Here is a 72089-nt window from a genome sequence, read left to right on the forward strand (position 1 = left end):
TTGCCCTGTTTCTCCTTGGAAAGCTCAGGAAAGTTGCAGCAGTTTACTGGATGCTTCAGAAACATAACATTTGTATAACCAACTAATAAGTCTTTATCTCTTACGGTTTTTCTCTCGTTAAACCAAAAAAAAACTAATTTGAAAAAGATACTTGACAGCTTTCTTTTGCATTTCTTTTATAAAAATATTAATTATATGTTTTATTTATCAATAATTCAAGAAAGGTTTGTTTGTCACACATACAGACTTAATGTTTTTTTGGAAATACAAAGCAACAAACATAAAATTGGGCTAGAGGCTTTTATTTTATTTTCTCCTTGTTTGGCTATAACATAACTTAAATACCACAAAACCATTGCTCAAAATGTTTATCAAACACTTATGTTTTGTTCCTCTGCTTCTGTGTGGTCTACCGCGGCAGGAATACTTGAACACTCTCACTGGCTACTTTCAATAGACGTCATAAAAAAGTAACAGTATCTGATGCAGACAGATCTTAATGTGGAGTCTGTGCCACAGAAGATCCGGCCTGAGTAGACAGGGCATCAGAGAGAGGAGGCTTAATGGAGTTTTAATAGATAAATGTTGGCAGGATGTATCTCTGGCTCCTCAATAACAGCAGGATGTGGAAATCCAGACAATGGTTTTTAAATGCTGATGGATGGCGTCAATTGGATTAATATGCAGAGATGGGAAGAGTTGGTTTCAGGCGTACTGGAAAAGAAAGAAAGAGGTCAAAGATGTAGAGAATGGAGAAGAGATAGCCGAGGGAGGAAGAAGAACATGTGCAGTATGATGGGTAGAGGTGGATGAGGGTTGGATAAAAAGTAGGAGTCAGAGCTTTATTAGGAAAGCAAAAGGGGTCCTCGACAACTTGGTAACAAACTTCTTGGTTGCCTAGGGTCTTTGACGCAGGCAGGCAGTGGCAGGTGTCTGATTAAAGCGAGGTGTTGAGGTCTGACAGGGCACGTCACTGTCAGTCTCTCACCCTGGTTTTTCGCTTTTCTTTGCTTTAATGATGTTTCCATATTGGCGAGCTTTGGATGTGGCTCTGTCAGCTTGAGAGGGTCACTGCTTTGAGGTCAGAATCATCTGATGGTGTAGCACAATACATTCAGAGGCTTATTGAGCCTCTCCGACTGATAAAGAGGAAGTTAAAGTTTATCAATCAGGTGAACAACACAACTGAAAACAGATTTTTTTCCCCTTCAGCCTTTAATCATAATTATTATCCCCTGTACCTCAAACTCATAGTTGTATGAATCAGAAAGTGTTTGAGATATTTATTTTAATCATTTTCCATTCATTTGACAGTATAAAATCCCTGGTCAAAGATTAACTGTCCAATTATAGATTTGCAACTACCGCTGATAGCCAGTGGGAACCATAGATTGTAAATATGGACGGACAAAGCCTGAGTGACGTCACCCATTTATATTGCCCAGGGGATCCAGAGGCTAATCGACGGCAGCCGCCATCCTGGAAATGCTGTCTGAGCCTAACTTTCAGTTGACTTAACAAAATGCATGGAGAGCTGGAGCTGAGGGTTTTAAGCCTTATGACAAACTGTTACATCGCGCCCACCTGTCAATCATGTCAGTTACACGCCTAACTGATAACACGTATCGTTCATGAAACTGAAACTGAAAAAAATCAGTCCTTGCATTGTGTGCCCACGATGACATTAACTAATCTGACCTATTTCGTTTTTTTGTACCAGGCTGTAAACATGTTCATTTTACAGCTTTTTTTGCTTTGGTGTGTATGCGACTTCTGGGACTCCTGGAGCCAACCTCAAGCAGACTTTCGACAACCTGCAGGAATAGGCACTTCTGCATTGACGTCATTTTTCTAGACTGGAAAAACACCAATTGAGGTGCGACGTCTCACGTTAAATTTAGAAGATTCTTATGGCTTCACTTGACTCTTTTTATGCCGTTCCTTGCTGTCGATGTAATTCTGCTCTCTTCTGCACCCGCTTAACCTGTGCAAATGAATAAAAAGCAAACATCTATTTCACAAAACACTTGAGGCGGTTAAATGGCAGTGTGCGCGGCGGCGGACGGCTTGTTAAATAAACGCAATGGTTCCCACACATAGAGGATACCTGGGCGGGACGCCCAAGTATATTTCTGACCCGTTTTTATTTAATACATTTTTAATTTATTCATAAAATTGTTGCGTGCACAAAAGAATGAGAGAGAAGGTGGGGGAGAGAGAGAGTGCAACGGAGCGCGGGCAACAGAGTGCTGACGCCCGCGAGTATCTCACGGCTCCTGTTTAAAAAAAACTGTTGCATAGTGCTTTGTTCACTGACATGTGCACGTTACCACGTTAAAAAAAGTACTTATTAATGTTTAAACGGTTGCCGATAACGTTTAGTGTTTTTCTAAATGTTCAATGTTTAGAAGTCACACCTCTAGTGTCATCATCAATAAGCCTCCACACACGCTGATCACCTGATGTGATAACGGAATGTCAACCCCCACTCAAATGTTTCCGCATAATGTTACTAATATGCCTTATTAGCGTTACACTGCAATAAATGACCTTGGACTTGTAGCTTTAGCCTCAGGATTTTAGCATAATATTATGTATGTAGTCATTATGTGCATGTACAGGCTTTACCCTGTGTTTCTAATGGAGCTAATGATAATTAGCAAGCTAGCTAGCTACAATAGTATTTTTCTGTAATTCAGCCCTGCAGAAGTCTCAAGGCTACTTTTGTCCCCTTTATAGCCATCAGTTAGCATTTTGAGTGGTAAGCCTGTACCTTTCAATATTTTAATTTTACTGCAAAATAATTGCAAAGGAGACCCTGACTGCAGTACTCAGACACAGGACATACAGTATTATGGATTCCAATGCACACACCTATCTCGCTTACGTATAAGCATTAGACAGGTGCTGACAATAACATGTGTTCCATTGACTCCCAAAAGTAGAGAACAAAGCAGCTGAAGAATAAAAATTGGCAAATAAAAAGACATAGAAAATTCAATGAATATGTTTTCAATTTATTATATTAATTTGAAATAAATTACATTTTTACATTTGTTTTTAAATATAACTAACAGGATTATATATTGAAATATTTAGGACTCCTCTGTTAACCTTTGTCTGTATCAGGCCTCTGTAGGTTTTAAATACTTGATGAAATAAAATGTTTTTCTTCCAAAGAGCATTTGACACACAAAGGGATTTAAACACACTGGAAAAGATAAAACTTTATTTCTCCCTGTCGTGACGATACAAAGTCAACAAGTGCAATAACAATCCAACTGAAAACGGTACTGGACATTCTATCTAGTAGTAAATACATAGACAGAATGTGGTGCACATGATCACCACCACCACCACCACCACACATAAAAAGTGAGGTATCAACCACTACAAAGCTTCTGTGTACAGGTGGGTATTCAACTGTAAGGCAACTGTTACCATGACAACCTGGAGAGACTGAAACAGATGTGTGCTCCCTTCTTCCTGTTTTTTTTTGTTTTTTGTTTGTTTTTTTTATTAAGGAAGAAGGTTGAGCTGATACGATTCACAGTACCACATCACATCAGTCCAGAGTCAGACTGTTTGTTTTCCAACAAAAACAGAAAACAGCACAAAACCATTGATGTTGAAACATGTTTTAAGAAATGAGGGGGGAAAGATCCCTCGTTTGTAACTTGAGGGAATCCATTTTTGATCCTGCTACGGCTTGTCAGAGGCTAAATTAGGTTTTTATTTCCCTGGGTGTCACAATATTGTTACTGGTGATAATACAGACCTTCTCTGACTTATTTCAGGCCAGAATACACAGGGTAGTCTAGCCCTGTAAGCCACATTCTCTATATCAAGTTTTTACCACTTCTTTAGTATTTGGATCCATTAAACTCTCCGCTGCTTAAGGCTGGGCATTGTTGTAAAAAAATAACTGTATCAGAAAATGTACCAGAACCCTTAAAGTAAAAACAACACTAAAAGAGTACTTTGATACCTTTTCCTACTAAATTTGATACCTGTCATGTAAACAAAAAAACATTCAGCTTCGTAAAATCAGACCTTAACGTTTCCAAAAACAAACAATTTAAACACAAAATACATTGCAACTGCCATGTCTGTCAAATACATCATTCCACACACTGTCTGAGTTGATGCTGCTACAGTGGACGAATCAAACGCCTCATTAATTTGAAGATTGGCTGCAAGAAGAACCTTACTAATGCTCTGGTTAGAGTTGGGCAATGCGATGAGTGACTGTCCGACAATTGAAATGTGAATGTCTACTATCGACATTTAGCATCACTGTTACCTTCATGGGAGCTGTACTCGTTTTATTTTGCGACTCAAATAACCGTGCTACGGAACAAGATTCAACATTTTCATACGGCAGCCATTGTTTTTTAACCCTAACCCTTGGGCAGCTGTGGCTTAGTGGTAGATTCAATCGTATTTTAACAGGAAGGTTGGGCGTTCAATCCCCTTCTCCTGCAGCCACGTGTAGAAGTGTTCCAAAATGCTCCTGCTGCTAAGCCATTGGCGTGTGAATCTATATAATTGGGTTTAGTTAATTACAAATGGGATCGGGCACTTTAGGGAGCAGCCGTGACCTGTAGTATAGAAGCAGCTGTGATTGAAGACTGGAAAATCCCTATGCAAGCCCAAGTTCATTCACCATTCACCTTTTAAAACTTCTCCATGCTTGCTGCCTTTTTGTTGACACTTTGGGAGTAAAGAGACAGTTAGAGAGGAAAGCCAGACAGTGTAATTCAGAATTACTGCTGATCTCTGGGCCAATTATTTCACTTGGATACATCCTTTTCCTCTTCCTCTGAAAGCTTGAGCCTGCCGGGGCGCACACGCAATTAAACTTTAGCCACTGAAATGGGTTATAACTTGCTCTAACAACTCTGCAAATACGAACATTATTACTGATAACTGAGGATGACGCCTGCAACACTTTTGACCAGATTTCAGAGGGTTCACTGTAACCTTATGAAACTGGGAGGATAAACATGGGAAGTCTCATGGCTTTGCTTGCTGCTATCTGAAATCAGTCACTTTATATTTAGAGGTATAGCTCCATTCTATTTCAGATCTTATCATAAGACATTTTGCAAAAAAGAGCAGTTCTAGACCGTACTCTATTAAAGGAAAGTGTGTTAACCAGTTGAAGATGCAAAGATTAGGACAGACCAGACGCTCCTCTCTTTATGTACCTGCCGTCTGTCCTTGTGGTCTACAGGCACTCTCGCTTATATCCAGGCGGGCACCTAAAACTGCTTGGTTTTAAGAAATGCTATCTCAGCAGTAATTAGGATTTTCACCTTAATTGCTCTTTCTTTAAATGGTAAAATCATAAAGCTACAACAATAGGTCAATTTATCTTTTAAGTCCCTGAGAGAAAATTACACTGAAAATTGATTTATGCTTAAGGTAATTTTCTCAAACAGGCATGCAGTTCCCAATGAGTTTGCTTCTCAAATATAAAAATGTAATTAAAATCTTTCAGACTTTCAAAATTGTTTTGGCATAAATGCAAAGAAATCTATTATTTTCTATTTTCTGACCTTTCATAAACCAAAACAATTCATTGATTAAGAAAATAACTGACTGATACTTGACTCATCCTTAAAGCAATTTTCAAGGCCTCACAGGGTCTAAGTGTGGCAGAATCTAAGCTTCTGTACACGACAGTAAACTGAAAACTACAAGTTTTAAAAATTTGGTTAAAAAAAAAGCAAACAAGGATTTTGTATCTCTTACCATGGGTTGTTTAGACAGTTTGACCAACTTTCTGACATTTTATGGACCCATTGAATAATTGAGAAATAATGTTACGGCACATGGATTCATGATGAAAATAATGTTTTTTTTTCCTTACAAAGCTGACTCAGAAACACTTCTTACTGTATCAATTCATAATTCAGAAACACCTTTTGTTTGTTCCATTGACTCCACCTTCTTATTACAGTAAATGTAAATGGATCTGACCTCTCTGCGGTACATCTCAATGAATACCCCGTGCTCATTTGGCTGACCCCTCTGACTCTACCACATCATCCTTTCTATTTAAGCTACTGTACATTATTGCTGACAGTGGAGGGGGCTTGAATTTATTTTTTTTATTTTTTACATTTTCTATTATGGCTAATCACTTACAATTATCTCATCGCAGTGTGGGATGTAGAGTGCTCCTTATTAAAGAACCAAATGGATATTCATTTGCATCATATTGCTAATGGAGCTGTTTTTCAGGCATCTCCGGTAATGAGGAAGGGCAAACAACGTCATCGGATGAGGTTACCCCGGCTGTCTCACACTAAACTTTATAAGTGATGGATTTAAATGGAATCGTAGGCTCAGAGCCAATTAGGGTTAAGGTCAACTTAGCATAAAGCTCGCTGCTGTTGAGAAAGCATCCCTGATCCTCATAAATGTTTTGGGTGAATAACTTATTGAGTGTCAGGATCCCGAGTTCCTCACCGTCAAAAACCAAAGAGAAAAATCTCAATTACCTAATGTAAAACGATCTACAGCAGTTGAACTGTATGGCGTTGTGTCCTTGTCAGACACGTTACAATATAGAGAAATCGCTTACTTTGCAGAAAGGAGCTCACAAACATTTCATACAAGATAGTGTTTTTCAGCATGGCTGCAGAGACATTTTGTGTCTAGTTTCAGTAACAAAAACTCTACTCTACGTGAGATGCTCAGCATCAATCTAAGCTGTTACATGTTCCGAATGTTAACCACTCACATATTTCTCTGACTACTTCACATAAATAATTCACCAAATAGATAACCCACAACTGTGTCTAACTGCTACTGAACACAAACTGACACAGCAGCGTAATAAACATTTTCTATCTAGAAAGATGAGATTTGTTTTTCAAAAACAGGCAGGGCTCCTCGCTTGCCAGTACAGTTTATCCAGTTCAGCCTGGATTCGTTTGGGATACTGCAGGCCTTGGCAGCCATTTCAAGGGATCACTGAACACCTGTGAGCTACTGAATGTGTCTGCTGCTCCTCAGCTGTGGTAGCAGAAGCACTAGGTCCTCTGTGTTTCCGCGTCGGCCTGCTTCTTTCAGTCCATAGGTGTTTTTGTGCTCTTAAGAAAGGGTCAGTAGTCTCTTCTAACTACTACAATATGGCTAGCCCACCACTAAGTAAGTGTCTGTGTTCCAGAGAGGGGCTTCTGTCAGGCATCTGCACCGTACCACGTAAGGAAAGGTGTTGCTACTCTTCAGTTTGTCCACCAGCAGCATCTTTCTGCACAGAGAGAAACACAGAAACTTTGCATTAGTGTTTGTTCTTGAAAATCCTTTTTGCTAACAGTGTGTACTTTTATTTTCTAATACTTAAACAACATCCCTTAGTTATTTCTGGAAGGATGGAGATTTCCAGTTGTCACAAAGATGGTTGAGATAAGAGGATTTTAATAGATCCTGACTGTGGACCTCCACCCATGCAAAATCGGGTTAAAAAAAAGTCCCCACTCATGGCCCCTTGGGTCTTTTTATTTATTTTTTTATTTTTTTAAAGATTTATTTTTGGACTTTTTGTGCCTTTTATGGAGAGATGGGACAGTGGATAGAGTCGGAAATCAGGGAGAGAGAGATTGGGTAATGACGTGGGAAAGAAGCCACAGGTGGGATTTGAACCTGGGCTGCCTGCTTGGAGGACTACAGCCTCCATACATGGGGTGCACGCACTAACAACTGCGCCACCCGTGCCCCAGTTACTGGCCTTTTTTAAACCCACTTATTGTATACCAATCGGATCAGTATGATGTTATTTGTACCCATTGATATTCACCAAAAAAGTCAATAAAGCTTTAAAAAGCTGTTTGGAATAATTTCATATTACATCATGCATAAAAGAGGTCTGCCCTAAGCAAATGTAAGTTTTAAACCTACGAAAAGTGCAAAAACTGCAGATTTCCCATATTGTTTCTCTTTCATCAGACTTAAGTATATGTATTTGATGTCCTTTAGACAACAACTTAAATACCTCAATTTATATTTGTCATTTTTTTCATTTGGATCATCTTCACTTTGTAAAACATCAGGTTTAGCCATTGTCATTTGACCCCAGTATATGTCTCACAATAACAGGTGTAAAGCCTCATAAAATATTGTCTTGTGCATTGCATGCTTTCAGCTCTGGTTCTGTTTTCGATTGGGTTCAAAGTTTCATTACATCAGCAAAGTGAACAAGACATGACTTTAAAACAGGACAAATACAACACCAGCTGTCTCTGAATTAGAATTCCTACTGGAATCAAAAAATCTTAGACCTGTGGTCCTTTTTTCCCCCTTGAGCATCAACATTTAAGCCATTTAGGCCAAATACAGACACCATTACTCTCTTCTATCCAATTAATTATTTTTTAATCAATTTTAAAACGTAACTGTAATTAAACAGCTAAAGTATTCTCTCAATCTTTGATAATGACATACAAAGTCTTTAGAGCTCAGTAGGCTCTGCTCTATTTGGTTGTTACACACAAAGACCAGAAACTGTTGGAAGTAAATAGAAGACCCTGACCTGACATGGCCAGACTAGAGTGGTATAGAGCTGGGTTTCTCAAAACAAAGAGGACCCTGTAAAAACTCTTTGACTTTGAAAACATAACCAAACAAAGTTAACAGTCCGTTTACTCGGCATGAAAGGACAACTTTGAACCATAATAAATTCTCCAACTTTAAATGACTTTCTTGTGGTATTAGTTCCCCTTATAACATCAAAATGATCTACACGTCAACCTACAATATCCATCAACTTGTCAGGGCCACAAAATGTAGTTGATGAACACAATTATATGTTTGGATATTTGTAAAACCTCTTACAAACTGAGTGAAAACAAATAAGAAATGGAACAAAAGAGAGGCTGTAATGCTGCACTTTTGTCTGCAGCATTGAATTCCTCTGAGGTGTTTGGGGAAAATTGTTTGGAAAAAACTTCTGGATTGCGTTGAACACAACAGACATGGCATAGCTGCGATTGTCGACGATCACAATGTGTTTGCTTTGTGCTTAACAGTCCTCATTGATCTTTATAGAAGATCATGTTGGCTTAAAAATCCACCCATGGCCTGAAAACACAAAGACTTGTAAAAGAGAGCAGCTTTGCCTTTCAATAAGCGATCAGATTTACAGGAATATTTTACACGTCCGTAATTCTTGTAAAGACTTGAAGCCTGCCTCGTCTCTATGAATCACATCCATTGCGCCCGTTTCTGCTGCCCAGAATGATAAAACTACATTGTTGCTAAGACAATAAAAGTTTCCACATTTTCCCTGATCATATTGATCTCTTATTGAGGCGAACATATGCTACCAGTAAAGTGATATGTCACTGATACATGTGCTAATCAATACAGGGGGGTAAATCCTTAATTCTTATTCCCTCTTAAGGCATAAAATTAAGTTCATAATTGACAAAAGATCTCATGACAAATCAGAAATGCATCTCTAAAATAAGATTTCAGTTTTTCAATATGCTTGTGGCGCTGCCAAGCTCTGTTTTACCTGCAGAGAGCTGAACCTGCTCTCCCGCTCTTTATCTTTAGCCTGCAGCAGAACTCTGAGCCTGGCTGCCTTTGTTGCATGTATGATGTTAATTAACTCGCACCACATGGATGGAGCGTGTTGCTTTAATTGGACAAGGCCTTGGCATACCGCTCTGTGGACAGGCAGGCCAGGAATAATTTTTTCAAAACGTACAATTCTATTATTACCACAAAGAGCCAACCAGTGAGTTCAAAGATGGATGTGAATATGCAGGAGCCAGAGTGAGGCTTTGATCACATTCTGACAGGAGGAAAAAAAGAGTTGTGAAATGTCGTGTCAGCCTCCTCAGTGTCATTTCAGGTGTTGGTGCATGTGTTAGGGTTACCTATGACCAAAGTGATGTTAAAGACAAACTGAGTGAGTTATTGCAACCTATTTAACTAGACTGGTTGATAGCGCTGAGTCACGGATGTCTGACTGTTAGAGGAAGTGTTACGATCACTGGTGAGTCAGGTATACGCTGAATGTGGTGACAGATGCCACCTCACATGGACGGCTCTATCCGGGGTTTAGCTAAGCAGATAAAATAAGCATCTGACCTTGATTGAGAAAGAGGTTACTGGCACAAGATGCTGCTGTAACGTGATGCCAAGTCATAAATGAATCATCAAGGGACTCTTTGACGTGATCTTGTTGATTTGCAGTGGCGCCATTTGATGTCGGCCAACATTTCTGCCACTTTATGTACGCCACTTCTGGCTGATGCACAGCACACATTAACCAAAGATGAGTCATTGACCCGATCATGCATTAAATGTATGCATCCTTGAGGATCGCATAGAGGCTTCAGCCTGTCCCAGCTGACACAGGGCAGGTCATATTTTTAAATCAGACAGAGCGCATGAGCAAAGCAGTAGCTTGTGTTTTTCTAATCTTGATTTCACAGCTGTTTTTGCACTGTACGTCCTGATTAGCCCACACTTACAACAAATTCATAGAAAAGCCGGACAGCAACAGATCAGATATTTCTTATTTTCCATGAGTATGAGAGTGTCAGGTTCAAGATAGTCCTTATGACCATGAGAGGACCACCTATCAGGGATTTAATGCTGCTGAAGACAAAGTGAGAGAACAAGATTTTCCAGGAACAGCAGAGTTTACCGTAGTCTAACAGCAGCATGTGAGTCCATTTTTTGGGTCGTGAAGGTAAAATGTTTGTCCATCTATACAGCTTTTCTTAGCATAAAGACTGGAAACGGGTCAAAAACTGGAAGACCTTGCTCTATAGTAAACTATAATCTGCCAACCAGAATAGCAAAGCTCACAAACATTTTTTTAACCATTTATTCATAAAACCTCGAAGTGTCTTGCAAACTACTTGTAATTATCTCTCAAAAATGTTGTGGTGTTCAAGTTATCTAAGCTGTCTCGGCATGGTTAAGTTGTGCCCTAAGCAGTTGCCCCGTCACCGCATTCTATTAAAAAATCTGCTTAAAAGATGGACCCCTCCCTCCCTCATCTCAGCACTACAGCATTTGCCCTTTTAGAACTGGCAGCGGAACAGTAATTTGTCATCATATATTTTTCCGTTTTCTTTTTTCTCCGCAAAGCAAATATGTAGTTCATGGAGTCCTCCAAATCATTTGACTAATTTTCAAATCAGCAGAGCTACTCCTCAGTTGCTAAACTGCAGAAGAACAAATACCCCTGATTAGAAGTCAATGTTTAAGAGATTTACTGTCTTTATTTTCTAACGTTATGCCTGATTTTTGAACATTAATCAAACCATCAGCACTGGCTAGAGGGATTAGGTGTACTCTGTGCCCATGCCATGTGCTATTACAGGAAAAGACCAGCCTTGCAACTGACTGCGTTGTTGATGGCATGAAGTGCCACTTTACCAACAACAGAAAAGACAATGACTTCCAAAATGAATGATTTGTCCACTCAAGAGTACCAACAACAAATACATTGTTGTTGTTGTGACACTGTGGCAGTTAGGTTAGATTAAGGCAAAAAACTACTTCTTGAGAAAGAGATTTTCAAAATTGTGCAACTGCATCCAAATTTGGGTCTGAACCATCAATCTAACCCAACCTCCTACAATAATTACAAATAAACCTATATTGGTATCATAATAAGCTGCTTGATAGATGACCAATATGGCTGTATTTTGTTGGACGTTCTGTCATTACTCTGAAACTCAACTGCTCATAAAGAAACCATGCATTCTTCTCCCATGCATATTTAACTTAAACCATCTTATTTGGCTGAGCAAACCTGCTCTTTTCCCCGCACCTGGGTAACATGTCAGTTGGTGAAGAATGGCACCAGTTAAGTTCCTTTTATTGGTTCAAACTGCACTGAATATATGAATGTGAGAGTTGAATAAAGGTTATCCACTGAGAGAAAGTAATAACGGTTTCCTTTGACGCCCACACTGAAGCCCCAGCAGATCTGCAGCAGTATAAGCCTGCTAACATTGCAGTATGGTAGACAGTATTCCCACACGCTGAACGTCAAGCTGTACTTTCTCTAAAGAAACATCTCTGTGCATGTGGAGGAATGTTTTGTTACTTTGACGCCAGGATTGCTCTGCTGCGTTGGTAACCATTCGTGCTGGATTCCTGAGTGGCTGTGTGACTGGGTTGTTTTTAGATGCTGCTTCGTCAGTTGTGGGACTTGACCCCATCTTTGTTTGTTTACATTTGGCCAACAGATGTTCAACTAAATGGACCCAGTTTCCTGAGCCAGTTACCCTGCGTCCTCTCTGGGGATAAAGATCTGTACCCCCGCAAATAAACCACGGGCCATCCAATGACGCACTGTGTGGGCAACCTCATCTGTGCTATATGTACCGTTTCCTCCATCGAGGTTATTTAACACATTAAACAAAAAGTGTTATCTGTGTTGTGAGAAATGCTTCTCAGTGTGAAACTGCAAATAAGCTCCAAACTTGCCCCAGAAACTGTATTTAGCTCCCAGCATCTGTCACTATGTTTTAAAACAAAGTGAGTGATTACCAAAGACTATTCTTAGCGTTATGTTAATTTTGTCCTGTTTATTAGCTTGTACTTTTTATAGAAAGAGGTCTTGCACAAGATAATCCTACACCGACATTCATCCTGAAGCAGTTTCCATCATCAACATGAATAACCAGGTACTTAGCACTCTTTCTCGGTTCAATTTGTCTCGAAGCATTTGCAGCTTTTTATAGCTATCTTAAAGCTTAAAGCTGGAGAGCTGCTGCTACAGGTCAACCTCACATGTCTAGGATTGATGAGTCCTTTCATTCTGAGCTGACTTCATGTCTAATGAGAAGGCTCCATGGATGTGTCCGGTGTTAGTTAACCTTGTTTCGAGCAGCAGAGCAGCCTCAGGATCCCTCTGCAGCATCCCCGCTTCTCGCATCTACAGCTCGCACAGTCCACACAGCTCCTGCAAGCCATTTGTCAAACCTCTGCCTACATTAAATTATCATGACCCGAGAGAGATATCTAGCTCTATGAAGAGACTCTGAGCCCCAGTCAGACGGATAGGGCGCACCGTGTCTGAGATGGAGAACTGAATGAAAAATTGACCGTGCAGAATCTAGGTTCGTTCACACTCCGCTCTGTGAGTCTGTTGCTGTATTGTAAAAGTATGAACAAAGTCTGCCAAAAGAAGGAAAGCCCTGCGGATGCTTAGTGTTAAAGTTCACTCATGGCATCGTAAATCATCCTGTATGTTTTAACAACAGTCACACGCAGCCCAGTACACCCTGAGACTCCTGTGACTGCTCTCAAAGGCCGTAAAAAGATAAACAGAAAGGACAGCAGATGGTGTTTTGCCACAGAAACTCCATGAGAGGTTTCTTTTGTGACTCATTCGAATCATTCAGGTTAAATATGAGTTAGGGGCCCCTGGCGGCCAGTGAAGCTTTTCACATTATTCTGTTCTTTTCTATTCATTAATAATGATAACCTCCCAAATGAGCTGGTCTGTCTTAAAAACCAAGAAAATTTCTCTTTTAAAAAGACTTAGATGGTGAGACTGAGTGTAGCTATTTTGAGATGAAAGACCAATACAGATCAGATGCTTTAAAGAAATCCATTAGAGGGCGAGAGGGCAGAATTTTTTAAAATGATCAAGTCTGTATTCCTAAATCAGAGGCGAAGCATGTATTGAAGTGAGTGTGCTCTTTAAAGTAATAACGGCAGCATGGTTTTCAGGAGGCTGTAATCTTGTGTATGTGTTGTGCACACTGCAATCTTAATAAGGATTCCAAGTTACAAGGAGACCGATGTTTGAGCTTCCCTCATGATATTTTGGGAATAATATGCTAGAAATGCTCGAATGTTTGTGCTGTGATTCACACTGTATTCCTGACATGTTGCTCTCTGCCTGACAAAACCAAGAGCACAAAGCAAAAAACAAGACTCAGAGAGAAACTGTTGAGGAAAAAAAGAACTAAAAGCAAATATCTAAAGGTACCAAATGAATTACTTTAAGCATCAGTTACACTCATCGCTTTTTGCTAATAAAAACAAGAGTCTCTTCTGTACTAATGCTCATCAGATCAGAACAAATCATGTTTTGAAACAGTCAGCACAGGGTTAGGAAACACATCCTACAGTATGGCTGTCAATCTAAGAGCTGCAATGATGAGACACTTAGTAAGCTGGCTAAGAAAATGACATATTTTAATAATCATGTGAGTCATTTTCAAATGCAAATGTCAACAATCTTCAAACACATTTTCTGGTCCCAGTTTTAGCTTTATTTTGTAGTCTGTAAGATAATGATAAGTCTTTGGCCCCCAGAATAAGCAATTTGAAAACAGCATAATCGCAATGTATTATGAGACTAGACAATTGACTGGATAATCTTGAAAATAATCAAAAGATTAATTAACTATAGCAGTGCACAAGTCACAAATCCCGGATTGGATTTCTTTTTTTTTTTTTTTGGATAAGCCACAAAAAAAAGAAAGAAAAATATTTATTATATCACTTTTCTACTCCTCAGCTAGCTATTACTCAAAAGGGAATTTTAATAGCATTACAAATCAAAATCATCATCTTAATTATGTATAGCATCCTCAATCTTCTTCTATATACTCATTGCAGTATTTCCAACAATAAAAATACAAACAGGTAGACCTGAACTCTCTTTTGATTTAGACATAGCTTCTTATTGTCTAAGTACAGCTGACTGTTATATCAAAAAGCATTTCATTAACACTGCTTGCTACCCCCCAACGAAGTTAATCAAAACAAAAAAAATAGTTCTGTAAATAAAAAATCTGCTGTTATCCACTAAAACATGTCAGACCAAACAAACTATATCTTCAGTTTAAGGACCCAACAAAGCCCTCTGTAATGTATTTTTTGGATTAAGTCTACTGGAGGCTGTGATGTTGCTCTTGTTAAGTTTCTGTTGTTGTCTCACCCAACCACTATCTAATAACTAATGATTAATGTAAACATCTTGAGATGAAACCGAGAAAAGGTAGAAGGAGCTTCTGAAAAAAGTAACCATGCACAATGAAATCAAAACACTTTATGATCCGTTTGCTGTGTGAAAGTCTGCCAAAAAACGTTGGTAAAAATACATTCTAAAACAAGAAATTGTCATCCTAGATGCATCACTTAAACGCTGCTTCCTTTACTGAGACTCTGCACGGGAGGTTTAGCAGCAGTTCATTCATTTTACATAATGATGATGTATTTTTTCATCGATCCGCAGATCAGATCCGGCACGAACCATGGGGGATGATCTGAACAAATCATGGATAACCTGTGATCCTCTATACACCAATAATAAGAAAGGTAAATAGTTGTATTTACTGCCCTAGTCCATTTGTATGACCTCAGTGTTTTAAACATTTTTATTGTCTGTGACCAGAAACTGATCACCATTGATATTGGCTTGGTAAGTATAGAAGTTTTGTCTGAAACCAAAATAAACCTGCTAAGTTTGAAAGTGGATTACATTCTTGCAGTGGAGGTCTGACAGCAGCTCTGACCTGAACATTGGCTTCTTTGCCTAATTAAGTCCATCAAACAATAGTAGTGCATAATGAAGCCCACACTATAGCTGCGTGTGCTGTTAAAACATTGTCACGGTTAACTGATTTTACCATTTCCAGGCTACGCTCTGATGGCCCTTAAGTAATGAAAGATTTAAAAGAAAATTAATTCAACTTTTATTGCCAGAGGGGAATTTGTCTTTTACCAAGAGCAAAACAACATGAACTTCAAAGACAGCAACAAGCACACAGGACATCACGCAATAAACGGGAGACTAAAATCATTCAAAAATACATAATTATAGCATCACGTTTTTCCATGTAAGAGATGTCGAGTAGCAAGTTCAATAAAGTGCAGACTAGTGCCAACTTCTGAGTTCATACTGTATAGTCAGAGCCTGTTGGGCAGCTGAATGCTCTGTTGTACAAAGGAAGTGATACCTCTTTGTTTTCATCCAGGGCTTTCTGTACCAGCGCCCCCCAAGTGAAGAGTACATACTCAGACCAAAGGGGATGCTGTGGGTCTGCTGTAAACTTAATTCAGTGTGTAACGGTCTGTTAGGAAATAAATACTGCACATTGGTTTTCCTGTTATTCTCCTACCTCGTGAAACAACCCTGTCTAGTTTGTTCTTACTATGCACGGACTATGCCCCCCCCCCACTCCCAACACTGACTATAAAAGGTCAGTACACTTTCAATGAAGCGTTTGAAAAAAAAATGTCAGCATGGTGCTGTCAACATTTAAACATCTGAGTTTCCTTAAAAAAAATAAAGAGACGCTGCTGAGCCTTTGCAAATCTTGCACTAGTGTTAGTGTTCCACGTCAATTTGTCGTCAGTAACTGTGCCCAGATACTTACTTATATCAGTTGTAAATTTCAATGATTTGTTGTTCATAATAATAAGGGAGAGAGGAGAAGCTCTTCTAAAATCAATTATCATTTCTTTCATTTCCTTTGGGTTTCAAATGAATGAATTCTCTTTTCACCAGCTGTGAAAGTGGTCCGTCTCAGCTCTGTAATTGGTCTCATCGTCTTTTAAGAGACCTATCAAGGCAAGAGGCAAACCTTCAACGCTTCACTTAATAGTTTTGCTTTTATTCTAAAGCTTTATTACAAATATCATTAAAGATTAATTCCATATAATACCTAATGCATTTAATTGATGTATTTTTGACTTTTAGTTATACCCCAGTTTGATATTCATACTTAAATCCCTTTGAGACTAATCTGTAGTTTGGGAGTTTCTTGATGACAACAGCCCAACTGTCCTCTCCAGCTACCTGTCTGTCTTGTATAAATTCTTTGCACATTGCCAGCTGTCCCATGTAGACACCAGCTGTGGTTACCCAGGACATTTGTGACTCAGAATCTTTGGTTCCTTATTTGCTCATTCTTGCAGCGACATGTGCCAAACTGCAGATTGGCAGTAATCATGTTACCAACAGTGACTCACCATGCTGTGGACGTGTTGTAGGGCAGGAGCGTGGGGCTGTGGCTCTCCCCTCTTAGGCTGTGTCTGGGCTGGTAGTGGCTGGGGACCATGGGCTGGGCTTGAGCCTGGGCCTCGCTCTCCTCCGGCATGGACCTGTGCCACTGACTCCTGGCCTTCTTCAGCCAGCGTCCCCCAAGACCCCATTTCTCCAGGTAGACCCGGCACAGCTCGTAATTTATGGCTGAGTAGTAGAGGAAGTCAAGCGCCAGCAGCACCATGACAAAGAAGCCGTAGATCCACACGCCGACCAGGGCTGTATAATTACTGTGAAACGGAGACAGACTGAGAGTATTAGCACAATGTAATCAACATGGCTGCCATCCAGATACACTTAAACTTGGATCTTAATTCCCAGAAGCCACAATAAAGCTGCCAATGTTTGCTGCTCATGTGGCAAAACATAAACATTCCTCAAATTGACCCTTGAAATACTAGTTAAAGAGTTACAAACACATATTGCTTCTTAAATTGGGCCGAGTATTTAATTAAAACATTTAACCCTTTTCATCCGTCTCTTAATGGCTTATAAAAAGAATCGGTTCCATTTTCACCTCTACTAATGTCCTTGTGTTTTTCATGATCCAGCTGAATATATGTTGGGAACACTTTCTTTTAGTCCATCGTCATCTATTAAAGTACAGCAAATGAACTGCATTTGTCACAACAGTGATGCTAAATATCCTCAGTTCTTTGTTTCTAGGGAGCTGAGGACATTAAGTCTGGGACTCCCAGGCAAAGTGAAAGGGAGTCTATCATATTCAATTCCTCTTGACATAACCAAAGATTTATTATGCTTTCAGTTATGAAAGAATTTAACTTCAGAATAGAGAATTATTTAGTTGGACATTCCTCGTTTATGGATATTTTATGGTTTCTTTCTTTTGACTGCATTGATTGAAGCTCTTCAAACATTTTTATGTCCAAATGCTTCTAATTGAGTCAGTCAGTCAAGGAGGGAATCCGCTTCTGTCTGAAATTGATGTGGCCTTCGGGATATTTATCTGAATAAATGACATCAAATTGAACATGTGAGCTGCTCAAATGAGCACTTAGGCAGGTTAGAACTACCCCTGCACTCACATCTAAATGTATTCTAAACTTCATTTACCTCTTCTCACTTGTGCATCTGAGACATTTAACTATAATTTAGTTTGAATGTCTGGGACTTGGGTTGGGAACCGGAGGGTCACTGGTTCAAGTCCCGGTGCCGACCAAGTATGGCAGTTGGTCTGGTAGTTGGAGAGGTACCAGATCACCTCCTGAGCACTGCCGAGGTGCCCTTGAGCATGGCACCAAACCCCACCACCTGCTCAGGTGGTGGGGCCCACTGTGGGCCGCTCCGTCACTCTGACATCTCTCCCTTAGTGCATGTCCATAGGATTCTGTTTGTGTGCATGTGTGTATATACTTCAGCCTATGTGTGTGTTGCATGACTACAGAGTGTAAAAACTGAAATTTCCCCTTGCAGGGATCAATAAAGTAAATCTCTTATCTTAATCTTACTGAGGTCATTTGTGAAGGTATCAGGATTTCTAACGTAGCATTATGTGAACCTTAGAGTAGGTAAACAGCATTATGTGCTCAGTTCTTAGATAGATCGTTCATGACCACACAGCTGAAACTAATGTTATCCAACACTGCTTAACACCATCTCCTAAAGGAAGAGAAGTAGATGCAATTGATTATCTGTCAAAGGTCAGCAGCTTTTCTTGTTGCTTTACACATTTTTCTCGGAGGTGACTCTTCTTTGGATCTATTTGGATTCTGCAGCATATAAACCACTCTGTAAAATTTAAACGGCTAGGGGGAAACCCTCAGAGGACTAACACCTTTATTTATTTATTTTACCTTGAACTGCAGTCAATTTCAAGCTATACAGTAATATCATTTCAACAGTGCAGTGTGAGCAGAGAGCAGAATTATGACCAGTTTAACTTGCTTGTGGTGGTAAATATCATTCCCTCAGTCCTAACGCCCTGTGAGCCAGGATGAAAGAGTGGCCTGACAGGCCATCTGACACTAAAATGAAATATCACGACCTGCTGCAGGGCAGTGTGGCCGGTCTGAGACAGAGGCATGCTGGGAGGGCATTAGTACAGAGAGCTGTGCTTTGGACACCTAAATCTCCCACTGAGAGCTCACACAGAACAAGAGGCTCATTTTTCTGCATCCATCACTCAGCTTAAATCTGCTTATACTGCAACGAATAAGTGTGTCCTCTGTTGTGTGTGTCCTCTGTGAACAGCTACCATGATATCATAGCCGCTTTTTTTGTTATCATCTTTATTCAGGAGTGTGGTATCTCAGTTTGAGTGTATTACATATTCAAGTTGTTCCAACATTCATATATACCAGCAGTTGTATCAGCCTCGGAAACTTCTGAAATGTTGATGGGTATGAAAGAGTATTCCGGTCAGTGCACCAACTATACAAAAGAGTATAATAACTCGTAAAACATTTTACAGCATTGTTCAGAAAATTTCATTAAAGACAGAAAATATTCAGGTAATGTGACCTGCAAGCGGGTTATTTTGACAAAAGCAGAGCTTAGCAAAGTGCAAGCAGGTCTGAGTATGAGGGCAGGGTTTTAGGGAGAGCGTTTCTAAATCTCTACATAAAACCAATATGTCATTCCTTTTAAACTGAAAGACCATACTCGTAAATTAAAAGAAAACAAATTTGCATTTGTAAACTATTTATAACACTAAAAGTACTTGCATGGACAACTGTACTATGATAGTGTAACATAGTGATACTTGAGATAACAGCTAGCACTTAACACCTGCCTTTGTGAGCTCATGTAGCGGCGCCTCTCTCTTATAACAACAACAACTGCTTTCAGCATCTGCTCCATCTCTGAGCTGCTTTTGAATGCCTCTGTAGGTGTAGATCAATGTCAGCAAACCCTCTGAGCAAGAGGCAAGCGGTGTCAACGAGAGCGACGCCGTCAAGGGAGCGAAACATTTGTGAGCAGGCAGACTGAAGCAGCTGTTTTTATCTCATCTGAGGGAACGCCACGCAACTGAATCTGTTTGTTTCCCCATAGCGCTCCACATAAAACTCTCTACCCAAGGAGGTTATGTGTTAGTCCTTGTTTGTGGTTTTTTTAGGATACCTTTAAAATCTAGAAAACAGATTTCATTTTAGATGTACAGTTTCTTCCTGGCCTATAGAAGAACTTTTAGGCTTCTTATAGTGTGTTAATGAAGCACTAGTGTTCAGTAACAAGTGTTAGGTTCCACAGTCTCTTAGTAAGCATGACTTCCTCTTTTGAGTTTGGCTGAACCATTGTGAATCACCTTATGTGACACGACACAGAAGCAAACGTGTAGACGGACCTTCACCACCTCTCGTTTTTGTTCCTTTAGGTTAGGCCAACCTGTAACAACTACAAGACTTGAGAAAGAGACTGTGCTTGGGCTGGCTGCATGTGTGAGAGCTGATAGTCTGAGCTCGCTGCTGACTGCTGATCGGAGGTAAGCCCTCACCCTAACACCACCAGCCAGCCTTTGTTTTGTATGCATTTTTGTGTTAGAGAACGAGCATCAACTAGACGGCATTCATTCTCGAAACACAAGCCTCACGTCGTCTGAACCAAGAGGTGGAGAAAGAGACCTGGTTAAACTTTGTTTTCATCTTCAGTCTCATTGGCTCCAGTCCAACCGATTTCTGTGGAGGAGGGCGATTAGATATTCTTAAGCCAATCCCAAGAGACAATTATATTATCACAATATTATGCATCTTACTTTGTAGGTCATTGTGCAAAAACATATCCTTCTGCATAGAAGCATCTATTATGCCCCTGAGACCAGTTGCAGAATTTTTCCCTTTAGAATTACATTAAACATTTCTAGAGGCTGCTTTTTGGTGATGCCAGATTTGTGTTTTACACCAGAGGAGATAAAAGCAAAGAGTATTTTTCTCTCGACAAGTGGGACTGAAGCATCTCATCACCTGTTCTTTCCTTAATTTGGAGAGAAGTAAAAATAATCACCACTGTCTGGTGATATTGAGAAGTCAGGCTGTATATGTAAACTAACAGGCCTCTGTATTTACAGGTAGCAGCTGTTCAAGCCTCCTTGGTTCTGTCACACAACTAGGCAGAGCTCCACAAATTCTTGACAGTGGCATTGATGGATGATAATTTGTCCACCAGTGACACTGGAGGGAGGTTCCAACCTCTTGAATGTGAGGATTTGCTGTTTTGTTTCGTTATATTTCATCGTCAAACAAATTTGGATTCTTCTGTCCGATGGTCAAGAAAACAATAATGGTCTTGATATTTTGTTTTCACAGAAGTTGTGATTGGCATTTTTTCTGTAAATTTTTGACATCTTATTTCTAACCGCAGATTCTGCCACAAAAATGATGGAAGTATCCCTTACTCTCACTGTGGGCTCTGTAATTTTTCAACACACGATATAAAACATTCTGTTGGAGGGGCCCATTAGCCTGTGACTGGCAGTTCTGTTTGACCAACCATGGATTTGATTTTCCTCCAAAATCAACATAACTTACTGTCCTGTATCTTTTATATCTTGATTCAGATCCAGATGTACATTTTTTAAATACTTCCTGTTCTTGAAGAGACAGCCTCAGTGGGGGTTTGTACACCCATTAGACTTTTCTAGGTCATAATGAAATGACAGGAGTGCTTTCAAAATGTGATAAATCGTGGTGCCTGTGCTTTGTTTTACTTACTTGTGTGCATAACCGTCTGAGGTGGTGGTGAGGTTGATCTGCATGACCATCTGAAACTCGGTCTCGTTGCAGCAGTATTTGAATGCGGTGTTGTTGCGGTAGCAGCAGAACATGAAGTTCTTGTTGTCTGAGAGGCGCGGGCAGTGAAAGCCGAAGTGCGGCCGCCCCTTTTGGTCGTCGTAGGGTTCACACACTCTGTAATGGGCCGATAAAGCTGCAGATTGGAGAAAGAGAAAGATTTCAGGTGTAAAAATGTGTGGATTATTAATGAAAAACCGCTTTAGAGGAAGATTTGTTCAAACAGCAGCAGCAGCCAGCAGAGTACTGAACACATTTTGTTTTCTTTGAAAGCCTCAGAAGAAAAACACAACTAGATTGAGGGTGCATGTAATTATATGGGTGTACTGTAGGAACAGAAAAAAACGGTGTACTTGCAAAGTAATCAGATAGCACCCATCACATTTAGAATGCAGGCGCTGATGGCATTGTCTCTGTAACCTTTAATTCCAAAAGGAAACAGTGCATCTTACTTTGTAGGTCATTGTGCAAAACGTATCCTTCTGCATAGAAGCATCTATTATGCCCCTGAGACCAGTTGCAGAATTTTTCCCTTCAGAATTACATTAAACATTTCTAGAGGCTGCTCTTTGGTGATGTCGGAGTAATGTTTAACACCAGAGGAGATAAAAGCAAAGAGTATTTTTTTGTCCACAAGCAGGGCTGAAGCATCTCATCACCTGTTCTTTAAAGCTTTTCGCATTAATATACTCAGACTTGTTTTTGGCAGCTGGAATCATACAGGAGGACAATAGAGCTTGCAATACATAATGAAGAATATTAATATTTTTTGTATAAGTAATGCACTTCTTATTTGCATTCCTCTGTTGCTGTGCATTCAAGTCCCTACAGCTTTAGGAAGGCATGATAAATGAATGCATTGTTTCTTTCACGAAGGGTCAAGAAAAGCAATATTGTCTTTGTTATGAAATCTGGCAACAAATAAACCTTAGCTTTAAAGTACTCACAGGAATATACTTTCACCGTAGCCGAGACGTTGTCTGGTAATTACAAATTACACAATCTGTCAGAGAAAGGAATGACCCAGATACAATGGGAGTCAAATTACGTGGCTGATTGAAGTTACACCCACTTGCTCAACACCTTCATTACTAATCAGTCTGACATTTTTAGCACCTTTTCACTTTCTATTATAAGCAGTGACACCAATAATGAATACACAACAGTTTGCCTACGGTCACCCCCTATAAGCTGCATGTTAGACATTTAGAAACAGCACAGTAGAGTGTCAGCCTGCTCAGAATGTGTCTTTATTGCACATCTTAACTCAGTCCTGTGTGTGAATAAAATTTTTTAGATGATCTAAAATGAAATCAGGAAAGCCTTATTGGAGTTGTCAGTGTTTTTTTTTTTTTAAAAGATTTTCCTGGCCAATATAACCAATAAGAACGCACATGTTCAGAGAAACAACATCAAAAAAATGAACAAATCACAACAATGCGTCTCCTTCTATCTCTATCCCAATTTTCAAAGCCGGTGCAGTGTCAGCAGATGGCTGTTCATCATGAGTCAGGTTTTTTCCAAGATTTCTGCCTCTTACAAGGACGTTTTTTCTTGCCACTGTCACTTTCCTTAATGTTGCTCATTGCAAGGCTCATGATGGATAAACATTGGGTCTTATGACGGGTAATATGACAGAGACTAAGGTCTTTTAACTGCTTGTGGAAAAGTGTCTTAAGATAACATTAGTTATGAATTAACGCTATTGAAATGTGAACATAAGACAACAAGACATTCTCATCAAAGTAACCCAATAGTTGTCCAAAATCAGAACACAACTGAGACTCATTCAAATGAAACCTTTAGGATGCAAACACATAGAGGTGATCCTAAAATATTCCTCAATATAAAGACAGAGCTGTCTTCTCTCCCAAATAGACAGTTTTATGTTATAATGTTACTGTAATTTTTAATTACCACACAAACATCTTTGGCATTTATCTTCTGTACTTTCATGTGACTGATTTGCCGACAGGCTGATGTTATTTTCAAGTGCCAGGAGCTAAAATCAGATGATGATATCATCCATGCTCACGTCTAAATTAGGCTCTATTTGTGTCATTTGCTAAATCTGTCATAAAAATATCTTGTTTGTTTCTTTTTGCTTGATCATTCTCTTTTAAGCATAAATCCATTGATGCAACTACGTCTACTGAGCGCACACTATTGTTCCATTTCCATTGATTTGTCTTTGTCTTGTGTGTGTGTGTTCTTTCATCTGTGGAGCCTATAAAATCTGGCAGTGGGGTCGGTAAAAGTGTTGTAGCTGGGATTCAGTTCAAGGTCAACTTATGCTGCGGTGTGATTTGAAGTCTGTCAGTAATCCCAGACGGGAGACAGATCAGCATTTGAAAGGGAAGAGCTCTTTCAGGTTATAATGAGCTCTGTGTTGCCGGCCATCTTCCCTTCCACAACCCTATGTCAGCGCGAGAAGAACCAAAATGAAGCAGCACACGAGGACACGCGGGATAACATGTCAAGGATGGAAATATGGTGGGAGAAAACTCTTCATCTGACCTTCGTATGGACTGTTCAAGTTGTTTATCTCCAATAAATCCTTGCATATAAAGTGAGGGTCAGCAGTTGTAAGCACCTGAACTCGCAATAAGGAAACGGATGCCCTCGACATAGGAAGCGAGCCATAAAGTCCTCTAACGATGCACGATTTAAAGGTCTGGAAAGAGAACGGTTCAGGGGAAGTCTCTGGCTTCTCAAATCAACAACAGCTGGTTCTGGAGACCGTGCTGTTGTAAACACACCCACCTGCTTAATTGCATTAACACCTCTTGAAATTTAGGATACAGTTAACAGCTTGGCTCTTGCACTACAGTATGTTTACAACCTGCGGTCTGAGAACTGCTATGGCCGTCTCCAGCTTCCCTGAAAAACAGGCAACATTTGGGCATCAGTCAGAACTCACACATCCCATTCGTTTATTAAACGCTTCAATCACACGCACAGTTTGTTTTCTTTGTTCTGGAACATCCAGGAAATGTTTGCTGTGTTGTAACTGTATTTTAATCAGCGTTCATCTACAAATAAATAGATATTTACTCACAAATGGTTCATTTGAAGGTAGCCGAAGCAATATAACTGATTTATTATCCCCTTAACTAAAGACAAGCATGGTGCACCTTCTTGCTGTGAATAATAAATGAACAGCTGAGGGAAAAAAAGCCTCATTCTGTTTACGTTTAACTTGTCAAGAAACAAAAATCAATCATTTAGGAAGCAACATGAGCTGGTTCTTGCTTTTCAAGTGTGAGTTTTTGTTCTTTTTTTCCCACAGTTTTATATCATTATTACAATAATATATTTGAGGTTTAAGAAAAACTGTTCTACTCTACCAGATATAAGATCAATAAAAAAAACACGTTGAGATATGTTCAATATTTGTGAGCTACATCCCTCCTGCTGTCAGCATTATATTGTTTCATATACAATAGGGAATAAATCCAAACATTTGTAAGGAAAGAGCAAGTTAACAAAGAGATTACAAAGACAATTAAAGGTACAGCTTTGTTCGTTGCAGCTTGTAAACACAACATTCAAACTGGGCACCACCTTCTGGGCTCATCGCCCCCTACAAGCTCACACTCACTGGAGGTCGCAGTGTTTACCTTCACTTCAAGCTACCACACGCTAACACAAGCTAACCGTCAGTGTTTGGCACACGCCTGTCCAACAGATAGCGGAGCACAGGTGAAAGTTAACCCAAGGTTCACCCTCGTTTAAGAAACAAGCGTTATCTGCTTGGTGTTTCACCTCACTATCATTATATTTTTCTTCTATGCCTCTGTTTGTCATATTCGCTGGTTTGAATCGCATCCAATCACTGAATTTTATCCACTCCTAAACTCACCTGCGTGCTGTCATTGACTGGAGGAAATTGTAATTTGACCATGAGAAATCTTTTGAATAACCTGAGATCTTGGGAATTAAAAAAACAAATAAATCCAGACTGTCTGACAAAGATACAGCAATATAAGTCGCCTTACCAGGCAGCTTGCTATGGATTACATTTACATCATTTACATTTATTGGTAAGCTGTACCCAGTAGCAGCAGTTGAAATGATAGAAGACCTTAAAGGTGTGGGTCAGTTGTAGAATAAAGACAGAGAAGGTTTCTGTTCGGAGGAAGTTGGGTCAGATGGAAAAAAAGCAGGAGATGAGAGACTTAGCCCCATGTGTAGCTTGAGAAAGAAAGATTTACCTCACGTAAATTAAGGAAGTTATGTAAAAATGTTTCATGACCCAAGTTGCAACTGCTCAGGATGTGTTGGTCAGGATCATCATCTATTTTATTTTCATAGAAATCATCTCCTTCATTTTTTAGTCAGAAGAAATCTGAATTGAAAGTTCAAATGTATTCTCTTTAAGGATGGAATCCAGGTGTTGCACCCTCTCCCTGGCAGGCAATGAATTTATATTTTTTCATGCATTCAAATTAAAAGGTTGTTCAACTCCTCTTCAATGAGGTGGATTATTCCAACCTTCTTTATGCTCCTGCTGAACTGATTTCTTCCTCCAACACTCCATCCTTCTCCTGCCCTATTTTGTCATTTTGAAGTCTTGAGTTGGCATCTTTTCCCTTGTGCATAATATATATATATTCCATTGCTCAGAAATTTGTGCTGGCTGAGTTTTTTCTCTTTTTTCTTCTTTCGGGGATAGAATGCTCCCTCTTCACATTTTTACGCTGCATGGCCTAATTTTGAGAGCACCCTAAGATTCAGAGCTTTTCCCGCCAAGAGCACTTCTTTTTGGGGCAAAAAATGCTTTTAAGCTCCTTGATGGTGAGTGTCTCTGACTGAACTTTTGGCCATCAGATAACAACTTCCATCCTTAAAATTGTGTCCTCTGAGGTCGTTTGCTGGCTAAACCAGAAAACGACAGAAAAACAGATTTTGGAGCATCCAAAGATTGTAGAAACTGCTGTTAGCATGCCTGTGCCAACCCTGAAACGCTCATATGAGTGTCTTTAGAAAAACATGACCTTTTGAGGGCTGATAAGCTCTCCGTAAACTTTACAGACCTGCAGTGGACAGCAGCAGGAAGATGACCGTCAGGACATTGAAGGACTGCCGGCTGGTGATAGTCATCTTCTCCTCCTCATGTGGGAAGAAGGAAGGGAGCTAGAGGGAGGGAGGAAGGAAAGGAGGGAGGCTGCTCTTCTCTAGATGGACATGGACATCCTCTACTGTGCGAGAGCTCCACTCACATGGCTGCTGCTCGGAGAGTCAGGACTCCTGATGAGAACAAGAGCAAAGATTAACCATTAGATTTAAGGGGTCAGGAAGTTCCACCCCACTGAGTGGACAGCTTGTCTTGCAGTGAGCGCACAAGATGCCTTCTAAAATCCATCCTGCGGTTTGTTTAATAAGAAGGCTTAGACATTGATTTGAATGGAACTTGGCACTCTGGCAAGACAGGGCTCTAAGTTGTCCCTTTTTTGCATAAATCTCTATTGTGGAGACTGTTTCTACTTTAAGCAGAGGATGTTGTTGCACTTGGATGTTATATTTAGAGCACATTTTATCTTTGCATTACAGTATCATTGAGCCCAAAATGAGGTCCATAAAGCCATTATGCCAGTGGTTACCTAGTTTCCCCTTCTCAAATGTTACAATATGCTGCTTCAATTTGTTTTCCATGATATTAAACAGAAGCCTTTTGAACTGTTGCTATTGCATACAACTTGGAAAAGTCATCCTGAGCTTAAGAAAAAAATGTGATTTGTTCCTCAATGATAGACCATTAAGGACTTAAATAAACAAGAACATCATCAGGAGAAAGTGGAAAGTAACATAAAGAGTCTGGAACAGATTTTTTTCAATATAGTTGGTGTTTAAATGAAGACATGAATAGAAAGGAAATAACTTTGTAAGTCTTTGGCAAAAATAAAGTCAACAAAATAATGGGAGCAAACTGCTAGTTGACTAAATCTTAACTAAATATGAAAACACAAAAAATCCATCTTCTAGCAAACATAAAATAGAATATAATGTTAGCAATAACCAGTAAGTGATCCAATAATATTTAGCTCAGTTTAAACTTTTTTTTCATGAATTTAAACGGTTACCTCTACTGTAAGAAATGGGAAATGTTACATGCAGCCCGAATTATTTTCTTACAATTTCTTCACATATAACAAACGTATGCATTATATCAACTATTTAATTCAGAAATATAATCAATGTCTTACAAATATGTGTAATTTATCCGTTTGTCTCATTCAGACCAACTTTTAAAAGCCAGTTAAAAAAATGGCCAAAAGTGCTCAGAGTGCATTAAAGTCTGATGTTTTAAGAGAAAGTGATGCTTTCACCAAATATTTAATGATTTACACAGAACTTGCTCCTTCAGCATACCGTACACAGTTTTGACTGTAAAACTTGCTGACGAGCCGTTTGCTTGTAAATGATGCATCATGGGAGTTTGTGAACTATTCTTCTTCAAGCTGAGTATCAATGCACAGTTACCTTTAGTGCTGCGTCACATTTATCTGTCCTCTGATTCCAAGTGAGATTAATGGGGACATCAGCACATTGTGCTAAGCCATGCTGCTTCTGTACTTGAGCAGATTTATTCCTTTAATAGCACCAGGGGACACCCACATAAACGGTCTCTGTCCCTGACTCACAGGTAAAAGGTGGAGTTTACAGTAATTTATTACAAGCTCTGTCAATGAACCATTTGCATTTGGCAGAGGCTTCACAAAAGTTAATAATGTATGTAACACTTTGCAGTTGAATGTGACTTTGAGGCTGTTCAATGTCAGCCACATGTGAAAGAGAAACTTGGATGATCATTTAAGGGAGGCTGTAATGTGAGACACCAAAGCTGTGGCTGTCTGAATAAGATTTACACAAAGAAGGATGTTTAAACCATTTGGAAAATATATTCCTCTTCCCCTAAACCATAAAATCTTCACCTCCATGATTTATGACACAACTTCAATTTCAAATTTCCCTTTGAAATGACCCCAACACCACTGAGGGCTTAAGTTGTGAGGCTGTGCAAAGAAAGTTAAAACATCCTCTCCGTAGAAGCTGCATGGGACACATTACAAAGCCAAAGTCCTGAATTATTGAGCAGCCGACAGCAGCTGACAGCTGGATGGAAACCACATATAAGAAGAAAACAAGTCCATAGAAAGCCATCAATGTTTTTCTCTTGCTGTGATGGGACAATGCAACGCTGGATCCCATCCAGTTTATTGTTGCATCATCACCGTTTACTCATTTCTTTTGTTTCTTCAACTATTTACAAGCTGTTTTGGTGAGCTCTTGGTGCCAATTGTGGTGCAGAAAAATCTCCGTTTGGATGGAGATTAAAAACGTCCAGTTGGGCAATATGTTTCTCATAAAGACATGATGAGAAGTTTAATGTTGAAAGATCATGGCAGAGTTAAAGCTAATGGTTCCTGTCATAACAGGATCAAGTTAATAATTGTAGAATTCATAATTTATAACAATAAGTCAGTGTATTGGTAATACGTCTATTTAGTCACACATCTGGCCTGGTAGTTGGCTGCACCTAGGACGATGTGCTCGCTGGCTTTTACCTTTTGTTCTTGACGTTATCGTTAAATGTGACATTTGTTTTGTTTTCTGACAAGCTAAGTAGGATAAAGATAGCTTGTGATCCTTTGGAAGCATCAGATGTAAATAATTTGAAGCACAAGTAGAGAGAAATAAAGCACATCTTCTACTGTGCCACCACACTTTGACTTATGTCTGATTAAAAGTACATTTTCAATGATTTCAGTTTGGCTTTTCCAGGGGCTTGAAATCTCACATGCTGGATAAACAAATCCTTAATAATCACGTCATTTTGATGCTAATTGAATTTTCTTCAGGGGGGATGTTTAAAAAATGGAAGCCACCACCATATCCATTAATTTTGCACACCAATAGGCCAAAGAAAAAACAATAAATAACATAAAATAGAAAGAACTATGTAACAAGGAAAATAATTTTACAAGACTGTTAGTACAGCAATAGTCTAATGCTACCTGATGTCTTTAGACAGTTTTCATGTTCAAATCTACATCCTCTACTCATATAAATCTTTAAATTTAAGGGACAAAAGAAGAGGACGTTTTTCTGTTGTCTGATTATTTCAACACTCCACCTTTCAAACAACGGGATTTAAAAAATGAGAATAACAAATGTTTGATTTTAAGGTTTTGAAGACAGAAAGATTCCAAATGACACCTTACATTAAGATCACATTAAGATGTACTCTCTTCACAATACAGGATCATTTGGGCAGATACAACTGTTCCGGTCAACCTCAAATTAGAAACAACTCTTATGACTATTTGGAGGGTCAAATTGTACCCAGAATCTGCGTGACTCTCCCTCTGGTTCAGCGCCAGCTTCAGGATACACCACCAGCTAACATGCAACCCCTGAAAAAAAAAAAGATAGCAATAGGTGTGATTTGTCTGAGCACAGGGATCCACCTCATGTCAGGACACGTTTTCTCCTGTGATGATTTTGATTGTGTGTGCGCTTGGATACACATGAGTATTAAAACATATTGACACACACAGACCTGCAGCAATACTACAGGATATTACGTGACCTGATTAGAATGAAACTTTCTTTGGCCTGTGATGACCTGTTCTCTCTAAACAATATGAGAGAATACGCTGTTAAAAAACAAAAAACAAAAAAAACCTGGTTGTTTATAAATTTGGTATGTAGCCATATGAATGTGAAGTGGAGCATTAATGAGAATATGTGGGTCTGTTTAATTAAGCCTCCATGGATAAACCTTCGAGAATCCTGTTCCCTTTCAATGACTGCTCCGACTCTTACTTGTTACTTTGTTTCTTATACAATCCCAACAGCCCAGACTAATGATCGCACATGACCAAACTCATATAGAAAGCCGTTGCTATGGATCGAGTGTACAGAATATTTATGTGACGCGCAGCAGGCGGTTTCTGTTGGAGCCTTTTAAAAGGGGTTTTAGATCAGACAAGCTGTTCCCTCTTCAGAAAAGCAGGCAGCTGAGGTCCCAGTAGGCTTGTTAGAGTGGCATTTTTATCCATTTTTTTTTCAATCTCTTTACTCCTGGTGAGAGCTTCAGTGTGCTGCCAGATGACAACATGTCCAGTATACGATGAGGGATTCCCATCATTACGAAATCTCCCCCTACAAACTCCTCTTCCTTTAAACCGTTGTGCTCTTACAAAGCTTCTTCTTTTTTTTTTTTTCTTTTTTTTTTTTTACAAACATTATTTTTCTGCTTGTTTTTTTCACTCTCAGGAGTCACATCATTGTCACATTACTCCCTGTGCTGTACACGCTACAAAAGGGCAAGGTTCACTTCGTCACACTGCTGGGCTTGTTTGCAAAGACAAAGGGAGTGTGAGAGGTTTGTGTAATGAGCCTGATGGTAGTGAAGCAGAACATGTACTGTAAATACACAGACGTGCACACACACAGGCACACACAACATAGTACACAGTGCTCAGCTCCCTGCGACTTTAAATAGAACATACCGCACAGCTGAACAGGCCTGCAACACAGATGGAGAGTCTAGCTGCTTGCATTTTATGTCTAATAAGAAACTAAAATATACATGAAGACCATGAGAGCCTACTCACATTGTAACCACTCTCAGAGTAAATGTAAGGGCTGTTATGAGTGGCAGGGTGTAAAAAATTAACAGACTCACAGAGAGCACGGAGCTCGTTTATTCGATTCCCTCAATGTTGTTGCCCGAGAGAAGGAGGAAATATTAAGTGACCAATTACTGCAGCAACCACTGTGAATGTAAAAGCACACTTTTCATCACAGCGCAGCAGGAGACCCAAATCTGTCAGAGGGTTTGATGAGGAGAAGTGCGGCGGGAAGATTCTTTTTGAGCTATTTGAAGATTACACGCAGCGATATGCTGGGCCTCTCTCATGAACATTCTCGTTTAATGTGTTATTTTTTGTTCAAACATTAGCTTGAAAGACTACAACACGTTACCATGCTCTCTAAAACAAAAATCCTTATTTATTTCAGCCTGCTGTGTCTCGAATTTGATATGAGAGACGTTCAAGTTGAAGGCTTGTACTCGAACATTACACTTCCCTCACTCTACTGATTCAGTGATTTTTTTTGGGTGAAACATTCAAGTCTGTCATTTTCAGTATTTACATAACCATTTTTTCCCAGTGGATTATAATCCTGAAGGTGGATATTTATTGGATATTTATGCAGCCTCTGTGCCTCGTTATTAGGTTTGTCTTTTCCTCAGAGCTCACAAATACACTCTGTTGCTGGGCCGGCCCCTAATCTATGTTAATGTGCATAATCAATCACACCAAAACACACGAGTTCATGAGCATTTGGAGTCAAGTACAGTTTAGAGATGAGACTCCCACTTCACACGCCGACTGAGCGCACACTCGCTAAGTGATTGCATCTCATATCTGGTTCTGCTGATGGGCTCGCATCCAACTACTGATCAGTATTCCACTGGAATGAGCTCTGTGTTTAATTGATGCTCCCTTTGACTGTTATCTTAATAAAGTGGGTTTTATTCACTTTCGGTGGCATCAAAGCTTCACTCAGAAGCCCCACAGTGCTCCGTTATGATTAAACTGAGCTCATACTGCTTTTTGGAATATCAGTCTGAAATATAGTCAAATAGAGTCAATGGGTTGGTTACCTGTGAGAATAGTGCCCATCCCAGACTGGATCCCAGATTCTATGTTTACCTCTACTTGCATTCAATTTGTCATGTGTCACAAGAGTGCCAGGCAACCATTTGGTCTAAATGAAGAAGGATGGAGGCAGATCAGTGTTTCCCCCCACCATTCATTTAAAGGGGCGGCCCACCTGCTCAAGAGAGTGAAGCAGTACATTTCTCTGTTGCTCTTATTTGATTCAATAATGTGTAACATTGAACAACTTCATGCAGTCAGTGAAAATCATGTATTCATTTAATAGATTTTTTTTTTCTCTCACTTCACATAAGTCAAGAAACTTCCCACATCGATTATGATCATGACCAAAAAAATACATGAGATTACAGGAAATAAAGGGTTTGGCAAGAGAGATGACCGAGAGATGATCGTATAACTTTGTGAGGATTTAAATAAATACATTACATGTAATTCAATATTTATATAACATTGCAGATTGAAAGTCAGCTGTTTGGCTGTACGTCATGCTTTCTATGCTTCTCAGGCTTCGTGCAATGTCTGTAAAGGTGTTGCATTTGTTTCACAAAGTAAAAAAACAAAACGTTGAAGTCGAGCCTAAAAGTTGCCTTCATATCAAAGTATGATCCAAGTTTTTTTTTTTCACACACTGACGCAAACAAACAGCTTAATAATTCAACACTGGTATCGGATTGGTATTGTGTGTTTGATGACACCAATAGAACAGATCAGTATCAGGACTGTTAAAGCTAGATTCCTTTTAGATAAGCTTCATACTGAAGAGAATGGTTCCTATAAGTTATCTTTACACACACGCACACACAAACACACACACACACACACACACACAAAAGTAGAAATAATTATCTATAATAGGCAATTCAAGAGATTTTTTTGTAAACCAAACAGAGAATTTTAAAAACACCACTGACAAAGAAAGTTTATTGAATTTGGATTGGTCTCACCATCCGAAGGCCTGACCCACTCAGCCAAGGTTTTATTGGCCATGATGCGGACCCAGTGGACTCACTGGATCACTGAAAACTTTTAATTAAAACACAAACCGAGGATTCAAATTAAAAGAGAAGAAGAAAACTCAGCACGACAAGTGGCCACTTATACATAGCATTATGTTTTCCACAGCTGGAAATGATAAGAACTCACCAAACAACTTGACTTGAGGTCAAAAGCAATTCATCTAACTGTAAATATCACTGGGAAATTATTTGCTGTTTAGAGTTCCCGTAAGTTTTCTGATTTATTTCTTTTGGTTTTATACTGCACTTGTAAAAAAACAGAATACTGTTGACTATTATGGGCCTTTAGTGCCAACCTTAACCCCAGGCTCCAACCATATTTAACACTAGGCTCCGTGATGCTGATCCAATTTTGATTTGTTGTGTTTAATACAGACAGGCTGTAAGCAGGAAATGCAATCCCATGAACATTAAGTTTAGTTTTATTACCCTGCAAGCTTTTGCAAAAAAGCTCCCCTATGACTCATGATTTTATAACAAAAACCTGGTGGGTCGAGAGAGGACTTGATGATTTATAGGTTTATTATTTTTAGTTATTGTGAATTATTATAAATGAACAAAAAAAATACAGATACACAAAACGCTAATAATTTAAGGAAGAAACAAGAAGACGTTTCTGTTAATAATTCTGCAAACATACAGAAAGCATGGAATAATGTTTTGAGTACTTTTTAATGTTTTTAAAACCAAACAGAGAAGGCGTCTTTCCATCATCAAGTGATGAAGCACTGTGAGGGTAATAAAACTGAATATCCATTTGTGTTGTATCACTGAGAGGCCAGATGTGCAGAACTGAACATCAATTTCACTGATGAGCTCACGGTACGTCTTTGGTTTATATGATCAACCACCGGAATAAATCTTCAGGATCTTATATTCTAAATAAAGCTCAGAGGCAGAAACATGTTTTGGTCTGGTGGCTTGATGTCGCTAGGGAGACTGAGGGTACAGGGAGAACATAACATGTCGTAATTAGCATCCACAATGTAGAGCACAGGATATGAATAAAGTGGATCTAAAGGCAGAATGACACAGCAGGGTTGCCATAGAGCCTGTTGTGGAGAGTTCGGTCAATATGGCAACATAATGGGCTCAGCTATTGTGAGTGCAGTGTGTGGATCCACCTTGCTGCATGGGTGGTCTGTTTCTCTCTCTGACTAGGTAATGGTTTGTTAGCTTAACACAAGCAGAAGATGAGAGAAGGGATGTAATCGTTCATGTGCTTGCTGGCTTGTTATGTTTCTACCTGCTGGGAGCTGTCATCTTGATGGAAACATTTGTGCCTCCTTAGCCACTCAGTCTCACACCCTTAATACGTCATCAGTTTGAATCATGAAGGCAGATTAGGAAATAATAAAGGTATCGGACTGAATATCTGCTAACACCTAACCAGAACATTAACTAGGAACAACTATCTATCTTTAAATAGAGAGCTGTGGGAATGGAAGAAATTGAAGCCCAGACTCACTGAACCATCTGCTGTTTCTGTTGAGGGCAAAATTATCATAGCCTTCGAACATGACAAATCTGCAATTATGTGTTTTTTTTTGTTTTTGTTTTTTTTGGGGGGGGGAGGGGGGCAAAAAAACAAATCTATCTTGTTCTCCTAAAAGTTGAAATCATGTTTCTCAATCCTTTTTCAGCTTCAGGCCAATTAAAATTGCTAATCAGTCAAATATGGAACCGGTTTAAGCTCTGTTAAGGCCTTTTTTGAGTAAACATTCAGGATGCCTTTTTTTTTGTGTGTCCAATTAGCAACTTCAGAAGCAAGAATTGAATTGGAGTTGAGATAGGACGTCTAAAAAAGTTAGAGTGCATTGTGAGCTTCACTTGCTTCCTGTTTTCTGAGAATTATAGAAGCCAAGTCATTGTCAGATAACCGCCTATAGGTTTAGGTTCCCAAGGACTGTTTTCCTGCATACAGCCAATGCCTGCTGTAGAACTGTGCTAACTAGAGTACAAACTAAAACCAGAACGCTTCCAAAACCAGAAAGGGCGTCACCAACCCACACATTTTGTGTATGTCACCGAATCAGTAAAAGAAAAAGGAGAACATTAAGTAATCTGCAATCCTTTCAGTATAAAAGAAATGGACGACAGTTTAAGTTTCATTAAAACAGTAAGTGACAAACTGAATGCTCCTATATTTTGTAAAACTGGAGGCCAAATGTATTGGATGATTGAACTAGCTATCTAGCCTAGCAGCCTGCCACTAAAGCTATTTTTTGGGGGGCATTTTTTATTGGCTGAAGAAGAGAGACAGGAAATGTTGGGAGGAGAAAGTGGGGGATGACATGCAGCAAAGGGCCGAGGTCGGATTCGAACCTACAGCCGGTGTAACGAGGATTAAAACCTTTGTAAACTTGTTCCCATTGATAATAGAATCCATTAGCATCTTATTCTAAGCCCAAATGAAAACAACACTGGGAAATTATAATTGTCCTGCCAGGCTTTAGACTAATACACATTTACACATTTTTCTGATGTTACACTATTAACTTATTTCAAGTTAAATAGAAATCTAATATCAATTTTTTTTTTTTTTTTAAGTTTTAACCATATAGAGGGAAGAGGTAGGTAATTGTAACACATCAACATTTCCAGCTGAACAGTGTGATCCAGTATCTACTGTAAGAAAGTTTATTATTGACCAGATAAGTTTAAACAGGGCAATTCTTTTCTCATTCAGTAAATATATGCATGCAGGGAGGGAGAGGCAGCTAATGAGACAGCTGCTGGAGTCTTGTAAGTTGAATTCATTATGCAATCAAGGTCTCAAAATCAGCTGGGAGAGGGAAATCTTTCAGAGGCCCATCTGATGTAAAGCAGACCCCAAAGATCTGTTTCCATGTGATTCAGAATAAATTAACCTAGCTTTTTTTTTTTTTTTTACGCTTTATTGGCCTTTTCATTAAACATTTTTAGAAAGCAGAAAAAGCAGCTGCACTGCCTAGATTCTATACTGTACTGTAGCACTAATGCTGTATGTTTATCAAATTATGATTTGACAGAAAATCAATCAACTATCATTAAACAATGAAAATATTAGCTTCTTTTCCTCTCTGATAATCCTTGGAAGCTGAATATCTTTAGTCGAGGAAAAAAAACATTCTTACTATCTGGTTTGTGACGCTGCTCTGGAGATTTAATTGAATGAAATGATTTTCTCTGCACAAGTTTTCCCTGTTGGCAAAGCATTATGAGATTAGTAGTTTCAGTCGTGATGGTTTGACCCACAAAGGTGACCACAAGATAACTATGAAATAACATGATATTCTGCAACCACAATTATTTAAATTACTTATACTTAATTCTATTTTTTGGACTTTATATCTTGAGTTGGATCCAGATCTGTTATGTAATGAATTCTTCTTTGGGTCATAATGGATCCTCCCACCAAGTTTCATATAATTAGGGCAGGTAGTTTACTATTATCCTGTTGACTAATACAAGCAGAAGGACGAAGAGAAAATAAAATCTCAGACCTGCATGTGCAGACTGCTTCACATTAAAGGTCCAAATGTTAAGACAAATGGGAACCACAGTACCAGATGTTAAATTTCCACATTCTAATCAAGTCTTTCCCATATTTGACCCCTAGGTTGAGATCAAAAGTTCACTCATCATTTTTCAAATTCCATTTACTTGCTATCATGGATGCGCCTACATTTTTTAAAAGGTTTTTGTGTGCTGATCAGACAAAACAAGGCACTTGAAGACGTAGTTTTGAGTTGTTGAAAATCGGCCCTGGGCATTTGGCAGCTTCCAGACATTTTAAAGACTTAAAAAAAATAAAAGCATTGAGTTATCTAAAAAAAGTATTGACAGATGAATAGTTTACTAAAGATTTTGCTTGCAGTTCTGCTTTTGATTTGAGTTTGCAGTCCCCCTGCATCTCTACTGTTCAGAGTTTTGCTTTGATCAAACAAACTCCAAGAATTGGGTGTTGTTGAGTTTCACTGCTAAATGTCACAGAGATACAGTAGCTGTGGCAGTGATGTCACTTTCAAGACCACAGAAAACCTTCCAGGAATGGTTCCTCACTAGCTCTCAACACTCGCAGTTCCAACAAGGTTTTACTTTCCTGCAGGCTACACCGAGACCTCATCTGTCAGTGCGTCAATGCTTCGGCCCTCAGATTCAGTTTTCTTTGGTAGCGTGCCTGTGACTCACACACAACAACCAAACTTGTTTTGGCTCCAGGGTTTGGGAGACATATCTCATGGTCTGTTTGGTGTCTGATGCAGACAGACAAGACTGTATCTCCCAGACACAAGGCTGCTTTGTTTGTTTGGATTTGCTTTAACACCCCATTCTGGGCTCAGTTGGTTTCTCTTGGAAATGTTTCCCTTCATCATCCGCCTGACCCTGGATTTAAAATAACTCTCCACTCACAGACAAGTAGCCTGGTGGGAATTTGAAAAATGAAGAAAAAGAATAATATGACATGGGACAGCAATGCATGACAAAACTGCAGCTTAAACAGAGCGGCTTGATAATCTTTGTTGTCTTCCCTATTGCGGGTTTCAACATTCTCGTGGTTTTACAAAGACCACCATGGTTGTAAGGCAACTCAACGAAGCAACACAAAAAAGGTAATTCTAAATAAAACGTTCAGTTATCGCGTGGTATTTATCAATAAACCAAGCAGTAAATTTGCAGGGCCGTGTAAAAGTGCCCCAAAATGGAAATTGAACCTTGAATAGCACCTTATTACAACTCAAAAAGCACCTCCCAACAGATTCCTCATTTAACAACGGAAATCAACTTTATGGTGCCACAAAATATTTGGGTCTTATTAGCTAATTTCCCCTATCCATGAAAATGTTATATGGGGGTTGGGGGTGTTATGTTCGTCACTCTTTTAAATAATTAAGGCTCAACACTATGCATAATTAAAGGTGTCTCCCCTGTGAGTGACAGGTGTGCTGCTAGCTGTCTGCTGGCATCACCTCAGCTAATTCCAGTCACCGAACGTGATCTCCTAGGTATCAACACTCTCATCAAGGTTATATTGGTCTGCACTCCAAAAGAAAAAGAAACGCAAGAGAGTGACAGCCTTAATGCCAAACTCAGGGCTTTGAAGCTGTGGTCCATGCGCCAATGGCTAATGTCCAGTTTGCTTCTTTTATAAAGTCTATGGAGGATTACAAACAAAAAAAACAGTTTGAAGTATCCTCTATTTTTGCTCCTTTCTCATTCTTTTGTATTGTCAAGTGATTGATAAATCTATAGAACTTTTTTTTTATATATTTGGTCCTATAGGCAATTTCTCTTTGCATTTAACCCTTCACATTTGATATTTCATTTTTATTTAACGTTGACACTTTGTTGTGTTACTCTTGGTTCTATAATTACAGCAATCTAAGACTACAATTTCCTTTGATAATTAAAATGTCCTTATCTTATTTGATTGCACGTTTCCCCCCAGTGCTTTATCCTGAACTAACTAGCACAGGTTTGATAATAATTCTGGCTTTAAGGGATTACTTCACTAAAAGGGTCGGCTGCAGGCAAACCCTTTAAGAAAATAAACAGTCCTATAACTGTCAATGACATGAAACTTGTAGAGAAGTAGAAATTTACCTTAAGACATATGATCATATGCAAACAGGTGAAAAATAGAATCATATAGGAACCTTTCCTTTGTAAGTTACGTAAAGAAATGACTATAAATCAATAAATGGAAAAAAAGTTTTTAAAAAAAGAAAGAAGCTCTACTCCTTGGTGGTGTTTGAAAGCATCATTTCTAAAACTGGCACACTGAAGACATAGAAGGGTGTGAGTTTCCCCTCAGATAACCTCCTTGGACCACAGTGTGTCTTAAGAGGTTTAACACTCCAAACCAAACCCCAAGTAACTCAGCCCAGAAATAGCCATGACAGATAAAACCACAGGGACCTGGAAGGCATTTTATACACCTCCAGGTCCAAAGAGGTCACAGAGGGCAGCGGTCAAAGACAACGTCATCCTGCACCGCCAAGAATACCTCAGAAGAGAGCTGATAATGCTACACACTGCTCCAACTCCAAACGCTAATGGTGTTTTGGCAGCCAAGTTTATACAGCCTGTTAGAAAAACCCCTTAAATGCAAGGAACCGTTGATGTAGCGTTCCAGCAGTCATTATTGGACGTGTTGGTTGACTGGCCACCGTGGCGGGATTGCACCTCATTAATGAGGCTGTCCCGGTGTTGACCCATGCTGAATGATCTCGGCTCGCTTAGCATAAGTTTGGCAGTTCTTCTATGAATAATAACTTCCTCGTATGTCCTGAAATGCTCCCTGGATGCTATTGCGCTCAACTGTAAGTGCTAACATTTTAACTTAAAGTTCAATTTAGCTGATTCCTGTGACTGGAATTTATCTTTCATGATCAGAATGAACAATAGCAGTCACCTGCTGTTTTTCACTGATAATATGTGATTATCGTCTCTTTTTAACTTAAGTCATTACTGGACAGAGGGATAAAAATTATTATATTACATGGTGAATAAAGAATTAGTCATTTGAGCCCATAATGACTCATGGATTATAGTGAGTTTTTATATAACACGTTTTCTCTGTCAGCATAATGAGCACGTTTATGTTTGGTCCTATAATATCTAAGCAAATCTTCACACATGCAAACAAGAAGCCTGTGATTTAGAAGCTTAGTCTCTCTCTCTCTCTCTCTCTCTCTCTCTCTCTCTCTCTCTCTCTCTCTCACTCTCTCTCTGTCTCTCTATCACACACAAACACAAACACCTTCTTTCACATTCATACACACAGATCAACTTCACTAACTATTGCAGGATAATTACACAAAAAAAAAAGACAATTACAAGGAAAATTAAGGGCAGGTAAGAAGTAGGAAAAACATCCACACAGATTTTAGCCAATCAGACAATGTCCAATGAAAGATAGACGTTAGGCCAAAGGACTGTTTAGATCTGAGAAAATGTAAAAAAAAAAAAAGAAAGAAAAAAGGTAATGCTGGTGCGTTGAACATCCTGTTGTGCATTAATGCCTTCAAGAAGCTCACAGAAAATGTAGACGTGATGAGAAATAAAAAACTTCTGGCACCCCCAACAAGAAAAAGACAACATCCTCAGAAGCCTGCTACAAACTTTTTAACATTTTTTTGTAAGAACATAATCAGAAGAAATGCAACAAGGGGTTGGTTTGTATTGCTACTTCTCAAAATGTGCCGACTGGATGTCAGGCGCTTCAGAGATAACTTCACCTCAAAGAGTAGCAAGGTCATAAAAGTAATTAAGGGGAAGAAGAAAAAAACACATAAATTAGAACTTAATGACCAAAGTAACAGATTTGTCTGCAAACTCTGCACAAAGTCTTTACACATCGCCGGTGTCTGTTGGCCTCCGTCGAGTTTTCCCTCGTCACAGATTCGGTTTGTGATCTTTACAGACAGGATCTCAAGGAGCAGCCAGGGATGGAGGGTTTACAGTTTGGATGGATGAACATCAATTAGAGACATTAAATTATATTTTGTGTAAACTTTAACAACTAATGAATTGTTAATTGAGGACCTCTTTAAGATTTGCAAAAGCGTACCATAGGCTCAGAGGCTATTACAGATAGAAAAGGTCTATTGGAGATCTTTCAGAGGAAGGTCTTTTGTTACAAGAAATTAGAAATGGACTAGAGTTTTTTATGCTTTTTAAAGCCTGAAAAAGTTATTCACCCTGGACTACATAAAAGAGAGACCTGCACTTTTAATTAAAAAAAAAATAGAAAAGGTCAATGTGACAAAATAAGCCCAACACAAAGATGAACTAACTGCTCCCTTTCAGCCTTCAACAACAAATGGAGTACAGCTTCATAACAAAGTGGGCTAGTTTTTCAGCTGCCTGGCCCTCTGCTTCACTGTTTTGGTTCACTCTCTCAGCTATAATGTTGTTTTCTTTCTGCAGTAGGCAGCTTCTTCTTTTTTTTTTTTTTTTTAGCGACAAAGCGCTGAGATCCCACTGTACTGGACGTGCTCAGCATTAATAAGCAGACAGATGAAGTAAGCTGCTATCTGGTGAACATAGTGGATCATTTAGTAACCAAAGAGCCTCTTATGTCTCTCTGAAGTAGACTAAAAAGAGACGGGGGGTGGGGTGCATATTGGGCTTATAATGGGTTACTTATTTCATATACTGCTGCTAAAGATCAATACAGGTCTTCCATGCTCAGGAAGCACTTCACATTTATGATTTAACTAGGAACAACTGCCCTGCACTGTCAGAGTTGTATACAGAGTAGAACTATTTCATAACTTAAAATCTAACAGTTAATCCAGTGGTTTTTCATGTCCAGCTGATTCTCCAGCCCCCTCACTCGTCACTTCTTGTTGACTCTTAAGATGCATTTAAGCGGTTACCCTGACATGCTCCTTTTATCTGGTGATAAAAAGCTTTTTCTCTCTGTTGCATGGCTTAGCCAAAGTGACAGAGGCTCTGCTGCACCTCTGGCACTGTAATCAACAGCATGAGTTTGACATCGCCGTTTAACCCTTTGTCCCCTCCTCCAGCATCTCTGCTGTCGCTCAAGTCTGCTTTCTAACTACAACACCTCAGTAGTGGAGGACGGTTATTTGCACATATGGCTACATATGGAAGTTGTTTAGAGCAGGTGAATCTATCTTTGTTGCCTGCTTTGAATTTGGATGCCTAAAGATTATCTCAAGATTCTCCTGATGTTGTTGTCTTGTTTGTTTGTTTTTGGTTCTGCTTCTGTGTTGTGGTTGTATATTTATATATTAGGTATTGTCTTCTATGTCGCTTCTAGGCTATATATGCAGACCTTACAATAAAATTTAAAATGTATTAGTATTTTTTTGTACGTCTTAAAAATGTTACTTATGCTTAAATTCTGCTTTGCAGTAAAAAAAAAAATAAAAAATGTTAGTAATTATCTTGTGCACACAATATAATTAACTTGTGCGCAAAATATATATTTTTTTAACTTTTTGGGACTTCAGTGGCTCTGTACACGACTGTTTTAATATAAAGTAAATCAAATATAAAATAAACACAAGAAAGAAGAACATATTTGAACCATGAGTATTCGGCTGTATCTCTTCTTACAAACATGTGATTTTGCATGTCAATCCATTGTAAGAACATGAATGGTTTTGATGATTACAACTTTTCACTCACAGGCCTTATGTTGCACTGATCTATGAGGTGCTGCAGTGGAACAAGTCAACTGGAGGTCGATGAGTCGATGAGGAGGCCATGTGGAAACCCGCCCCCCCCGTCTGTCCGTCACAGGTCAGACCCCGGTACACCAAATAATGAGAATTGAGTGGGGTCAATGAGGAAGGAGTTGGGCCATGCATAAAGATTTCAATGCCAATGTGTCAATATTATTGTTATGCTCCGAGAGTTTTCTCTTTTTTTCAAATTCCCCCTCGAGAGAGAAGACCCCTGACCCTCTCCCCTTAATTATGGTTGTTCAGAACTGTTAAGGGAATGATTGCATTTTAAAAGAGTACAATTCAAATGGAGCTTATTATTTATGCATTGGGATGAACAATAGCCATAGTTACTAATTTGCATAGTGGATGCACTCCGGTAAATATTGCCCTGACCTTTGATTTCCCTAAGTAGTTTGTTTCTGATTTAACTGTTTCAGCAGGGTCAATAATACAAACGCCTCAAATGAGTCACAATCTGTGTTATATTTCTCCGCTTTATAGTGGACCAGACACTCAAATTCAATCATAGTGCAAACACAGTGCGTTAATATTCATAACAGCCACTGGGTGAACCTGTGTCTGAATTTCAACAACTTGTTCGTTATTTGATCATTCCTTCAGCCTCTTGTTTCAGTTGCTGCACACAGATATTCACCACCTCCTTCCCCCACAGCTACACAACACAGCTCAAAGCTATTTACATATTTACATCGAGGAGTTATGATAAAGAAGAATGCTCTCATATATTGACATTTACATATATTGAAATGATGTACAGGGCTGTTTTATCTGCTGCAAACATGCCATGAGTAAAAAGTGTTTTTTTTTACTTGTGTGGCTAACTTGTGTGGCTGTGGCTGTGAAAACTGAAGTGTTCCGGTATTTTTCTTAAAGTGGGGTCAGGATGCACAGAGTCAGTCAACACATGGAGCGAGGAACTGATATTAGCATTGACAGTATAATGGGACAAAACGCGAGCTGGCTTTTTGCCTCTAGCGTCTAATGGTTACCGTGTTGAAGCACACACGGGTCATACATGGAGGGAGAGCAACAGCTGATGAGCAGAGACTGTGTGTGTCAGTATGTGTGTAACTGTGCGCTATTCGCTATCTGTAGGCCTCCCCTTGATTATCATCTGTTCCGTGGAATCTGATATGAAGGGAAACTGGCATCAAATGCAACATCAACGCTGCATCAAGGAACTTGCTTCTGTCAGCCTCGCTCTCTCTTTTTTCTCTCTTCCTTGCTCCCCCCCACGCGTAAACATATAACAATAGACACGCACGCACACACACACGCGCACACACACACACGCACACACACACACACACATACACACACACACTTTATCATGTAAGCACATTAACATTCACACTGTACAAACTTCCTCTCTTTCAAACTCTGCCTCTCTCTAACAATCAGACACGCATATGTTGAGATCAACACAATTTAAAATGCATACACACACACACACACACACACACACACACACACACACACACACACACAGAGCCAAGCCCAGGGCAGAGGAAGCCAGTGTGAACCCGGGGGAGAGAGATGTCACGATGACAGACAGGCCAAATGAAAATAAATGCAGAGTTTTTCTGCACCGCAGATCAGAAAACAAGACACTTCTGTGCGCGCTGCGCGGCCGCATGCTGCTGTTTATTTTGGAATGTAGAATGTAATTATTCAGCTGCCAGTGCTGCTGTTGGTGTTATTAATCAGTTAAACTCTCAGCTGGAAACTATTCAATATGATGTTTCTGAAGGGGGTAAGTGGGGGGGATGTGGTCAGGCAGTGCACTCAGAAAGTCAGATCTAAGCCTTTGCTCCATTCAGATGCAGAAGTTTTTCGCTGAGTTTTGAAATAAACAACTAAACTCAACATTTGAAGATTAATTTCATTCTGTCTTGAACTGAAATGGAAGTGAGGACACACTTTGACCTAACCACGACTGAGAAAGGACTCTGAAATCACAGAGTAAGTTTGAGCTCACTGTTTATACACATACAAAGTCTAAACTCTGACACTTCCAGATAAATGTCTGGTTCAGGTGTGCAGTAATGATATCTGAGATACAGCTGCGAGTATTTCGCCTCATCCGGAGCGTGACAAGAACCACCACCGGTGAGATGACGATACCACAGTTGTATTAATTTCAGCTCCGCGTCTCTGACTTTTATGTTTGAGAATCAGGCACTGAAAAGTCTTCTTCTGCCAAAAGATTGTCTGCATCTGGTGCCGGCAGCCACTCTGCAGCTTTCGACTCCAGTTTGATCATCTGTTCTGAATTCGAAATGCTCCTCAATCCAAATTTTCACCTTGAGGGCCTCTGCCAAGTCACCGGTCACGACGCCTCTCCCTGCTCCACCCTCTTCCCCCTGGTGTGAGTGTGTGCAAATGTGGACCCAGTGCATGTGTTATTCTGCCTTTGTGCATATGCCTGGCGGGGAATGTGAGCGTGTACAGCCTGGCGTGTGTACCGTGTGCAGGCATTAACACCGTCTCAATGTCACTGACTCCTCCAAGTAGGAAAAGTCAGCGAGCCACTGATGGCCTCAGTGCAGTCGTCCCTGTGAGGCAGTACTGAGGCTGTGTTAGTGTGCCTGAGACAAGGTGACACAAGAAACAGTCCTCTACTGATGACTGACGGCCAGATCCAACTGTTCTGACCTCACTTATGTGGAGGTGACTGTGAGACAAACACAGTCCAGAGAATAAACACAGAGTGAGGACGGTCAAAGCGCTAATCTGCAGCTGAAAGCAAATTCTTTCTGTATAAACACATCCTGCCGAAAATAGACTAACACTTCACTATCTCTGAAATAAATGGACTGTAAGGTTTAGGCTTGTGCAGTATCTCTCCTTTTGTGTCAAAACATTTATGAATAATTTCCCCGTGTATCTCCACCTGTGTTTACGCCGAGATCAGGACGCTCTTTCCCTCCCTTACAACATTTAATTTAACAAGGAATCTTTAAAAAAAAACTTACGTCAGGAGCCAGAGGGCAACCTCAGCGTCCCTGGGCACTCTTATCTCACCCACGCTGAAATAAGGCTGTAAGGATGCTTTGTGACAAACTGTGAGCAGAGAATTGCTGGATTGTTTTTGATCACCTGCTTTAAATAAATACCCTGAACAAAAGCAGAGTCCTCAGGGAGCTCATTTATTGTATAAATTACTCAACCGCTCATCCATTCATTACAGAGACCTGCATACTTGTTCATCCAGGTATCACAGAATTTCAAGGCGGGTTGTAATGTTTTCATTAATTTTTTTCCCATCCTCCTGTTGTTCAGCTGATTCAAGGTGTGGATAGATTCTACCACTTGTGGTAATTAAATGTGAGGGCTCACCTAAGAGACTCGCTACCTGCAATAAACACATGAGAGACGTATAATCCATGTGCACGCAGCCACGCATACAGTACACAAACACAAAAACACAATCTCTGTGCACATGCACTTACAGTGAACACACACACACACACACACACACACACACACACACACACACACACACACACACACACACACACACACACACACACACACACACACACACACACACACACACACACATAAACAATGCTCACTGTCATGCAAAATCATAAAAGCTCCTAACAGCTGCCCCCAGGGCCAGTTTTCACACAGACACGCAGGCGGCAGCAGGATTTTTCACAGAGGAGCAAGCTTTTGTGTGAATGAACAAAGGGAATCTCCTTCCTCCTCTGCCTCCTCATCCCCTCTAAATCCTATCATGTGCCACCATTCGTCTCCCACACGCCTGTTTCCAAGTTACCGGCGGAGTCGTCTGCCAATCTCTCTTAATTGCCTCCTGTGCAAAGTGACGACTGAGGAGATCCGAGCGATGAGAGCAACGCTTTCCGTAGCCTCTTCCTGCAGCTCACCCACTGCTGAGCCTCTACCTGAGAACAACATCGTGCACCTTTGGGAAATTACACAGTTGTGTTGACCGTTTGTGAAACTTCAGCAACCAACCATGGAGACCTGCTATGTGAAAAAAAATACCTTGAAAACGTAACTAGGGGACTTTTAAATTGAAAAAGAAACTCAATTAATTGAACTGCTCTGTGAGGATATTTAACGTATGCCTTAATGGACACTACGGTATTGAAAGCACTTGAATATGAAACGGCTTGAATAGAAAATGACTCCTTAGAGACAAGAAAGTAAAGAACAGGGGGTAAAACAATAATGACAAGCAGCTTTTCCTCACTAACCTCACTCAGAGAACAAGAGATCTTCACGCTCGCAGAATTTGCCACCCTGTTGCTCCTTGTTTCCTCTTCCTTTGTTGTGTCTTCCTCACACATAGATCCTCCTCATCCTCGGGACCCGTGTCGGAGTTAACAGCTCATGAGGAGGGGGGGGGGGGGGGGGGGAGAAGCCGGGCAGAAGAGAAAGGAAACACACCCAGAGAAGAAAAGAAACACACTCTTCTCGCCCCTAAGTCCTCCTTGGCAGTGTATCCCCATCCGTCAGAGCGCAGCGACTGCGAGTGTGTGAGCAAAGAGAGAGAGAGAGAGCGAGAGAGAGAGGGAGGGAGGGAGGGAGAGATGAAACGATACTGAGTAAGTGGGCGAGGGAGAGAGAAAGTGAGAGAGGAAGGAAGGGGAGAGAGAGGAGGGTGATCCTCTACACTGCATGAGCTCCTGTTTATCTCTGTGTCTCCTCTGCATGCATTCCTTCCCGACACAAGCCACAAGGTCAGAAGCTTTTACAGTAACGAGACTTTGTTTCCTCTGGAGGGAAAAGACTTCCTGTTAGTCCTTCACTCAACTTCCCTCATGAGTGAAATCACTTTATATTTACTGGTTTAAAAAGAAAAAACAAACCTCCTTCCTATTTCTCTCTCACTCTTGCAAACACGACCTCACTCTCTTCCTCTGTATTTTGAATTATTATCAACCTAGTGAGAGTAGATCTCCTTATCTCCTATCTCCCATCACTGCCTGTCTAGAGGTTATTCACCTAACAAGGTCTGCGCTGCAATTTAAATTTTGGATACGCCCTGAACATACAAAAAATAATGAACCAGAGACAGTGTTAATGTATAAGGAATAAATAAATACAGCTTTTTAAAAATATACATAATTTGATGATAAATGTTTTGAGAGTATTAAGTCAAAATAAAAAAATAAAAAAATAAAAACACCATACAATTAGAATCAATCTATTTCAGCTCTGCTCAGCTGTTTACTGCGAGGGGTCGACCATGCACCCCTTCACTTAAACTTGATTTTTGTCTGCCTTTCAATATCAAAACAGACTTCACACAAACATAGAACTCAATTATCCTGCTTTTGTTTTGACTGGTGACAGTTCAAATAGGAACATTTAATATAATTATAATTTATTACACTTTGTTTTCATTTTGGGTGAAAATTTCTATTTTACAATAATTTGAATGCATGATGTTTTTTTTTTTTAATTTTAAGAATATTATGCATGAGTGATATTTTTTAAATTAACAAATTCCAGTATCTCCTGCAGATCTTACCTCTACCTCTAGGTGTATATCTACCCCCATTGGAAAAACACTGGACTACAGGAACATGTGATTGTAGTTTTTCACCTAACTCTTCCAGCTTCAAAGTTTAAGATTTTATTGATAAAACACTCCACAGGTAATCGTAGTTATTTTAGCCAAATCCCAACTCTCATAAACACATGTCGTCTTTTAGTTGGGAAGATTTCAATCAAAACGATCAAAATAACAGAAAAAAATGTTTTTTAAAGTGAGACTTTCTGCCATGGTTACAGTAAAAGTGTAATTGTAAAAGTGTTAAAACAAAAAATTGTCGGTTGTGACTTGGTCTTGCAAGCGTCAGCACAGCCGGTGTGTGTGAAAACTGGGTGTTTGTGCGATCCTCTGCCTCTTTGCTCTACTGACTCCTGATGTGACATGGCAGACAGAGAGCTTAAGGGTGTCCCCCGAGTACACTGCATGGCTGTGTCAATTTGCACGTGAAACGGTGGATCAATTAGGGCACACACATCAGTAAAAGGTGACTCAGGGGTCGACTTGACAGCTTCCTCTGTAATGTTGATAAAGTGTCAGAACGTCATGAGTCACACAGACAGACACGCACACCATGAGGGAAGTGACAGAAATCCTCGGTCACACCCCAGATGAAGCGATGAAGAAACTCAACAGAGCGGGGAAACGGTGGGGACCAACATATGGCCGTGTTGTTTTGAGGCTGCACGTTAGCCCGCTGACCGGGCGAGCAAAAGGTTCTCCTGCAGAGCACTGTGGGTACTGAGCTGTCTCTGTTGGCAGGTGATACTGCAGGATACAGGCTCTTCTAACAGAATGAGGGTTTCTGTTTCTATGGGAAGTAGGGAGGCCTGAGGTATGTTACAGTATGTGAAGACTGGGTTGTATGTTGTTCAGCCAGGAGGAAGTATGGACAGTCAGGAGTGGTATAATGCATCCTCACAGTGTGTGTTGGTGTTGGTGTGACACCATGTGGACTTTAATTGTTGTTTTGAGGCAATAACTGTAACGACTCAGACAAGTAGCATAGTCATTAACAAACCAGCTCAATCATCCAAATGCCGTATTTTGTGCTGCTCTCCAGCAATCAGTGCAAATACAAACACATGAAAGGATTAATAGCCAAACCATGTCCGTTTTTCAAGAGCTTCTGAATGAGAAGATAAATAGGAAAACCAAAATGATTTCAGTTTTCACAAGAAAGAGCTGTGATAGCCTTTATATGGAAAGTGACTCTCACCCACAGCGCTATATAGTAACTATTATATATTTCCCTTAAAAACCTCATGAAATATAAAGTGGCTTGAAATGTTCTTGGAAAATGAGGTCGTAAGAAATGACTGCAAAGCAGGGGAGCAGATTGTTTGCTGGCGGCACATGGTCACAAGATAAAACCTCTCTGAAAGCACTCATGTCTTCACACTGTACACACTGTACATCCGCCATGCTTTGTTTTGGGAGTTTTACCTCTTTTACCTACCAGTGGGTTTGAATCCTCTTTGGACTGGAGAGGCTGAATCGCCTTGGCTCATTATTCATGTAAAAAAGGACTGTTTGCAGCTTCACCTTAATCATACCTCTACTTTCTAAAAGCTGAAATTAAATAAATCGATTCCAGTTCCATTTTCTCCTGCTCTCCTTAATCGTGCTCATCTTCCTCAACAGAATCAGCTGATAGAAGCCATTCTGTCTCTGTGGCCTTTTCTTTCTTTTTGCCAAGCTCTGGGAGATTTCTTTGAATCCTTTTAGGAGGCTCCATAAATGTTGAGGATCAGCTTACACGGTCCAGCAATAAACCTGCAGGGTATTTGATACAGATGTGACTCTCAGTCTTCTAAGAACAAAATTCAGCTCAGCTTTGCATTATAATGTCAATTTGAAAGGAAATGACTTTTTTTTAAAAAGGTTTGACTGTATTTTCATTTCTTTTTGTTTGCCTCAGCTAGGTTATCTTCGATTAAAACTGCGGTTTAAGGATGAACTTAGGTTCTTAAGCAAAATCATGGCCTTGGTTATGAATTAGTATCCTGCAGCTGATGCCATGTGGTCCCATGGCAATAAAGTGAGTAAATGTTGTTGTCAAGCTTTTCTCAGGGGCCCTGCTTAAGCCCACTAGATGGAGGTCAGAAGAGGAATGGGGAATTGTGAAAATCCCTGCAAGTCATAGCGTGTCCTTTGGTCTTTAGATGGATGCTGCTAACAGAAACATCCTGCATCCTGCTGCTTCCTAAGGAAAAATGGTTTCCATCAAATAATCTCAAAAAGAACATGTTCTCTTCATTATCTGACAAATCGAGACAAGCACTGATCTGATACCTGATACCAAAAAAAACATGTTTATTTTTTCCAACATCTTCTTACTAATAACAGTACAGATGTGCTATAATTGCTTTATTGTTGTATTGTATTTTAAGGTATAAGCCCTTTGTAATTTACACCATCAACACACAACCATCACTGCAAACTAACAGTAAGTCAATCTTGGAAAAAATGAACAGTTATGTATGGAGACGTTTGTTTCTGCACACTTTTCTCTGTCAGTTCGGTTGACTTAAAGTGTTCTCCAAAAGGCAACTGGACTTGGTTGAAGTACTTGAAGAAGATTCCCCTCTCATCCAAAAGGATTCTTTGTGTCTAGTAGTTGTTGTAGTCAAATGGGAGTCCTTCAAATGAGTTGTTGACCTAATATCACCGAGTGGTTAACATCCTCAGTCATCTCAGGGTCGTTGTTGTGACATGATCCATCGAGTGAATGAGGCACTGTTTAGGCCGAGAATTCAAAACTGCATGATGAGTCGGTGACAAGTGATGTCACAGTTCATCCTCAGCTAAGAGATGTTTGTTAGATGTGCTTGAAGCATGTTTAAGGAATATTTTTTCATTGAAGCATTTCATTTTCCTTGAACACACAACAGTGAGTTCCCCCCCCCCATCCATTCACAAACATGAGTTTGCCCAAATCCTGAGGTTTGCATAGAGGGCCTGTACTCGGGATCAGGATGGTCTTGTCCCACATCCACCCTTTCATGTGATCGTCACATGCTGGTGCTTCTGCAAGTCTTTACAAAAATACATTTCAGACACATCATCAACTCATTTTTAGCTTATCTGCTGACAAGTGTTTCTCTGATTTCCCTCACTCTGAAAAAATCCTCACAATTACCTAGAAAGTAGCGCTGCTTGTTGCAAATCTGTAAACTCCATTTTGAAAGCAACGGGTGTGACTTAACATCAGCAATTACACGATTCAATCATAAACTGCTGAGCCATCTAAAGTGAACATTTAGGTAATCATTTTTCTCCTACACCTTAAACATCAAGACCAGTGAACAAACTAATAACCTCCTGAACAGGTGATCGCTTTAATGATTTTTTTTTTTACTGTCTTTGAAAATGTGTTGTTCCGAGTTGAGCAGCTGTATTAAGCACTGAATCAATGTCTCGAAGGTGGGTTACAAACTTAGATTATATGCATATTTAAACGACGAAATTAGCTTTCATTGTTGCAGAATGTAACTTGTAATGACATTTTTAGATCAAATACTTCCTTGGAGGGGGGTTTTATGAGAATCTGTCAAAGTCAACTTTTCTTTCTACAAGGTTTTTGGACTTAAAAAAAAGAAGTGCAAAGGTTCCACGACAAGATTTGACTCATACCTCCCCTGTGTAGCAGCTGTGTGTCTCTTCCTTGTGATCTCCTCTTGAAGTGAAGGGACACGTCGGTCCAGGCATCACACTTCCACAGGCATCACACTTCCCCTCTGGAGTCCAAACTTTTATAAATGTCATCATGCTGCCAAGACTCAGGTCAGCTCAAGAGTGACTTTTTTTTTCTTCTGTTCTCCTTTCCTTTCACCATCATCACGTAATTACTGACATTTGTAGTGTCACAAAAACAAAAACATTGACTGTTGTTTCTCCATCTGAGCACTCTGTCAGAGATGTTGCTTCGAATTAAGTGTCAATTAGTCAAATCAGAGTTTGTTCATTAGAGAAAAAGAGTCCTGAAACAATAAGTTGATTGATTATAAGTACATTTAAATGGTATTGATCAGCTGTTAATTGTTGTTTTTTAAAGATTTATTTTTGGGCTTTTTGTGCCTTTAATTGAGAGACAGGACAGTGGATAGAGTTGGAAATCAGGGAGAGAGAGTGGGGAATGACATGTGGGAAAGGAGCCACAGGCTGGAATCGAACCTGGGCCGCCCGCTTGGAAGACAATAGCCTCTGTACATGGGGTGCACGCACCAACCACTGCCCCACCAGCGCCCCATTAATTGTTATTTTTAGCAAGAGCCACAAATTTCCAGGTTTCATCCTCTGAAATGTGAAGATTTGTTTCCTTTTTTGTATCATTTTTAACTATAACTGGTCCCTTTAACACTGGGAGGAGACATGAAAATAAATGTTTTTTGGGTTATTTTTCCCATACTGGTCAGGTATAAATTAAGATGTCCCGTCAAGACTAAACATTGTAGAGGGCCATGATAAAGTTCTGTTCCCCAGCAACAGTGTAAAACAGCGCTATAATACACAGGTGGTCAATCACTGTTAGCCTAATTTAATTAATACATTAAATAAATGAGTATAAATCCCACATAAAAAAGTTACCAGGCTATACCAAACCTGAACTTCATTTTCTATACCTGTTGTTTGTTTGAAGCAAACTTTAGTTTTTCAGTCTAGGACTCATTTCATCCTTGTCAGCATAAAAATATATTTTTGAAATAGTCTTTGAAAACATAAATGCAACAAAACTTATACAACCTAATACACTGTTTCCTCAAGGAGGAAAGGATGGTCTCTAAATCATCAACGTGTCTCCCAGCAGTCTGCGGTCTGTTGTCCATTTTGAAAAATGTTAGATAAATCAATGTGGAACAAAGCTTTTAAAAGCTTTTTGCAGAATCTGTTCAGAAGATGAAGAGGCCAACAGAGATGTCAAGATAACCAGAACAGTACCATTAAATATTAACCAGCTGTCAATATCAGATCTGCACTTTTCATCCCTGCACGGGTGTCAACAAGAAAAGCCTCAGAGTGCTGCCACCTATCATGATTTCACTCTGAGGCCTCGGAGGGGAGAGCGACTGTCACTCACACTGATACAGACTGATGAAACTGGAGGTCTGTGTACATTTTTTATGAGGTTTTTTTTTTTTTTGGGGGGGGGAAGCTTTCAAAATGAATTTATGTGAATATCTGCAACCCTCCTAATGTTTTAAGCAGAAAAATACAATGCTTCGCCTGTCATGGTCACAGTCACCGTCACGGCTGGCGGCGCAGCTTTATTGCTGCAGTCATAAAGCACTGGAATTACTTTTGTGTTTGTGAATAAACATGATGCATTATTACAACAATCCTCCCCTGAGATGATGTTTTTTTGTGCAAAGTTCAAAAGCTTTTTACCCTAAGAGCAGCCATGTAGTGCGCTGTGATTGATGCTTTCACTGTCGATTCGATCCTGGATAATTAGTAAGACAACAACCCAGGGATTCTCAGAAGTGAGATCAATTCCTCTCTTTGCCAAACTCACTGGCTGCAAAGAGGTGGTTTGTCTTCACAGTATTGATAGTCAAATAAAAGTGCTTCAGAAAGGCAGGCTTGTAAAAATGCAGTGACTGAAGAATGATTGATGAACAGCAGGGATGTAAATCAGGGGCTTAGTCACTGACAATTCATGCAATATCAAAGGCTAAAAATACAAAAAGATGAAGATGAATGGAAAGAGTTTGAACATGAAAACATACATTTTAATGTAATTTTGAGAAGTACTTTCTGCACCGCCATTATTAAACCTTTTATATCTCAGGCCAACACTACTGAAAGCTTCAGCACTGTGCTGCTACAAATCAAAGCCAGAGACGTAACGTGCGAGAGACCTTTAAGGACGACAGGTTGAATTACAACTTGTCTTGGCATTGACGCAAAAATGTCAACAGTGACATAAAGCTGCAAATCTCTGTGGAGAAAGGCTTTTGTTTCATCTGCCCGAGTCAAATGTAACACACCTGCAAGTCTGGACGGTCATGTCTCAAGTGGTGATTCACAGCTCTGACTAGTCGACCCAGTGCGCTCCCTGAGAGGAAAAACAGACAAACATTTGATCGAAAGACTGTCTTCATCTGATTTGGCCTACAGAATCAAATGTTTTAGTGTCCAATTAAACGCACAGCATGTCAATTCTGCGGGGAATCATGGGAGTGATTCTTTCAAATGTTGACCATAGTCAAGACAAACAGGCGAAACAGACACGAGATAGAGAATATGTTTACAGACGAGCTAATGAATCCAAGTATAATTTAGATAACTCTTAACTAATCACAGCAGCACATAAAGCAACAGCATAGCAGCTTTTAGCAGCAGCTGCTCCTTCTTTATGTAGCGTTCTTTGACTTAACATCCAGTGTTTCCACGGTAACGACAAACATGTGTTTGTCACGTTGCCACGAAAGACACATCCAGTTACAACTATAATATTAAGGATTTCTCTGGGTTTGATAACGCTTGGAAATATTTAAGGTAATGTCAGTACTCAACAACATTTTCTTTTTTAGTTATTTTAGTGTAAAAATTCTACATATTACACCTTTAAGCAGTGAGTGTTGGCAATGATGCCTCTATAGGGCTTATTTAAAACGGTTAATTTGTCATGTACTCGAGATAAATCTGGTAATATTGGCCCGTTAAGAAGGGGGATGAAGGACCCTAACCTGCATTTACATTAAGGTGGCGACACCTTTTTTCTGTGGTAATAATGCCAGCTCTCATTTTAGCCAGCTTTACCTACAGGCAGATAGATAAATCAGACAGATGTAGACAAGCAATGTGGCAGACTCCATGTCCAATAGTTTGGAGGCTTAAACGAACTGAACTCCTGCCCCGAACACTTGTGTCCATTTTCAAAGAAAATCCAATTAGGCTTCAGTAACCTTGCAGTGTCTCATCTCAAGTTTCTGTTTATCTGAACCTAGTCTCAGTGCTCTTCAGATCTCCCAGTTTGGCTTCACTCTACTACTAAAAAAACTCTTTAAGTCTAGAAAAAAGTTTCCGGAAGTTTATTCTATCAAAAATAATTCCTTGTTCATTGTTGTTCCATTTTCTGGTCTACAGTTTCAACGTGTAATCTGTCTGAATAAGACACTTTGTTATCTGTGGACAGCATTTTCCTCAGTGTTTTATTCCTTATGGAGAACCAATTAAGACCTCTAAGCTCTAGTTCTTTTCTGTCACTAAGTACTGTGTCTCTGTACACGACACATGACAGCGCTTGTGCGGATAAGGGAAGAACAGATACTTCTATCTGTAACCCAGATAGAGAAGATAAGCTGTAACAAGAGCTTTTTCTTTCTGTCTTGTAGGGAGATAGAGTTGAAAAAGGTGAACAATCCCCTTTTGAAGATCACAAAAATGTGGTAGCCGGTAACCTCTTGGTTAGGTTGCGCCCCATGTACGGGGGCTATAGTCCTTCAAGCAGGCAGCCCGGGTTCAAGTCCGGCCTGTGGCTCCTTTCATGCTTCTTATTCCTCACTCTCTACCCCTGATTTCCTTCTCAATCCACTGTCCTCTGAAATAAAGGCATACAAAAACGTCCTAACTTTACAGATAATTCCTCCTGTAGCAATTAAGATATTTGGTTCTGTACCAAACTGAGAACCCTGTGCTTGGTTCCACTCTGCCAACACGGCTATCACTCCTTAAATGCTCACCTTACATTTAAGTTGCAGGTTTTTTTTTTTAAATAAACATTAAAGCTATATCAATAAATAACTTTTTTAATACGTGAAAAACCCAAAATTAATAAAGTTCTAAATGAATAACCTCAATCATCTTCACTCTTGCTCCATGTGATTGACTATTTTAATTAAAAAAAAAAAAATGTTGACAGTCACCTGAGTCTGCAATGGCTAAGAGAGATGTGAAGACGTTACTCGGTTCACTGACACAAACATGAGGTCCACTGCGACTCTAAAGTCCTTCATGAAGCCTTCGACAGGGAGGGCTCCAAAACTCTGTCAGCCCTGCAAAGTGCTATTTATATGATGTTTACATGTGAGGCTTTTAGAGACACACTTATCAGGAGGAACATAAAATGAGCGAGTTTGTAATAGCTCAGGGACACGAACATGGTTGCCGTGGGGACCAAATCGCTCAAACTTCCTCTGTAAATACAACACTCGTCTGCCACCACACTGCACTCTTTCCTGGACAGTTTTATAGATAACAATAACTTGTAAAATACAACAATGTCACCAAGCCTCTTACACCTCTTACAGTCTTGTCTGAACACTCAGTGCAATAGTTAGTGTTGAATTTAGTGAGTTATTTGGAAAGCTCTGAGCGCACATATTTGATATATTTTCATGATTATCCAATCATAGCCAAACATTCATATATCACAGGAGGTTTCCAAGTTCTTCATTACTTTACATGATGTCATGATTGGGGGATTTCTAGATGGTTTTAGATTCTTGTATTTTTTGAAGCATTCATAAAAACAAGCAAAAGTCTAAGTCTTAAGTAAATGTTATCAACCCTTTATACCTACTCTTCTGTATGCATGTAAAAGTTAGCATGTCCTGTTAGCTAGCTTATTGTGCTAAGTGAACAAAAAAATCAGGTGTTACCCCCACCCCACTAACACAATTTTAGTGATGGCTCCAAAAACGGTGGTCCTAAGTCGCACTGTGAGAGGTTTAAAGATGACCGATCCCACGGTCTTGATAGAGATAGCCTGCGTCAAACGATCTCATCATACAATGTGAAATACTTCTACGATCTACGTCAACTACCAACTAATAGAAATACGATTTGAAACGACGCACTAATCAACGCGACAACACAGACGCCTGAGCTGTCGAAAGCGAATATAATCAATAACGTGACTAATCTCAAACTCTCTTTGCAACGCTGGCGCCCCCCTTTGGCCTCTTTTTCCCTAGCCACAACCATGTCCACATTTTTAAGTTCCTGCTCTCTTTTCTTATTTTTCTACGCAGATGAACGCCACTTGGCTGACCGCCATGGCAACCTCAGCCACACACTAATGCTGATTGTCGACTTGCGTCGCATCTTGTGACTCACAGGTAGCACATTGTGTGCATGCATGTCGTATTCATTATAAGATCCATTTAGCACAGCGTGGGTTGCAATAAACTTATGAGATTGCAAAAATCACACAATGTATAGGCGGCATTAATCCACCTAAATAATAATTTGCAGTGTATCATTAACATTTCTGTCCTGGAACAGTTCCTCAGTTAATCACAAGGCTGACATATAGAAGAAGACAACTGCTCACATCTCTAAACACACCTACAATTCATTTAGTCCCCAATTAACGAATGTCTTTAGACTTGGAGGAAGCTAGTGTACCCTGAGAACACCGGCACATCAACAAAGAGAACACTGAAGAAATTAAGCAAAAAAACTACACTATGTTACATTAAGATAAGCCCATAAGCAAAGAGTAAACATCTGTGGCGAAGTTAAAGTTGCAGTTGATTAGATGTGGAATAATGATCAGCACTTTAATTGTCAATCAGCAGAAGAGTACCTGATGTGATTGCACAAGGCCATTACTCAGACAGCCATTCAGTCCCATTCAAGGACCTACTCCTGTGTGTGTGGGTTTGAGTGTGTGTGTGTGTGTGTGTTTTCTGTAAGTGTGTGTCTAGCTGCATTAAATCAAGCAACCTGAGGATGTGAGTGTGGCTCTTGGGAGCGCACTCCACATGACTGATGAGCTGACCCCTGACCTTAGTGTGGGTGATGGCATTGCAACATCCTTATGCCTGTACAGAGGCTGCTTCTGTAATGAAGCCCAAGGTAGGACAAGAAACATACTGCTGCAGTGATGAAAGTTTGGTCAAGAATAGTTTATTATAAACCTTATCCACCAAACCAAACACTTTTATCTTTTTACCTTAATTAGGCCTTAAAAAAGGCCTTAATTAGATATTAGCAATGCTTTACTACTTGACTTTATTATGAATCTTGTTGTAAGTGATACTTTACATATTACAAAGTTTTTATAGTAATTATTATACACTTATTACGTGTAATAAGGACATTATAATTATTTTAAAAAAAGATTTCTAATTAATGAGACCTTACTGTAACAGCGGCCTGGGTAAAATCCAGCCTATCATCCTCTCTTAAGCAGTCACTGCCTCATAAAGAGAAAACAGCTTCCAAAAACTTGGCCAATTTAACGTTAAGTTTCCTTTCAATATGACTCTGAAACACACCGTATGTTCTGTTTTCTTTTTGTTACTTACTCTCTTTAGGATCCCTGTCAGCAGGAGCACTGATCTTTTATAGCGTCTTTTTTTGCCTTAGACCTTTGCTAATTCTTTTGCACCAAAACACCAATTCAGAATTATTGTCTGTGAAAATGTACCGGTAGGCCTACTTGGCAATAAAAACGGATTCTCATTCTGATTTTTGGGAGCAATTAAACCATAAGCACCTCTGGGACCCAACCTTCACTAAAATCGCATCTGCTTTTCCCTTCTAGTGCTTTGTCTTTACAATAGCAGTTCAGAAGACACTGAAGTGTAACTTATCTTATTTGATCTGTTTGTCTTGGAAACAAACGTGTATTAGTGTTTGTTCTACACCATTGAGGCTTGAACTAAAGGATAGGACTCAGCCAAGGTATGGAGGGACTGAACAACCTTTTTCTTATGTACCATACTTTGAGCATAGAATGTGTTTTAATACTGTTAAAGATTTTTGTGCTCTTTCCTCTTTCAGAGTTTAATTGCAAAATGTCAATGATAAAACACCTACAGAAAAAGATGCTATTCATGAGTGCACTGCAAAGAACTTAGTGAAGCATTCTCATGTAAGATCACTGACCTAAAAAAAAGCTTAGTTCATGGTGAATAGGTGCAGAGTTTACTACTAATTAATGCCCAATAAAATATCTATTCGTGTTAAAGTAAACAATCTGTAAAGATAAGTGAGTTTGTAATATATTCAATTAAAAGAGCTCATGAGACATGCAGGCTTTCTTACTGTTTGTAATAAGTGACTGTAATGCTCTTACAATTTAACAATAAACATGTTTTATTATCCTTTCCCTACAAGAAACTCAGTATAAAGTCTCATTTTCTGAGACATGTACGGTCTGGTATCCAAACATCACTGCTCTGCTTTGATTAGATTGATCAGAAAATAGTCTACACACTTTATGAAGCTAAATTAAGAAATCTCAAAGCAGCTTTCAGAGCAGTTGATGATAAGCTGCAGACCAAAGATCTCGGAGTGTTCCTAGTTGCCTTTGAAAAAATGTTGCGTCTCTAGAGTGATGCTTAATCCTCGGGTTTAAAAGCAGGACTTTGAGCTGCAGGGAATGAATGCAGCTCAATAGACTGAAGGCTGTGCAGTGAAACGGCAAAAACTGTGTAGAAACGAAAATAGTTCATAATTAATCACTAAACCTGCCCAGGCTTATTGTCATGTTGCATGTGAATATTGAAAGCTTGTGTTTATGCCTGAACATTTTCAGTCCCTGTTGGTTTGTAGGAAAAGGTGCATGCTTTATTAATTACCTTGTATCCTCAGTGTGTGTGTGTGTGTGTGTGTGTGTGTGTGTGTGTGTGCCTAATCATTTGCCTGATAGTCAATCATGTGCAGCCTGATTGCAGTCACAGTCCATTCTCTGAGTCCTAATTAAAGCCATGTAACGTTGAACTGACACAACCTTGGATAAATAAGATATAAGCTCATGTAATTATTGTCCAATCACCTTTTCTTTTCTTTTTTTGGGATTGTATTTTTGCCTTTATTAGATAGGACAGCTGAGGAGAGAGAGTGGGGAATGACACGCAGCAAAGGGCAGAGGTCGAATTCAAAACCATCAGCTGCTGCGACGAGGACTTTGCCTGCATGAGGCACATGGCACAACTGATAGGCTATCCAATGCCCCCATCACCTTTTCTGATAAATGAAAAATCTAGGGTCAAATATGCTGTAAAGTAGGACCGTGGCGAATAAAATGACTCCTTCTGGCCAAATTATTAAAATATCACAGAGATTGTGAAGTGTGGTGTCTCTAAAAATGTCCTTACAAGAAACCATTTAACCTAGTTTCAGTCACTGGTTTAACAACTGTACCTAAGCACACTAGGTATATTGCGGGCAACTATAGCAACAGTACTTGTAATTCATTCTACATTTCCAGTTAACTCTCACTGGTTAAAGTGGCACACCCAATACAGGACGTGTTGTCTTTTGCCAAAACAGAATGGAATCCGGCGTGTTCACTGTGTGTCGGGTAATGGGTGATACCAGGTGCGCCGTTTAGGGACAAATTATAGAAAAAAATACAACATTGGAGCAGCTGACCTCTGTTTGGTAGTGGAGTGGTCTCTGAAGCGGTTACAGGCAAGGCTTCTTCTTTGACCTTTGGCAAGGAGTAAGTACATTTGTTCCTGCAGGTACAAGTAATAATGTGTAAGATTATAGACTCTGCATTCAAAACAATTATTTAGTTACATGCTGTATCTGAAAAAGGTACTTAAATGAACTGAAATTGTTTTAACTGGCTATAAGATAATCCTGTTCCTTACCAATGACCTGATAAGACAAACCACACTACCAGTTAGAACATCGACTCTACTTACTGGTTTATCCAGGGACTGCCAATTTTTACAGAAAATTACAGTTCCCCATATAGTTGCTTTATTTGTGTCCAAAAAAAGTTGTCCCTCTGAATTGGTGGCTTAAAGTGTACATAATTGTACTGTTATTATAATAGTGGATGGACTATAAGTATGTATGCATTAGGATATAAGTAGCATTGTTGCTGGCTCAGCGGGATGGAGTAATTAAATAACCTTTGTGAAGTTTAATCTAATGTATAAAATTCAAGAGTAATATGGTTTTGAATATTAAATCTGCACATGAATGGTTAGCTTGTCTTAAATTGAATAAAGTAAAAGGAAAAAGATATGCCTCCTAAAGTGGAGGATTATGAGTACTCTGTCCAATCTATGTAATTCAATGTATTGAAGTTAGGTGTTATACTAACAGTTGAAAGATGTACAACTGTTAAGTACTATTGACTTACTGCAAACTCTATATCATGAGGAACGACTCTGGATGCAGTTTAAATCTCTTGGGATTGTATTTTTTTCTGCCAACTTTCTGGTATTTTTAAATATTTGTATAGCTTATGAAATCCTTAGGGGCTGATTGTGTTCTTTGTTTGTCACGCCCAATGAAGTCAACAAAAAAGAACTTATAAGGATCACAAGCCTTAAAAAAAAAAGCCATAACTACAACAGGTTGGACTGCAAAATGAATTCAGACTCTGCATTTGTCCTGCCAGAACACTCCTGGATTTCTTTTGTCCTAAAATCTGGCTTTAAAAAGAATCAGGCTCCTTTCATTTATATAAAAACCTCTGTTATTCCATACGGTGTGTGGGGTTTGGCTGCACAAGACAAAGCTGTCAACCTGTCCAAGAATGAATCACCCACTCCAAGATCACTTGTGAAATGAACAATATAATTATAGTAGCTAAGGGGAACGAACAGGGAACATGGAGTATGGGAAAAAGCAGTTGAAGGGTTTTAACACGCCATGATAATTCAGATTAAAAAAGGAATAACTGCAAGAACAAAATACTTTGAACTGATTTTATTATGTAAAGCCTGCATCAGTTCTGTGCTCGTGTATGCTGGTGACAACCTATTAATCTGAGTGTTTTCTGTGAATCACTTTGAATCAAAGTCAATGATTGAGAATCTCTGAGATCCACAACAAGGTAAGAGACAAGTGGTCCACTGGTTTTATGAGCAGTGTAGATCCCACAATCCCCATGGGAGGCTGCAACACGTCATTTATCAAGACATGATATAAACCATATGTAAAGTCAGAACAAATGTCAATCATCTCTTTCTTCTCTCTGCTCTGTGGATATTTAAATGATCAACATTTGTACAAACAGGGTAGAGAGTAGAAAATAAATCTAAGACCTCCGCCCTGAATCACTGGTGGGGAGTCCCCAAATTACTCCAGCAGGTTGAGAGGGTGACAAGTGAATTGCGTAATAATTTTCTGATTTGCAAATATATTATCCTGCTCATCATTAGCAGCATAAATGCTTGATAATGACATTTCTCTGCCGCGAGGCTGCTGCACACAGTCTTCAAATGGGACGAGATTTATGTTTTTGTTCCGGGAAGGTGTCTGTTTGACTCCTCGCTAACCTCTTTGTTATCACGTTGATCTTGAAATATGGATTACGGATTTCTCGAGAAGCCGTACTTGCTCATCTTGAGATATTTCCGCTTTTATTGTGCTTTTTGGAGGAGCTGTGTGCATTGTGCAGAAAACTGCAAATCTAATCATGGCAATACATTCACACTACAAACCTCCTCTGAGCGAACGGTGACACTGTGTCTTTTTGGATCGCCTTAGGGATAGGTGAGACTAGCTTTGATCATACACACACACACACAAACACACACAAACAAAAACAGACACATCAGGCCTTGTCTTTCATCTGTTTCTCACTGTTTGAATCCATCTGTCAATTCCTCAGACTTAATGCACCTCGGGGTCTGTGTTTTGTCTTTCTCTGTGTGTTTGTCTCTTTTGAGACTGGTGGGAGGAAGAAGAGAGACAGACTGTCTTTACCTCTCTCTGGCCTTGGAAAAGTAGACAAGGTGATTGCAATTGGATTTGTCATGGATCACAAAACATTACCTCAACATGATAAGAGACAGACACCAGACAAAGGCTGTGACCGAGCACTGTGGCCACTGCATGCTGACGATGCTCAGAGCTTTACACACACTCTTCTTTTTTACCAGACTTCCATAGGTCCAAATAATGTACACACATTGTCTGTACTTTCTACAAGATTGACCATTTAATGACACTCGTTGCGCTAGTAACTTGATAGCTGGCCAAAAGAAAACATTGCCTTTTTTAGATATCTGGGCTTTCTGTACTCAAAGACAGATTGTTTATGAGTTAAAAATAAGAACCACTCTGCAACTACGCAGCACAATAAATGTACTGTGGGTTTCTGTAGTTCCAATAAATCCATCAGAGGGCTACACCACGTTATACATGTTGTATTCAAATTAGACAATCAATTGTCAATTAATTAACCATACAGTTTTGAATCAGAGCCTTCAGTTTACTGAGATGATAGCTTGTGTAAAATAAGGTGACTGGAATAAAGACTTTTACAACTGTTTCAAGGTTTCAATCAGATAAAATGATGAGCCGCTAAAGCAATTGACAGAGTAATCATTTGCTAAATTTAATTATGTTAGACATTTGAGTCAGTTTGTTAAATAAAACTGACAAAAAGATAGATCCCAGCTGTTCAAATGAGCATCAATAGCTAGTTTTATATCTGTTCTAGGATAATTAACTTGAAATCTTTGTGGTGAAATACAAGACATCCTAGAAGCTGTAGGAGGGTTAACATTATGCTTCCTCAACTAAACACCAATGCTGTGAAATACTGTCATGCTATATTTAAAACACAGCAGTTTAAGATGTTTTTTTACAATCTGGATGTTCAGATTATCTGTGATTATGTTCCTATTTTAAGGCTTTATTAGTTATGTTTTTATATCATTTTGTAGTTCTGTAGATTGTTAGTGTTGTGACTATTGTGTTTACTATAGCAAGTCAGAGAGTAAACAAACATTGTTGATGTATGAAGTTATTTTAATGTGGCCCCAGGAGGAAAGGTTGTTGTCAAGGCAACAGCTAAAGGAGATCCCCAATAAATAAACAATTTGAAGATCCCATTGGTTATCTGGGATGGATATTTTGAACTATCGCTCAACTTGTTGGTATTATTTTATCCCTGTAAACACACTCGAGCACCACCAGATCTTGTTTTTAAGCTCAACATATGTCAAAGAATAATAACAACACATGCTGATCTGTGTTTGGTTCTGGCAACAACAACTCTCCAATGAATGTGCACGAGGTATATCAAACCGAGGGTGTGTTTACCTTGTAGATAAGCACACACCTAGAATAGCATGCACAGATGCACATGAATGGTGGAAGAAGAGGCGATACAAAGTGCAGTTTGATTGCTCAGTGAAGGGCTGATGGCGGATGAGAGTTGACAGCGTGTAGGTAGAGACAGAGAGACAGCTTCACAGTGTACCAGCAGCCAAGTGGAAAACCACAAAGAGAAGGTTATTTGATTAGAAAGCATTTTGCTCATAGAAAAACACCCTTCTTTTATTGCGGTAAATTACTCCTGTTCATTAGGCTTTTTGCCAAATAGGTGACTTTTTTAAATAACTGTCCCTGATCTTTTCATTTCTTTTTTTTTTTGGGAGAAACTTCGTGCAACCTCACGGACAACTTCCTGCGTCTAGGATTAATGACCAAATTATATCAAGATACACAACCACAGATGTGAATGTCACCTGGAGCTGCAGGTTGGGTCTCCCTGGTTTCTAATCAGGTGGCCAAAAAAGGACAGATTTGAGACCAGAGGTGGCTGGCCAGGCTCAGTGTCTGAGCACACAGAATAGGTGGCTCTCACTGATGCTTTTCTACCCGCAAGGAGAGCAATCAGGGAGCCTGAGCATGTGTAGGAAGTTAAGCAGTACCAACGATGTGTAGTGACTTGGGCTTACCTTACTGCACCTACACTGTTCAGGCTCTACATGAAATCTACATGTAGAGAAATCTAGCTGGACTCTCTTTTTGCATGGTGAGATGTGACCCAGTCAGATGTCTCCAAGTCCTTGGTAATAGAGCCCATACTACAAAGAAAAATAAAGTTACTTAAACACGACTATGGGAGTCACTTGTAGTGGTTAACCAAGAGAAGAAGTCCAGAAGTCTCCTGGCTTAACAATTATTCTTCTGATTTTTTCCCCCTTTTGGTACACTTTCACTTCTCTTAAAGTGTTGTACTAGACAAGATCAGCAGTAAATGTGACACAATGTTAGCAAGAGGCTAAGCTAAATAGTTGAACGCTGCACAGACTGAAGAGCTTGATGATCATTTTCATCAGGAGTTGGAGCTACAAGGAGAGTAAATATTGGGATTTGAGATTCATCCTGGGGCTTGAAATGAATGGTCGTCAGTGTCTGCTGGATGGGATAAGCAGGTGAAAAGGGCCCTAAAGAATCTGTTTGGTTTTTTCCCACATTTATTTAAATGGTAAATGGACTTGATCTTGTAAAGCGCTTCGTCTTCTAACTACTCAAAGTGCTTTTACACCACAGGCCACACCTACCCATTCACACACTGATGGCTGCTACCTCAAGTCACCATCAGTGGTAAAACATCCCATTCATAAACATTTACACTTCAACGAAGAAGCAGCTGGAGCAACTTGGGGTTAAGTGTCATGCCCAAGGACACATCAGACATGTGGCTGGAAAGCTGGGGATCGAGCCACAGACCTTCTGGTTGAGAGACGATAGACTACCAACTGAGCAACAGATGCCCCAAGATGATTGGCGATTGAAAAATACCCCACAATGTAAAACCAGCCACTTAGTGGGTTATCAACTAACTCACATGTGATGTAATCATCTCGACAGTTTAAACACCTCTGTATTTTTCCTGCAATGACAAAACTCTTCTGTCTTCTTATGCATCTTTGGTATAGCCTGAAATAAAGCCATTGCTCTTATGCCACACACACACACACACACACACACACACACACACACACACACACACACACACTATAGCCATCATGTCAAAGACAGAAGGGTACAAAGACAAAAACTATGTAAATGATGTCACAAGATAATTACTTTTTTTCTGTTTATCATGATTATGTGCATTAAAAGTATATTTTTAATGGTAGGGCAAAGGTTATGATTTACATACAGATTTTTACATAATCCACTATATTTTAGAGGGAACCTTTTTTTCCGCAATGGACTGTGGGAAAAATCTAATTTAGGCTTTTAGGTGCCTTCCTTAGAATAACATTATAAGCCACCAGGTCCTTTTAAATTCTTTTAAAGTTCCTAAATTCCTTTTAAAAAAGTCGCTTTCATAGAGTTCTAACATACACAAGCTGTTTTTGTCTGGCTCTTTGGTCTTACTGCAACAGTCTCATTTAATTCAGAAATTTTATTTCACACATCCTTAATTAGCTTTCTGCTGTACTACCTGGCAGACAGGGGTTTGTAAATAAGGGCAGTGTGCTCATTGTCCATGCAGAGAGAGAAAGAGAGAGAGAGAGAGGGGGGAGAGAGAGAGAGAGAGAGACAAAGAAGGGGGACTAAATAAAGCGTGCATATAATACATGTCACAGTGTCTGCTGTCCCTTGTGTGTACTCATGTTTACTCCCTCAGTCTTTATGCCTAATTGTTACGTAACACCACATACAGAGTGTAATTAGCAGTATTGGCATGGACAGTTTTCTTTGATGTTAATGAAAAGAAATGTTTGAAGAAGGGGAGACGCTTAGCAGCAAAGCCCTGGTTGCCATGGCAGAGGCTGACGCAAAAACGAAACCATCCGCACTCCCTCCTCACATTCAAGCACACACTCGCTGTTGTCGGCTATTTTAAGCTCCACAAGTCTATAATTTGAGTGCTCCATTTTTGACCATTGTCCCTCAGGATGCAGACAGTGGGAGGAAAAAAAAGAGAGATCAGAGGCTGACAGGGGTGGAGGCTGAGGTTGGAGCAAGAGAGTAACAGGTGACAGCATAATGGGAACAGAGCTCGAAGTGGCAGCAGGCGAGGTCAGGAGAGCCACTTGTTATCCAGGCCAACTTTGCCCCTCTTACACTCTTTCATCCGCTTTCACACAGAAAGCCTTCATGTAGACAGACAGCCTCTTCGATTGCCTTTCGAATGCAGTCTTAAAAGCATTTTCACAGCATGACGGAAACTTCTGTCCCCTTCTTGTAGAAAATAACTTAAGTTGTTGTGATTGTTTTGCCATCATAGATTCCGGACAATTGCACAAAATTGTTCCCAATGTCTGTTGTTGCTGATCACAGAAGGGGACCTTGTTGGTCTCTCGGTGTGACACAAAAAAAAAAAAACAGCTTTAGTGACTCATACACATGTACTTTATGCTGTAGTTATATGTTGTACCAGCAGCAGCAATTGGACAAACGCCACTTTGATTTCCTTTGCCAGATGAGTGGGTAGAAGTCAGATCTATTCTAGGACCTGGAAGACTTTGCTTTCCAGACATCAATTAACCTGGAAATAGCAGCAAGTCAGAAAGATTATTACCAGGATGAATCAGAGAGGCAGCAGACACCTGCGCCTCGCTGTTTATAATGGAAGATCTCAGGCAGCTGTCACGAACAGTCAGCTGACGTCAGGCAAGATCACATGTGACTTATTCTCTCTGTCTTCTTATGATTCACAATTTCCATCACCATAAGTATGATTTTATTAAAAAAATAATATTTGTGTGGATCAAAAATGGAACAGCAGTGCTTAAGATGAAAAGGGATAAAGAAGGATGATCAGGTTACAGGTTTAGATCAGACAAAGTAGAGATCATGAGCCCTCAGGTGTGTTTCTTCCCTACGTCTCAGGTGAGAAACAGTAATGGCAGGTATGTTTTTAAACTTCACTCTTAACAAATAACCAGACAGCTTTCTAGCTCTCAGTTTTGACTTTACTTTTTTTTTAAGTTTCATCTTTTAACTTTGGACTTGCACGTGTTTTTGAAGTTTTATCTTGTGTTTCTGCCAAAGTAACCTTTTATGTGACGCTTAATAGAGACCAAAGAAAATGGTGAGCCTCTTTAAACTACCCTCGCTCTCTGTGAATTAGGTTTAAGTACGGGCATATTGTCATTAATGTCAGTGCAAAGATCAAGAGTGTTTTAAGAGCAGCTATTTGAAAGCATTTGAGACTTCAACTCCAAAGAGGTATGTGTTCAATTTCTTTTAGAAAATAATCCACCTATTATTTTCTTTAATGGTATAGTAATAGTATTATTTTTGTGTAAAAAAAAGAAAAGAAAAAAGAACAGCACAGGGTCATATCTAATTAAAAGCAGTCCTACACCTCCATATGTTCAATACATTTGTGGGGGGGGGAAAAACAATAAAAATTGGAATTTGGAATACTGGAAATGTTAAATATTGTATGTTTTTCCTTTAACATGACAAAAAAAAAAATCTGATGATTAAATGTTTTTCCAGTTGGTGGTTCCAGCTAACATGTCAGTTTTGTCACCTGCTGTTTTCTCCTGTTTCAGGATGTTTGCACCTTATTTGTCCAAATGATTAAAAATGATCTTTTTAAGCCCTAATATTATTTTCTATAAATCTGTGTTAAGACAAGATGTCTAAAAAACAAGAACTTACCTCTGTATAATGCAATACAGATCAACAGCACAAACTACAACATCCAAAAGATCATGAAGTTCAATCAAACTATCTGAAATACTTTCCAGCAACATTATGACCCCTATGAAGGGAGAATGTACTGCAGGACTTTTCAATGTTTTTTTGATGCTTCGAAGCTCTTCCTGCCACGATTTTTAATCAAAAATGGCTCCGCTCCAGGAGAGCAGATTAGCAACTAATCAGCATCTTACAGCTGACAGCCTGGCTCAATTTTCACAGTCAGTAGGAGCAGAACTCATGTTTAGTGTGGACGCACAGCTACTCTTAGTGCTACTACTCCCATCCATCACTGTGATCCCATGGCTCTCACACCCACTGCATATTTCTCACGTTAGAGGATACAGTTGGGATTTATAAAGAGGAATGCTTCCAAAAAAAAAAAGTCCAAGGGGTCGAAATGTTGCGAGGCATCAGACTACAGCTGAACTTCTTGTAAATGAAGCTGTCACCACAACTTAACTTTATGCACAAAGAAGAAAGACCCAGGGCAGCTCAGAAAAATGTGTTCACTGATCTCAAGCAGGAAAGTGGTCAGAAATATTAACACTGTCTAAACAAGCTACAACATTCCCCTGCAGATTTTCATGCCCTTTCCTTGAGTTCAAGTACTAACATAGAACAAAAGAAAAGTTTTAGCCATGCATTCGAAACCTTGTTTTAAAACTGTGTACTCTAAGTGACAAAGGCAAATAATCAATTCTGCAGAAAATGGTCCCTGTCATAGGTTCATGTGTGACAGGGACTCTGACAGGGACATGAACAACCCAAAATATAAAGAGGCGGGGTCTTCTTGCCTCACCATTAGGGGAATCTTTCATGACACAGAAGCCAGTTAGTCTTCAGCTTTGTAAAAGAGAGGGAAAAAACAACTGTGGTACTATTTTATTGGGTTTGTTTATTTGTTTGTTTGTTTTGAATAATCAATGAGGCTACACTTTCGTGCTTGAAATGTTCACCAGGCCTTGTTGATCGTTTCTGATGTTGTGAGAATGATTCAGTTAAAAATAGACTTCAGTCCGCCGTCAACATATTGCAAACACTGTCCTGTGTGTGTTATTTGTGATCAGTGGCACGTCGAAGGTAGAGAAGTTAGATAAGCTGAACTAAGTTCATTCTAAGAGTAAATACTGGGGCGTAAGTAGCCTAGCGGTTGTGTTGCGCGCCCCATGTACATAGGCCTCATTGCAGAGACCGTGGGGTCGAATACGACACTTTGCTGCATGTCATCTCCCACTCTCTCCGCCTAACATTTCCTGTCTCTCTTTGCCTCTCTTAACCAATAAAGGCGAAAAGGCCCCAAAAATGACTAAAGAAAAAAAAAAAAAAGACTTAAATCCACCGTGTAAATAACAATACAATGCTTTTATACTGTAGTCATTGAGAGCTGACGCTATTGGTTTGATTCATGATAGGCCCATGTATAACCAGCAACCTACAACTCACTTAGCACCCGACTGTGAGCCAAAACTAGCAAAATGAAGTATGACACTCAAAATCACTTTGCGCCATGCACCTTGGCAAAATAGGACCCTATAAGATGAATGTTTTTTACAAGAAAGAAAGGGTTAAAAAATCTTAAAACAAACCAAAGCTGTTAAACAAATGTGGCATGAGAAGTATTGATGTTACAGGAGAAAAGAAAATACAGTCACAGAAAATTAAGTTAAAGTTAAGTGGAAGAACCTTGAATAATATGTAACAACTGCTGCCCTGACAGACAGTCTGGATCACTTCCTGAGTCAATAATGGACTGTACTGACATACAACCTCAGCTTGATTCATACAGGTTTACAACACTGAATAGGATAACAAGGCTCTGTGTGTTCTGAGGCAGTTTTGACCTGCCCATGAGTTTACTTCTGTGCCTGTTTCTAACCAGCTCAAACTGCAATTCATTATTATTTTGCAAATGGCTGCCATTCAGAAAGAGGGAGGAAAAGAAGGAGAGAGAAAAGAAGGGAAGGTTTAGTGGGAGTTCAAAGGCAAGAGGAAATATGAAACATCTGTGCGAGCCCTAACGTCTTGGTTGTAAAAGACATTTTTGTATATTTTCATTTCTAATAACCGGGCAGTGTGCCTTGTGGCGGTTTTATGGCGAAGACTTCAGAGTCAACTGGCAAAGAACCGGAGAACCAATTAGTCAATGGTAAAACATTCAGTGAAGAACAGTAATGCCACTCAGAAATGCAAACGTTTCACAGGGGTCACACATTGCTTACAGTTGCGAGACATTCCTGACCGTGAAAAAAATATCTGCTCTCAGCTCTGCATCTTCAAACACTAGTGTCAGCTGTTCATATAAAAAAAATGTCCTTCATACGAGTATCACAGACTATTTAACCCCCTATTGTTTCCCTCATATCTCTGAGAGCTCTTCTGATAAAAGTGCACTGAGACTTATTTCTCTCTGTCAGAAATTGAGCATGTTTCCATGGTAACGGCGCTGCCGTTAGCCAGCTGTCCAAAGTGAGATAACGTACTGTAGCAGGCAGAGTTGAGAGGGAGTTCTATAAATTCTCATTGTGATCACATAGATTAGGGAAAGCTGTTGTGTCTGTATTGGTGGGAGGTGTGTGTTTACCTGGCGCACATCACCAAGGCCTCAGCCAACACTAAACACTGCTTCATGTTAACTGTTATTATCTCGTTACAGAAGAAGATATTTAGATGAAGTCGGCTCAGGGTTATAGCTGCCTGAAATAGCCAATCAGTATTGTTCAAGGGTACATTTTGATAAGTTTGTATGATTTTCTTTTTTATGCTGTTTTGTGTACAGTATAAACTGTGCAAAGCATTACAGTACTTAAAATCTATTAGCTTAATTGTTCCCACGAGTTTCCCATGTATTTAACACCCTCCCTGACAAAGTACGACTGTACTGTGCCAGTGTATGCCCTGTGGCATGAATGCATCAGTTGGGCCACCATCTGGCAGCTTTTGCAATATTTGTCCTGCTGTGCTCTGCAAGTGTCACTGCTGAAATGGCAGCACTGGTAATGTAGAAACAGCTTGTCTGAGACATACAAGCCTTATTTACATGCCTTTCCCTGAAGGAAACGAAACCGGCTGGAAGGTTTCGTTTAAATCTCCAAATCTGCATGAGGGAGTCAAGGTAGTGCTCATATTTTCATACACTATTTAAGCACAACTCATTGGTAACGTATGAATGTACATGATGAATGTGAAGTATTCCATGAAATTGTGCAAAAAAAAAAAAAAAAAAAGGCCAATAAGATTGAAAAATGTGCATCCTTCCTCTCTTACACTCCCAGTGTCTAATAAGTTACCATGGCAACCGCAGAGTGGAGAGGATTGCCCTTGTTGAACAGGAGCTCTTCTTTGTCGGGAAGGTTTTCTTTTTTCTACTGTGGTCTGCCGTAATCACCTCGTGATAATGATACGCAAGCTTTATACAAAGAATATTAGGGGGCAACTGAAAGACGAGCAATTTCAAAACGATCCTCTCTGACTCAGCACTCAGTCATGCATCCAAAGAGCTAGCTTTGTGAGGAAACCAATA

General features: G+C 39.6%; 1 protein-coding gene across 2 annotated transcripts; it reads right to left on the reverse strand.

Moving 5' to 3' along the window:
- Positions 1-2996: 2996 nt before the first annotated feature.
- shisal1b (shisa like 1b) lies at positions 2997-47232 on the reverse strand. 2 transcript variants are annotated; one of them, XM_065957020.1, is made up of 5 exons: positions 46935-47228; positions 26829-27042; positions 21715-21928; positions 16975-17277; positions 2997-7264 (listed from the first exon to the last, which is right to left on the reverse strand). In XM_065957020.1, coding segments are annotated over exons 2-5 (585 nt in total). In that variant the 5' UTR covers positions 26896-27042; positions 46935-47228; the 3' UTR covers positions 2997-7263. The 2 variants fall into 2 exon arrangements, with proteins under 2 accessions (XP_065813092.1, XP_020501536.1); XM_020645880.3 differs by lacking the exon at positions 2997-7264 and having other exon boundaries at positions 16971-17277; positions 46935-47232.
- Between the last annotated feature and the right edge of the window lie 24857 nt (positions 47233-72089).

This window comes from Labrus bergylta, chromosome 7 (genome assembly GCF_963930695.1).
Source record: "Labrus bergylta chromosome 7, fLabBer1.1, whole genome shotgun sequence".
Taxonomy (NCBI): Eukaryota; Metazoa; Chordata; class Actinopteri; order Labriformes; family Labridae; genus Labrus; species Labrus bergylta.

Excerpts from the sequence above, each read along its gene's own strand:
- shisal1b (XM_020645880.3), bottom strand. The coding sequence starts at position 26,895 with ATGACTATCACCAGCCGGCAGTCCTTCAATGTCCTGACGGTCATCTTC. Across the intron at positions 21,929-26,828 it reads CCTGCTGCTGTCCACTGCAG|CTTTATCGGCCCATTACAGA; the intron begins GTCTGTAAAGTT and ends TCCAATCTGCAG. Across the intron at positions 17,278-21,714 it reads TCAGACGGTTATGCACACAA|TAATTATACAGCCCTGGTCG; the intron begins GTAAGTAAAACA and ends TCCGTTTCACAG.